A 60,948-nucleotide genomic window follows, 5' to 3' on the forward strand; every position below is an offset into this window, starting at 1 on the left:
TCAAACAAATAGGTGATTAATGAACAAATTAAGGAATGAAATCGATGTATGTTGGACATTTGAAGAAAAGCTCTCGTGTGTGGCATATATATATGTTGTGCTTGTGCTTGTGTGTGTGTTGGCGTTGAAAATGAGTTGCCAACGTTGCGCCGAAATGTTGATTCTTCAAGTTTCCGTTTCGGCACATTTACGGCGCTCCTATGTCCTACCGTGTAGGAAGGTCATGCCGAAATTTTCCGTGAAAACTACCGACGGATGCATGGTTCTAATGAATTATGTAATCTTACCATGCAGGCGATAATGGTTATCGAGATGAGTGAAAGCATCGTGATGAGATATCTGAAACACGCGATCATCGACATGTATGAAAATAACCGCACGGAGGTATTGTGTCCGTGCCGGAGATGCAAACGAGGGAAATGGTTTGACCCGTATTCGGGCAAGTTGCGGGGGCACCTGCTCACTAATGGTTTCATGCATGGACACACTCAATGGATGAGTGATGATGGCGCGGAGGTCAATGGGGCGACGGCGGCGGTTGGTAAAAATGGCCGGCAAGAAGGAGGGCATCATGATACCGATGACGATGAAGAGTTTGTCGCACATGACGATAACCTTGACGACGACAATAACCTTGACGACGACAATAACCTTGACGACGACGAAGAGGTGCCGCTAGCTTCGGTCGTGCGGGACCCTCATCTTCAAGATCCGCTTCTCGAAAAGACGAAAGGCGCCAAGCGGAAATCAAAGCTTGAGCAACTCGAGATAGACTCGAATACTCCGTTGTACGACTCAGGTCGCGGGTTGGGGGAGTCTCGCTTGAGAGTAGCTCTCGATGTGCTGCGAGATGAAGGCGAAACACGGATGGACGGACACAAGCGTCGACGACATCCTAGAATACGTGAAAGATCTCCTTCCTCGCCGGGAACACGTGTCCCGGTAGTCTAGCCGAGGCCAAGAGAATCACGTGCCCTCTCGACTTACCCCACGAAAAGTATCACGCCCGCATCAACGACCGTATCATGTATCGCAAGGAGCACATGGACAAGACCAAATGTCCCGTGTGTGAAGCTGAACGGTACAAGAAAGGGAAGAAGAAAGCTCCTCGGAAAGTTGTGTGGTACTTCCCGCTCGCCCCCGGCTTCAACGGTTCTACGCGGACCGCAAGGAAGCAAAGCTCATGCGGCGGCACGCAGAAAGAAAGGAGGCGGTGTTGAATGATAAAGAGCGGATTGAGCACCCAGTGTCGACGCACCCTTCGGATGCAAGCCGGTGGAAAGCATTAGACAATGAATTCGGAAGTTTTGGGGCAGATCCCGAAACATCAGGTTGGGTGCGAGCACGGACGGATTCAATCCGTTCGGAAACCAGAGCAGCACACATAGCACATGGCCCGTGTTTGTATGGATCTACAACCTCCCGCCCTGGCTGTGCATGAAGAGGAAGTACATACAGATGAGTATGCTAATTCAAGGGCCGACACAGCCAGGAAACGATATCAACATGTATCTCGAACTATTAAAGGAGGAGCTTGAAACGTTGTGGGCGGAGGAAGGGGTAGATACATGGGACGCCGTCGCGGAAGAATATTTCCCTTTGAGAGCCGCGTTGATCACGACGGTGCAGGACTACCTCGGATACGGTTACATTTCGTGCCGGGTGTGCCATGGACACAAGGCATGTGTCGAGTGCATGGAAGAGACGATGTTTTTGCAGCTTGGTAAGGATGGCTCTTCGAAAACGAGTTTACATGGGGCATCGTAGGTGGCTACGGAAAACTGACCCGTGGAGAAAGCGTGGAGATCCGTTCGATGGTACAAATGAACCCCGAGGACCTCCACGTAAGAAGAGCGGCGAAGAGATCGATACATTACCGAAAGGTTGGAAGGAGTGCCCTGCGCCGGGAAAGATTCGTCAAAAGCCCGGAGAGAAGAAGAAGAAAAAGGAAACGACGCCGCTCATTGGTGTATGGAAAAGGAGGTCCGTGTTTTGGGACTTTCCGTACTCGGAAAATTCTCGATACACCTCACCGCCTTGATGTCATGCATATTACAAAGAACGTGTGCGAGAGCTTGCTTGGCACTCTTCTCAACATGCCGGACCGGACCAAAGATGGGCCGAAAGCAAGACGAGGACCTGAAAGTTTTGGGCATCGGGGAAGAGCTTCGGATCCCGCCGGCCCAAGAGGGACGATCGGAGGAGGAGGCGGACGGCGGTCGGAAGCGCAAAAGGATTAAGCAGCCGGACTATTCATCGTCCCCCTCTCCGCTTCACTTTTAGTCCGGCCGAGGTCGATCAATTTTTCAATTGCCTTGTAGGAGTCGAGTGCCCTTCGGTTACTCCGGGGTAATAAGCGGATACATGGACCCCAAGAAACGAAACTTCAGCGGCATGAAGTCTCATGACCGTCACGTGATGATGACGCAGATTCTTCCGGTTGCAATCCGAGGTATAATGGATGACCATGTCCGTGCAACGCTGATCGGGCTCCGTAACTTCTTCGACGTCATAACTCGGAAGTCGATAAGCGTGAAGAAACTCGCAAGGCTCCGAGGAAGAGATCGTGGTGATCCTATGTGAGATGGAGATGTACTTCCCGCCTGCATTCTTTGACGTGATGGTCCATCTCGTTGGTCCATATAATGGATGATATCGTCGAGTCTAGGGCCGGCATTCTTACACAACATGATGCCGTTTGAAAGAATGAATGGGGTCATTAAAGGATACGTTCGTAACAGGTCACATCCGGATGGAAGCATCGTACGGGGCTGGCTCACCGAAGAGTGCATCTCTTTACGCACGAATTATCTAGACATCGAGGACCCTGTTGGTTTGCCTCAAAACAAGTACCTCCGTAGGTTCGAGGGAGTAGGCCACAAAAATGGAAGGAAGGAACTGCACGTGCACATGTCTGGTCGGAGTTCCGACTTTGACAGGGCCAACTTAGTAGCGCTACAACACATTGACTTGATCGATCCTTGGTTGAAAGAGCACAAAACCATGATAGAGAACAAGTGGCAAGCCGATGATGACGGAAGCGAAATATACAGAGAGCACAACTCCTCTTTCGCGCGCTGGTTCAAAGACCACATTGTTGCTAATCCCCCACCAATGGATTCCGACAAGGATAAACTAGTATTGGCCTTGTCACATGGCCCCGCGCCCAACATCATGACTTACCAAGCGTACGATATCAACGGGTACACATTCTACACGGAAGAAAAAGACAAGAACGAGTGTTTACCGAACTCGGGGGTAACGATGGATTCTCGGACGGGTGACGTAAAGACTAGATACTACGGAAGAATCGCGGAAATCTGGGAGCTTAGCTACGGCTGGGGAGAAAGTGCCGATGTTCCGTATCAGATGGGCTAAGAGCGTCGAGAAAAGAAGACCGGTATTTCACCACCATGTTTCTACCCGAAGCCAACAAATCAAAATCCACGAACGCCACCGCGCAGAATGAGCCATGGGTACTGGCAGAACACGTGCACCAATGCTTCTTCATAACCGACCCATCCAGGCCTAGCCGTGTTATCGTGAGGAGAGGCAAGAGGACCATCATCGGAATGGATGGAGTCGCCAACGAGGAAGACTTCGAAGGACAAGTCGGAGACCCAATGATGGAAGAATCCGAGGATGAAGACACAACATACACCACAAGAAGAAGCAGGACCACGCTACCGAGGTCAGGTCGACCCTTCAAAAGAAGAAGTCACGACACGGGGCTAAATTATTCAACGACGAGCAAGAAAAGCAAGAAGAAAGCGAAACACTCTTCTCAATCGATGATGTAAAATTTTATTTGCAAACTATAACTCATATTTTGTGTAATTCATAACTACTCATATGGTCATGGCCAATATTTTATGTATGACTAATTAATATTGTGTTGGTCAATATTTTGTGTATGTATATATAACTCATATCTTCATGTTTTTACATAACTCATGCATATTGCTTTGTTATTATCTTAAAAAGATAAGAACATAAATATAATGCATAACTCATTTTTTGTATATGATTTGGGAGGAAAGAAAATAAACATAAAATAAAGTGAAAACAAATAAAGAAATGAAGAAAAAGTAAAAGTAAAATAGAAAAGGAAATGGCCAGCCAGGGGCTGGTGGGGGCTAAGTCCCACGTATAGCCGGACCCATGTTATTGCCGGCGCACCACCTGTTTGGTTCGCCGGGGGTAGAGTTGTCCCCGGCGAACCAAACAGGTGGTGCGCCGACAATAACATGGGTCCGGCTATACGTGGGACTTAGCCGCACGCGCGCGTGTGTCGATCCTCTTCCCACCAGTCACAATCTCACGCGCCCTAGCACACGCCGAACCCTAGCACCGCCGCGCCGTCGTCGACCTCCGCACGCCCTCGCGCCGTCGTCGACCTCGCAGCACGCCGGAGCCGCCACGCAAGGAGGAGCAGGGCGTCGCCGCGGAGAGGAGGGGGAGGGCGTCACGCGCCGGCCACCGTCGCGGAGAGGAGGAGGAGGCCGTTGCGCGCCACCATCGCCGGCCACCGTCGCGGAGAGGAGCGACAGGGCGTCGCCGGCCATCGCCGTTGGTAAGAACCTCTCTCCCTTCCCCTCTTCCTTCCCCTCTCCATCCCCCTCTTCCTTCCCTCTCCATCCCCCTCTTCCTTCCCTCTCTCTGCGCCGTTGTTCTTGCGGTAGTTGAATTCGATCTTGCGCCGATTCTTGTATTACTCATAGAAAATTTGATTTGATGCCCCGTACCCTTGCAAATTTGATGCCCTGGTTGGCCCTGTACTTGCCCTATTCATTGGTTCAAATGCTACTCGCTCATGCTCAATTTGCTACTTGCTCATGCTCAATTTGCTATATATTCATGTTAAAGAATTAAATAAATGCAATAGCAGGTGAAAGAGTCAATTTTGAAGTTCAAATTTGAAAAATTAAGCACATCATTGTCTATATGAGTTAAGTACTTAGGTTGATTAGTTAGTTTTACTCAATGTTGTGCTCATGATGAAATGCGAGTAATCGGGGTTCATAAAATGATGAAATGCAGTACCAAATGATGAAATGCGATAGAAAATGATGAAATGCACTCATATTCATTCTCTGGTTTGAAATTTTGAGAGAGCACTAAAATAAATTGCTACTTGGTTCATTTAAATGTAGTGCCTTCTATGGCAATGCTATTAAATGTTGGCTGCCCGAAATTCTATAAATGTAGTGCCTTCTATGACAATGCTCTCTGGTTCATTTAAATTCTATAAATTCTCTAGATGTTGGTCTGGTTGATATAGCAATAATGCTCTCTGGTTCATTTAAAACAAAATAAAAATGATGTACATGGTTCTTTGGTTCATGCTTATGCTACTGGAATCAAGTTGAAAATGAACTTTATATATGTTGGTTTAGTTGGTTTAGATGAAATGCAAATGAAGTAGCTATGTTCATTCAGAGAACTAGTGCAAGTCAATATGATCCCTTGGATTTCTGCTTGGTTACCTTTGGTTAACATTGCAAGAAATAGGGTTCAAATTGGAAATAGGGTTCTCTGGTTTGAATTTTTGAATGCTAAAAATTGGTTTCAAATTCTAGCAGTAGGTTTCAATTTTTCATTATAAGTTATACATAAAATTTTGAATGCTAGCAGTAGGTTTCATTTAATTGATTTAGTTAAATGCTAAAAATTGTTCTCTGGTTGGAAATTGTGATATAGAAATAACTAAATGAAAAAATGTAAATAGCTAGTATTAGTTGGTTTAGTTGATAAAATTTGTTCTCTGGTTGGTTTAAAAAGAACAAGTGCTATTCTATAAATTCTATAGATGTTTGCTGGCTAAAATTCTGGTTCAATTCATTCTTTTAAATTCATTCTTAGACTGTTGTTTAGTAACATCCTATTGTTGTTAGTAGGACACCTGGGATGTCTATTCCTAAGTTGTCATGTTGGACATCTCGTGCACTTGGTGCCGCAGAAGCTGTTGAACCTTCAAATTCTATTGGGATGCTGCTGTTGAGCCTTATTTGATTGTTCCCATACTTGATTAGCTATGCAATTTGTGGTCTTATTTGATTGTTCCCATACTTCGGTTGAATTTGGAATTAGCCTAGCTGGAGTGTATGATGCTGCTAAGCAGAGTTTGATGGAGGTTGTCAAGTGTTATTCACTATGTTCATTCTCTGGTTTTAAATGGAGGTTGTCAAGTGTTATTTTTATGCTGATGTAAAATTCCACTGTAATGTATATGCTAAAAAGCTAGCTACTGTAATTTATGTGGTGATGGTTATGGTGATGGCATGGTTATATATGGAGATGGTTATGGTTATGGTTATGGCATTTCTATGTTTGCATTTCTGTTACAGGGATTGAGTTGCTATTGAGTGCCGGAATGTCGATTCATTTCCGTTCCGGCAATTCTAGCACTCGGCATGACCAATTTTTAGCAAAGGTCATGCCGAATTTTTCCGTGAATTCTAACTCTTTTTCATCTTCTATTAGTGCAAGCCACCATGTCGTCTCAAGAAGAGTTAGAGGAGCACTAAAATAGGCACTTCTTTAGGACGGAGGAGGATGCCGAGGCCGCAGGTGTTGGCGGCGACGAGGACCATGAGATGGAGGATGCCGCCGGGGGTAGTGCCGACGAGCCGAGCGGCAACGAGGCAAGCGCCGCCGCCGGGGTAGTACCTACGAGCCTAGCGGCGATGAGGCAACCGGCGCCGCCGGGGTGGCGGCGAGACAAGCGGCGACGATCCTAGCGCCGCCGCCGGGAGTAGTGGCACCGGGACAAGTGGAGCCAAGAGGCCGCGGAAGGCAAGGCGCCAAAACACGGTCGGCACCGGCAGAGACACGATCACGAGAGGTGGACCCCGCCGGTGGTTTGCCGGTGTTGCCTAAGGATGTTGCCAAGGGGTACGGCAACCAACCGGCATGTATCCTCCGAGAGGTCGTCAATCTCAACGAGACGGACCTCCGAGCTGAGAGCAAAGCGCCTTTGCGAGCCCAGCTCATTGCGAGGTTGCACGCACGATACAAGTTCCTAGGCGACTACGCCTCCAGTCATCAAACCAACAACATTGTGAACTCACAAGCCCTCCCGAAGTTCACCAAACACCTCAGCAGCTATAAGTACATGGTGCGGAGGCTGATTGCTGAGGGCAAAGGTTTCGAAGAGGTCCACTCCGCCTTTCCGCATGTCACCCGGGCGGACTTTGATGCTTTTGTGGCCAATGAAGAGCTACAAGCAACCAAGAATCGCAAGTTGTGGGGGAAGGAAATGCGGGAGCTTAACATCGGCAACCACAACCTTGGGAGCCGTGGGTACGAGGGAAAGGAGCCCTATTGGGCGAAGGAGGACGAGGCGTATGTAAATGCCGGCATTGAGAACCCCTGGCTCAAGTACAAGGACCCGCTTGAAAGAAGATTCATCGAGGTCCCGGTACCATAAGAAGAAACTAACCGGGGAACTTGTCACGGACCCGAAGGTCGTAACCGACATAATTTGGTTCACGAACGACCGGAAGGTCCTGGCGTTGGAGAAAAAACTGGTAAGCAATTTACCGGTTTTATTAGATCAAGTATCGTTCATATAATAGTAGCAACATTTCTAAATGGTTCGCGTTTCTTCCGCAGGAAGAAGAAAGACAAAGACTTTCTCAAGCCTCCCAAGGTGACGAAGGCTCCTCGTCCCGGGCGTCGACGGGCAGGGTAGCTCGGGACAAGCCTCTCGTACGGGCGCTAAACATCGTTAATGAGCATTCACCGACGAGAAGGCCGCATAGAGGCCGTGTGGCTGGCGCCGGTACAGGCTACAAGCATGGTCACTATGGCTTGTCGTCTGCGGCCGATAAAAATGCGCGTAATGAGAGGAAGCAGCGGGAGGCGGAGGAAATGAGGGAGTCAATCCTAGCCCAAGTCCAAGCTGGTTTGGTACCGCAACCGGTACCGCAACTCAAAGCTACACTCGTACCGAAGTCAAAGCTGAAGTCGCCGCTGGAGTCCAAGCAGATTTCAACGCTATGCAAGCGTGGTATGAGGGTGGCAAACAAGGCCCCCCCCCCGAAAATGCAAGTGGTTAGCTTCAACGGCAGCAACTCGATGGTGCCGCCGTCCGCCGGCAATGACAATGTTATAATGGAGACTCCTCCGGCCGCCGGCAATGTCGCCGGTGCTAGGGATTCACCGTCCATGCCGGGTAGCAGCCCCTCCGTCACTTGCACGCCCGCCGCCGCATGTGCTGGCCCGTCGACATTAGCCGAGCTCAACGCCCTCACGGTAATTAACTAATGTGTACATCAAGTTAATATATTAGTTTCGTCATCCTTGCCCTCTCTCTAACGCCATACACATGTTCTCGCAGGCGCTCTCGACGCCATGCACCTTTTTGATGAGAGTAAACGACGAACTCAAAGACGTCGCGAGGGGTCCATCATTCGGCCCCTGGATAAGAAGTGGCACACACGAGATATGGCGGATGACGTTTACCGGGTTGAAGTGGATCGGGCGTTACCGGGCTATGAGGATTTGTTTCCTCCTAATCAACCGCATGGTGCCGATGACGATAGCCCGTTGAATCTGGCCTCACCGAAGGGTTGGCTACTGCTATGGCCGAAGACCCTAATTCGGATCAACACCTACTCGGGGTCGACGGCAAGCAAAGACAAGCACCTTGCGGCGCCACATGTCGGCGTCCCTCCACGACGGCCGGCGGCGCCCGTGGTCATCGCCCCACCGGAACGGCCGGCTGCGCCGGAGGTCGGCGCCCCACCACAACAGCCGAGCTGCGCCAGAGGCCGAGGAATATGAACGTGACAACTTCCAATGGGATATTCCTACGTCTTCACAAGTTGTCCATGAGGATGCGCCGGGCTTCAAATATGTGTGCTCCAAGAAGCTGTTCGATTCTCAAGAAACGGCTAATGAGGAGGAAAATCCTGAGGAGGTCGCCACCGCCGCTGTCAAAAATATGTTGAGCCCAAACACACTCCGTGCTACGGCCACTACGGCGATCGATGGTCCAGCACTACAACCCAAGAAGAGGAAGAGGGCAAATAAGAAGGACGCCCAAGACAAGGCGGCGGCGGCCAAATCCAAGGACAAGGTCCCACTCCTTGACAAGTTGCCAAACAATTGGCGACCTCTCGCATCACTTGGGTCAACCGATGCTGCCGGAGCATGTCGTGAAGAAACTCACCCCGGATATGAGGAGCTTGCATGAGACTGTCTTGCATGTGGAGAACCTTCTTCTCAAATCAAAATATCCTGGTTACCCTCTCTTCGTGGCGAAGGTGCCAACTGGCATGAACTTCGTCGAGAAGTACCCCGCGGACTTGTGCTTCATCCGGTTCAACGACATCTTCGAGCATCTATCGCATGCAAGCGCTCCACTTTAGTGTGGTTCGCCTAGTTGCTCTTAGCATGTCTTCCCAGATTGTTAAGGAGGGGACGCCGACCATCGCGATCATGGACCCCTTCTATATGCGGGAGAGCATCATCTGCAACCCTGGGGATCGCGCGATTGCCACCCAGCAGGTCGAGGATTTCATGCTGGCGAACATTAAGAAGGGCGCCATTCTCATCCCTTACTTCCCCGAGTAAGTAATCACTCGCTAGTCCCCCATCACCATTCTATCCTATATCTCCATTTGCATTTCCAAAGGTTAATCCGTGTGTTTTCCGCGAGACAAGTTCACGCACCCTCATCGTCGTGCACCCGCAACACTCGCATGCGGTCTATCTCGACTCGGGTAGGGACCGCAAGAAAGACTACTCCCACATCGGGGCCCTTCTCAATGATGCTCTCACCGGCTTCGCCAACAAGGCAGGCCCCCTCAAAGTAGAGAGGAAATCCCGAGGAGGCTTCGTCTTAACCCACACAACCAACTTCCCCGCCTCGGGCGATCGACGCCCGACAATGGGATGGACGCGTGGTACGCCATCCTTCGGATGCGGGAGTACATAAAGTACGCAGATGACATGTTGCTGCCGGATAATCTCGAAACAGGTTTGCAAACATGGCGGATGTCCCCGATAGAGAGATTAGAAAGAAGCTGGGGTCGCATCCAGCGAGTTCATTTGCACAATAATCCTGCGGGATGTCAACAATAGGTCCGGCGAGTTCTTCTACGGCTATGGTCTACCACCTAATGACGAGATAGACCTCCGCTTGGAGATGTCGCGTGATGAGAGGCCGTTCAACTCGCTTGAGGGCTGCCGTCCATTCCCCCTAGGCGTACAACCTGATCCTACGACGGGAACACTTGCTAAAGCTTGAACGATATGTCCTTGAACTTCCGTACTTGTAATAATTGTTATATATTCCCATAGAATCGACTAGTTGCTTTTATTTAGTTGTATGAATGTGCATGTGAACATGTGTCCGTAGTTTCATTTACTTTGCTATATATTTCAAGATTATGGCGTACATAGCTTAATAATTATTTGCATTTACTCGACCACTACTTGCCTCGTATTTGGAGTTCGCCGATGATTAGAATGTTCGGTCAATCGTACACTCGGGGGTGGAGCCAGTGAGCCTTGGTGCGACGGCCACAAGTATCAATCTATTGTGCATCCTACCTAGCCTCACCGACTCCATCCCTGGATGTTAATATTTGTTTCGACCGACAAAGTATGAGGCACGCTATTTAATTCGTACTACTTGTCTTCTATTTGAGTTCGCACTTCTTAATTGCATTGGCCGATGATTAAAATGTTCGGTCACTTGTACACTCCGGGGTGGGGCCGGTGAGGCTTGGTGTGAAGGCCACAAATATCAATCTATTGTGCATCCTACCTAGCCTCACCGACCCCATCCCTGTATGTTATTATTTATTTCGACCAACAAAGTATGAGGCACATGCTATTTAGTTCATACTACTTGTCTCTTATTTGAGTTGGCACTTGTTCATTGCATTGGTACTAACGTTTTACTTGTCTTGTGAATGGAGATGCCGACGACATATGTCGTGTACAAGGGGAGGGTTCCTGGAGTCTACGACGGCCGGGAGGACCGTCGGAGACAGGTGCACCGTTTCAGCGGCAACGGCTACAAGGGATACCCCACTAGGGTGGAGGCGGAAGGAAGATACGCCCGTTATCTAGCGGGAGAGATGAGGGACATGAGGAGGAACCGGATGAAGACCATGGCGATCGTGATGATGGTCATGACCATGTTGGTCATGTTCTATGTGATTCTAGCTTAGGTTAGGACCTACATTGTGAGGTGTATGACGATACTTGTGACGACTATGTACCAAGACTTCTAACTTTGTGAAACTTCGTCGTTCGGTGTTGCATATGCACATGTGTTGTATGAATCAACACATTCCGAAACGAGACTTGCGTATTTGTGTACCGATACCGAAATGAAACTTGGCTCTCTATGTGCTTCTCATATTGCATGTAATACTGTATAAATATGAACTGCGTTGTAAATATATACTGCTGTCAAAATTGTATTGTAATATCGTTGTCAAAATTGTATTGTAATATGCTTGGAAAAAAGTGGAAAAAAGAATTTTCGAATTAATTGCCGGCGCACCTAAATGACACATTGCCGGCGCACGAGGCATGCGCCGATGCTGGAAGCACTACTGCCGGCGCACCCGATAGTGCGCCGGTGGAATAGATCTTTGCCGGCGAAGCAGGGTGGTGCGCCGGCAGTAGCAGAGATATCGCCGGCGCACAACCAGGTGCGCCGGCAGTGTCCTTTTATCACCGGCGCGTTCGCACCGGCGGGCTCGTGGTGCGCCGGCAATGAGGGTTTTAGGTGCGCCGGCAATGGGCCTTTCCCTAGTAGTGTTAGCCGAGGTTTGATCGTTGGTACCTTCATACCTTGTTCTTATCTCGTTACCGGTTAGTACTATTTTCTCGTCGTAATAGTGCACCCTCATGTGACCTAGTCACGAGCTTGCAAGCGACTGAGTGCGTATTACCGAGAGGGCCCAGACAATATCTTTCTGTTAATTGGATGGACAAATCCCACTCTTGGTAACATACAACCCAACAAGTATCTTATAGAACACATGAGAGATAGATTTATAATCATCCAATTACAAAGTGACGTTTTCAACAAGCTATGCATTCTTCCAATACCCGGGAGTTGTATAATCTCATGGTCAAAGGAATAGTATAGATGACGATGGGAAACCTTCGCAATTAGAACTATGTAACACGATCAATTGCTACGCTTTGATTAGGTCAAGTCCTCCATATTATTCTCCTTAATAATATGACCTCTCTAATAAGTGACACTATGTCCATAGCTATGAAAACCAATAACCAACACTTATTTCACGAACTTGTATAGAGGCATACAAGGGACACATTGTGTTAATATTCCACACATGTATTATGTTTACGGATAATACAATAGGCATGGTATATAAACATTATCATGAACATGGATTTGTGATAATAAATATTCCTTTATTAGTGCCTCTTGGGCACCAAATCCCTTCAGTTTCCCCCCTTCGATCTCCGTCGGCGGCAGCCTGCTGACTCTCTATTTATGTGTTTTTGATCGTCAATGTAGCCTCGATGAAACCCTGGGAGGTCGTATTTATAGGGGGTTTTAGGTAAAAAGAAGTTTGTGATCACGAGATTGAGGCGAATCGAACGGACGAGGCGAAAAAGAGCACAGGTGGCGTGCCCTAGGTGGAGTGGGGCGCGCCACCTGGCCTTATTCCCAGCCTGTTGATTCCACGGTCTCCTGCTTTAGCTTATTTTGTTCTTCTCGAAATTTCCAAAGCGTGATCCTGACCTTGCCCTTTTTCGAGACACGTAGCTCCTGGAAAGTTAAAAATACTAACATAAGGTATTTTCTGCTAGACAGAGTTAGAACCAGAGGAGAGGGATTGTTTAGAAAATCCCCAAAAATAATATAAAACATGCAAATAACATTACATAAGATGCAAATATATGGTAATATGTGGCAATAAACTACAAAGTTCATGTATGCATTTTATATGCATCACCAGGTGCCCGGACCATGGAGATGCCACCAGGAGCATAGTGGAAGAGCAAAATTTATCGTTGTTTACTTGTGTGTCTGAACACTATTTGTGACATGTCAAATGTCTGAACTTGTGTGTCAAATTTGGCACTCTGCTAAGTTAACTACTATGGTAGGATTTGAGTTGTGAACTTTTCGTTATAATATGGTAGTCTGGAAAGTTATCTCTAGTTTACTGACTTGATTGGTTTTTATAGTGCAAAGTTACCTTACCTATTACGAGACGAGGTTATCGTACTCCCTCTTATGGTGACAACCAAATAGCAGAAGGATGCTTTTAGGTCACTCCATGGGATGCAACCCATGCAACCAAACAAACGGAGCTGAAATCTCCACAAAGCCCAAAAACCCCCATTCACAAGTTGTCAAACAAAATGCAAAATTTGGTCCGGAGTTTGTTTTGGACGGACTATGCCCCCCACGGCAGGCCCCAAGGAGCCCCAACGTTGACGTAGTTTACCAAATGTGCCCCAGAGTCAGCAAAGTCATGTTAATATACTTAAGGGAATAAAATATAATTTAAAGTGTTTTAGAAAAGCTAGTACTACAATTTAAAAAAAAAAAACAAGAACGACACCAAAACGAAGAGGACATGGTAGTAACATATTTATTTTTGGTGCAAGATACATTAGGTTGATGCTTATGCTTAAACAACGGAGGTAAGATCTACATAATGACACCTTTGTTCCTCGGAAAAAAAATACTTTATATAATGACAACTTGTTGCGAGAACATGTATAATGGCATGTAAGATCGATCATGGGAAGCACGAAGCCACGAACAAGGGAGTTATTATTTCTCGGGTACGGGCGAAGCAACGACATGTGCTCACGTAGAGGAATCATCAACAATTGATTTACTAGTGAATCTCGCATGTCAAATTGATATCCTAACGCGGCTCCAAAATCAACCAGGTGCTATGTATAACTAATCATTTCGATTCCAAGATTGACAATTGAACGCGCAGCATACCTAGCTGCCCATATCATCTTTCATGGCAGGCCATAAACCATTTTCCAATAGAAAAAGTACAAGGACGAGAAAGTATTTGATAGTTCTAGCGCCGGTATATATAACCCCGGTTAGCTTGGTTGTAGCAATATCGTTCATCAGACGATCACAGAGCCAAACACTTACCGATCATCCCCTTTGCATCCTTTCGGTATCAACGTACGAGGGGCGATATGAAGGCTAGTTGCGGAGCATTGCTCGCCGCCATGGCGGTCGCCGCATTGGCAACCACGGCGCTGGCGAAGAACTACACGGTCGACGGCTCCACCGGCTGGGACACTTACGTCAACTACGACAAGTGGACCGCCGGCAAGACCTTCATGGTCGGCGACAACATAGGTAATCCAATCCCTTCATCCCCGTATAACATTCCTATGGTCTACATGATTTGTTCTCAATGATAGTGTAACACACTACGTGCATCAATTTCAACTTAATTTGACAGAGTTCAAGTACGAGGTGTACCACAACGTGCTGGAGGTGACCAAGGCGGACTACGCTAGCTGCGCCACCGGCAGCCCCATTTCCACCCACTCCGGCGGTGACACCACCTTCGAGCTGACCGAGGCCGGCACCCGCTACTTCATCTGCGGCATTCCTCGCCACTGCAGCAACGGCACCATGCACGTCAAGATCACCACCGTGGCCTACGACGCTACCACCGCCGCCGCAATAGAAGCAGCGGCGGCGCCCGGCGCTGCTCCTTCTTCGGCCCCGCTTCCCTCCCCACCCGCCGACGTCTACTCTGACGCCAGGACCGCGCCGGCGGGCGCCCCAGGCGCCTCTACGCCCAAGTCATCAGCGCCGCGGTATCAGCGGACGTCGGCGGCCGTGGCCGGGCTGGCGTTCGCTGCCCTTCTGGCCATTGCTGCGTAAAACAAGCAACAAACGGAAGATTTCTGCCAACGTGGAGTACGATTACTACCGTTGTATGCATCTGAGTATTTGTTTCGAGGCGTGGTTAACTATTCTTTGTACCAAAGGCTGTCTTTTTTTCTTGTTTATAAACTTTATTTATTTCCATTGTTAATTCCTTGTATATTTGGTGTATGGATACTCTGTAACTCCATTTTGAAACAAGTCCTCGTAATATGATATATACTCCATAGTTTTTGCGAGAAATTTGATATTGTACTGCGTTTCGGATTGTCCTAATCTGCTTTGGTGCGTATGTTTATCCAAAATATGTCTCAGATGAATTGTGTGTTTCGTCTCAATCTTTTCGGTGAAACAAAATAATTGTCAATCGAAACAGACATCAAAAGAGGATGAAACTGGCGGGAAATTGCAAAGAGGTAAAAAACAGTTGTCGATTCTACATTAATACTGCAGAGAAAGGTAAACCAATAGTATAATATCAGTGGACGGCACGTCTTCTAAGAGAGATCAGTGGACGGCACGTCTTGCTAAGGGATGACATCACGTTGCATTCGTGCCTCTGCATAGACTGGATGCATCCATCCTGGTTCCAGCGTTCGTTTTCAGTTTTCACATGTGGAAGAATCGTGAGGGCAATTCAGGTCCAAAAAAATCTGGGCGAAAGTCGGAGCTGCTGAGCTTAGAGAAATCATCCCAACCACCTGGGATGTGCACTAATTCCTGTAATTTTATTCATGTCCCTCCCTCCTAGGAGGCTTTGTACTCTTCTTCTATGCAATGAAAAGAAACACAGTGTACCAAGCGAAATGCTTGATGAGCAACCCAAACCAACAACAAAAAAACGCAATGTCATTACGTTTTCTGGAGAAAAAATACTCAGGTCCAAAAAGAATAACCATTAGCCTACAGCCTAATTATGTTATAGTATGCAGAATCAAAGGCGACATGGCAAACAAGGAGAGACAATAATTCTGCAACATCTGATGACCATTTCATTCAACAGGTGGTATTTATTTACTATACTAAGGATGTACAACGGTGTCGCAAGATGACATGCCACCAAACGATGCAACGAAGAGGCTTGAGTTCTGTTCTGGGTTTAACTACATAGTAACACTGACGACCAAAATAGACCTGAATGGAAGGCAGTTTCGCCCCCTTCCCCACAAGATAGATGAGGCAAATGGTATTAGCTGGCTTATGCAACAGGAGGGCACGACTTGGGATCATCGGAGGTATCAACATCAGAAGGTGGCATGAATTGCCACATGGGAAATCCATGGTAGCCAATGACAGGCATCATCAGCTTCTGCCCTGCCACTTGCCCTTGGGGAGCAGCAAATGCAGCCGCCGGGATAACCGAAGGGTGCGGTAGGTGTGGTACGAGGCTCTGACGGGCATTCATGAACTTGATCTGCTGCTCCAGGCTCTCTTTCTCTGCCTTCAGCTTTTGCTTCTCATCCCGCAGCTCGTTCTTCTCAGCCTGCAAAATCGAAGGATCTGAAGAATCAATTTGTTTGTTGGATGAACAAATGTGTATCTTACATGTCTGTCAATAAAAAATAATTTGAACAAAGAAATTTATACAAAAAATGTAGATCAGGTTTAAGAGTTAATGGATTGGTTGAGGCGTACATGCCTAACGAATCAACAAACAGTAGTTCATAGGCCATTTAAGCAGGTTAAAAAAATCATGTGCGAATATCAGAACAATTTCTGTATGACGAAATAGAAGCGCCAAAGATAGAGCACCCCCCCTCCCTCAAAGGCAAGCAGTACACAAACCCAGAATAGTACAAACCTTCAGCTCTTTGATCTTCTCTTGGAGAGACTCGTTTGAATCCTTCAGCTTCTCTGCTTCACTACGTAGCTCAGTCACCGCACGAATAGCATCATTCAATATAGCACACTTGTCGATTTTAGGTGTTTTCCCTGGATCCAAGACAGCACCCAATTCCAAGAATCTAACGATACAAACCATAAACTCCAGTTAACGAAAAGATAAAATGCTGCAACAAAACAATTCTAAGAACATTACAAAATGCATTTGCTGGCAGAGACATACCTCTCGTTTAGCTTGTCCCTTCTCGCTTTCTCCCTGCATGCTTTGGAGCTGGGTTGAGCACCAGATTCTGACCTAGGACTGCCGTAATTCCATGCTAAGTTTAAAAATTTCGAAAGAAATGGGGAACAAGCAGAAACAGAAACAAACCGTTTATTTGTTGGCTGTCCTTTGGCATGGTCCCAGTCCACAGAAATAGGGCTATTGATTTCGGCACTGGTAAATAAGTAAAATTGTAGTTAACGTTGTAAAAGCGCCATAATAAGGGAAATATAGTCTATCATGGCAATGTAAAACGCAGCACTTGTGAGAGTAAACTTGGAGTTAAGAATGTCAAGATCACAATATATTGGAAAATAGTATGCTTGCCAAATTAGCTAGCAAGGGCAATATAATAAGACGCGCAAATTTAAAACAGACAGCATACATCAGGTGAATTATTGGAGTGACAGAAAAGAATTTGCATTGAACACCACAAGAATCACCTCTTTAATGCGGCACCATGACAAGTTGACAACACAGAGAACTATGAACTATCATAAATCGAAGAGAAGTCATGCCCGAAAGTGCAATCATGAATAATTTCTAAAATGGACCATGCTCGACTTCATGCTGGGATCACAGCAAATGGGTCAGCAAAACAGCCCTCTTTCCACCCATTTTCTGATCCTTGATACATCAGCAACATGACAAGAGTTGCCTCTTTAATGCAGCAACATGACAACACAGAGAACTATCACAAATCGAAGAGAAGTCATGCCCGAAAGCGCAATCATGAATAATTTCTAAAATGGACCGTGCTCGACTTCATGCTGGGATCGCAACACACGGTTCAGCAAAGCAGCCCTCTTTCCACCCATTTTCTGATCCTTGATACACCAGTTAATAGGAAAAAATGGGCTATCCAACTAAAAATAGCATATAATGATATAACACGAGTTATTTTACATAATTTTGATCTGGAAAGTTGGATCAATGATAAAATAAAAACACCAGCCATATAAAACTGATAACATCATTTTTATACTCAACATAAATTCAACTTAATCCCTTGGATCCCTAAATTTTGCCAATGATCATGTCAACTTTTTTCATTTCAGGGGGCAAAATCTTTTCTCTCTTTTCTCCTTTTCTCTTTGTAGAAACAGCGATCAGAGAGGCGACATGTTTTCCAGCATCGACCCACGAGACTCCTATCCACCCAGGGTCCCGTGCTTGTCAATCTGGCCAGATCAGCCACATGGAGCTGTATCACTGTAGGTTAGGGACTAGTAGCTTACGGTTCTGGCTGTCCAACGACGTGGCGGCAAGTAAAGGTGCTTTGGGTCAGCCCCCAACAACGATGGATCTAGGAGCTAGTTTTCCGAAGGGGGTGGTGTGGCGGCGGTTTCATCCTTGATATGGAACTTCGTCCTCCAACTCAACCGCTACCATGTCGCGCACTCGGAGGGCCACTACGGAGCCTGGGAGGCTGTAGAGCAGTATGAAACGGCAGTGGTTGTTCATGGAGGAAGCATCAACAGATCTATATTGGTTGTGCAGAAGATGGACGGAAGATCTTCTTCTCTCCTTTGATGTCGTCGAGTGATGGCAGCAGATCTGGAGCTTGACAGTGGGTTCACCACCTGGCCCCAGCAAATATACCACAAAGGAGACGGATTCTACATGGGCAAGCCACATTCGAGGCACATAAATCTCAAGAACAGCGAGGAGCCACCCCAGACTTGGGTAAGAAGGTTCTTCATCTCATCTTCTTCCGGTAGTTGCTCCAGCAGCAAAGAAAGGCGGCATGCGACATTCAGTGGCCTGATAGTACTTTTGTTTCTCGATTCAGGATTCTTTCTTCTTTGTGTATGAGTGTGGAGACAGCTGTGTTTCCATGGTATTCATTTGAGTGTGTAACATTGTATATGTATCTTATAAGGATATCTTTGAAATATGAATGGAACACGCATTGGCCTCTAAAGTAACTAGTTCATTGGATCTCTCCCCTTGGCAATCTAGAATAAGTATGAAACTGTGTATGCATTCTATCCTTATTTAGTATACATGCACCTTTCAACAAAGACCCATTTAAAATATTTAAAAAAACGTTTAACATTCAAGTAAAAAAAATTTATCTCCTCTAACATAATACCACTGACAGAACCAGCAAACACTCCTAACAGGCAATACTCCCGCATGGAACTAGTTCTATAGGTTCTGACATGCATGCGATTTTCTACTCCATGATCCACATATAGGCTTTACCAATCTACAGCCACAAGCTCAATAACAACAGCTATGCTATAACTCATGTCAGTTTACCCAACAGGTGACAACATACGGACACCGCAGCATCAAATCAGGACAGGGGATGTATAAGTAACCATCGAGCCCAGCCGCTGGTAAGCGCGATCAAGCCCGAGGAGGCGAGAAACCGCAATTACTTACCAGTGGTTGGGAGCCGGGGTGGCGGAGACGGCCGGGGCCTGGGTGTGCATCTGCGGCTGCATCGGCGGGGTCCAGTAGAAGCCTCCTGCGGGCGGCGCGGTGAAGTCGGCGGCAGCAAGGTCGTCCATGAGGGGGCAGTCGAAGACCCAGTTGGCGCCCTCCGGGGACGCCATGGCGACGGAGCGGCTCGCCGTGGCCGGCGACGGTGGCTAGGGTTTGGCTGTCGCGTCGGGATTTGGGGGAAATTTCGGGGGAGGAGACAGGGGAAGCGGTCGTGGGCTCCGGCGCCGAGATAAGGATCGAGCGTGGAGTTGGAGCACGAGGTTAACGAGTACGGACAGTTGGGTCTGCGCGTAATGGGCCTAAAGCATGCTAGCCCAGAAATACGAATGGTACTGCTTATGGACCCTTGGAAAGGCTTCTGGGCGTTAGAAGGCACAGACTATACGAAGGACATCTGGTAATCATGCTATTTCAGCTTTTTAAAAAAGGTTCCCCTAGAAAAAAAGCTATAAAAAAAGGTAAGCATAGCATTTTATTTCTTTTGGAAGTTTTCCTTCAAAAAGGATATGATTTTGGCCACGTAGCATTGAACAATCCAACATTTTTATCATGGTGGTAGGTGGAACATGCACTATTCGAAGTCTTAGAGGTTGTGCATGTATGGTCTTGTGCATGTTCTTTACCATGTGCGCCATGGAGAACAATGTGATCTAGAGATGTTGAATTGAAGAATTTGATTTGAATTTAAAGTTTTTTCTTGTTCTTTATTGGTCACTTTTAGTTCAATTTGATGAACTGGATTCTCTTTAATTAACTAATAAAGTCAGATCGATTGTTCAAATTAATTTCCCTAAAATGAATTTTATTTTGATTTTCCTGAAAATGTTATTACACGGAGAGAGAAATACTTTTAAAAATTGTGAACTAAATTATTTATTGGTAAAAAGACCTTAATATCGAAGTGTTATGGACATGGTTCCTCTTAGTTCTTTTTGCCTCAAGTCATCGCACTTGGGCTAACAATCGAGATACGATGTTTTAAGAAAGGGGGTAGAGGGAAACTACACAATGATTTAATATTGAAGAATACCATCCCAGATTCACGTCTAAACTAAGTTTAACTTGTCTGGTAAGATTGTACAACCACTCCCTCGACCAAGTAATCTAGGATTGCTTCTTCGTGAGATAAACTTTTAGTCACGCGTATGCTAGGTTTGAACGTATTTGGCAGGGATGTCTCGATGGTAAAGAAAACATCGCATAGGATAAAAGATCGTGACCATATCCTTGTTCTATTGGAGTTGTCGCGGCATTATGGCCGACGCGACCAACAAAGAGGCCTTCCGGTGTTTTGGTCATGCATGTTGATGACTCTAAAGCTAGCAAGTTGTCGACTTGTCGTATAATTGCTTCAAACGAGGTTGGCAATGGTAGTGGTGATGTTGATGTTAAGTTTATTTTTATTAGCATGTGGTTCTCATGTTTCGTTCTTTTTGCGCCGAGACTCTTCACCGACAACCTCATCGGCAACCTCTTATCAAGGTTGTTCCGACCACAATGCATTCTCAATGGTGTTTGACTCTCACCTATTGAGGTGAGCTGCTATGCAGATCTTCAAAATATGTGAATCTAGTCTAGTTTGTATTGATCTATTCATTTTACTATTTTTTCACCAGAGATACGGAGAAATGACGAGTTGCGGAAGGTAGAGCTATAAATGTCTTTTTGTATATTTCTATGTTAACGAGATTCATTTGATTTTTTCTATGTGCGCGATCTGACGTTTCAGACCAGGGTCGCGATGTAGCACCAACTTCTGGACGTTTCTTATCTATATTATGTTATCTAGAATTTCGGTATTGCAAAAGAAGAATGGAATAATCAGCTCGTCTTTTCTTCCTGGCCTCTGAATTTGAGTGTGCCCACATGTTGAATCTACAACGTTGCTAGAGCTATCACTGCACAGTGCCACGAGATAACGAAACTACAGACAAAGGCGCATACAGAAGAAAAGGACACCATTTGAAAACCACAGGTACACACGCACAAAACACACACAGCTCATGCGAACCACACCTTCATGGGCACCGGCAGGCAGGTCCGGGCAGTATCTTCCAATGGCTGCACATCGCCAGAAATTAAGGAACATATTCGTGTATCACGCGGATGCCATGGCAGCAACGGCGACGGCCCCTTACATACACACGACACCCGAGATTGCCCGGGTAAAGCAAAATCGGAGCAGTAACAGGTAGCAAAAGCTCAAGAACTGCATGCACACCATGCTCGCGACCTCACCGTCGTCACAGGTAGTCAAGTTACAGCCATGGTGGGGGAGCTGCCGGAGAAGGGCGGCATCTCCTTCCCTTCTTCCACCGACGATCACCAGGAGAACGGTGACATCTGTTCCCCTTCTCCGAGCTGTGGCCGCCGAGAGTGCGCAGACTTCTGCTGTGCCGCAACCGCAGGTACATCGTTACAACAAAAAAAGTGTTTCTTGGGACACCTGAATCTGAGTTCTTGTCTCGTTGCTGGCGAAGCCTCCGCCGTTGGACGTTGAGGAGGAGAAGATGCTAGCAAACTACGTCCCGGTCTTCGTCATGCTCCCCGTACGAACCGAAGCAAATTTCAAGTGGTCTTGCGTTGCGAGCCTTGGTCTACTTGATTGAGATTGACACTGTATTAACAGCTGGAGGTGATCACCGCTGAGAACGAGGTGGAGGACGCGGAGGGGCTGAGGGCGCAGCTGCGGCGGCTGCGCGAGGCCGGCGTCGACGGCGTGATGACGGACGTGTGGTGGGGCATCGTGGAGGGCGCCGGGCCGGGGCGGTACCATTGGCGCGGGTACAGGGAGCTGTTCTGGCTGGTGCAGGAGGAAGGCCTGAAGCTGCAGGTCATCATGTCCTTCCACGCGTGCGGCGGCAACATCGGCGACGCCGTGAGCATCCCCATACCGGCGTGGGTGCGCGACGTCGGCGAGGCGGACCCGGACGTGTACTACACGAGCCCAGGCGGTGCCAGGAACCAGGAGTACCTCACCATCGGGGTGGACGACCGGCCCCTGTTCCACGGCAGAACTGCCATCCAGGTACCGTGCGTTCGGCTCCTCTGCTGAAATTGCAATGCAAATTGGATGGTGATCAATGCATCGAAGACAAATTGATCAACCGGTTGCTTGTTTTTGTGAACTGCTGCAATATGGCAGCTGTACGCCGATTTCATGGAGAGCTTCAGAGAGAACATGGCAGACTTCTTGGAGTCTGGCCTGATCGTGGACATCGAGGTCGGGCTTGGCCCCGCCGGCGAGCTGAGGTACCCATCCTACCCGGAGAGCCAGGGGTGGGCGTTCCCTGGCATCGGACAGTTCCAAGTACGGCGAGTTTCAGTTTTGTCCCCGGTCAAAAAAGTTTCACTTTTGTCAGACATTAGCTAGTACTGTAGTTCCGAAAGAAATTCAGAACAAGTACTACTCCTAGTACCCTCTGCTTGTTCAAGTTGCTGAAACAACATTGCTGCAGTGTTACGACAAGTACCTGGAGGAAGACTTCAGAGCGGCGGCAACGGATGCCGGGCGCCCGGAGTGGGAGCTTCCCGACGACGCCGGAGAGTACAACGACGACCCGGACGACACACGGTTCTTCGCGGCAGACGGCGCCGGCGCGACGTACCTCACCGAGAAGGGGCGGTTCTTCCTCACGTGGTACTCCAGCAAGCTGATCGAGCACGGGGACAGGATACTGGACGAGGCGAACAGGGTCTTCCTGGGCTGCAAGGTCAAGCTCGCCGCGAAGGTACGCCGTGTCACGCTCACGATGCAGCAAGCGAGAAATTGTTGAGGCGGTGATCGGTGACGACGACTCGACGACGCGGATTTGATCTGCAGGTGTCTGGCATACACTGGTGGTACAGGCACCCGAGCCACGCCGCGGAGCTGACCGCCGGGTACTACAACCTGGGCGGCCGCGACGGGTACGCGCCGATCGCGCGCATGCTGGCGCGGCACGACGGCGCCGTGCTCAACTTCACCTGCGCGGAGATGAGGAACTCGGAGCAGCCCGAGGAGGCCATGAGCGCCCCGGAGGAGATCGTGCAGCAGGTACCCGATCCGCCGCCGCGTCGTCGCTTTTCGTTCATCGATCGATGCTTGCTTCATTTGCCGGCGGCGCGTTGCGCGCGTGCAGGTGTTGAGCGCCGGGTGGAGGGAGGGGATCGAGGTGGCGTGCGAGAACGCGCTGCCCAGGTACGACCGCCGGGCGTACAACCAGATGCTGAAGAACGCGCGGCCAAACGGCGTCGACCTTGGCGGCGGCGGCGGCGTCCCGGCGCGCCGGATCGCCGCGCTGACGTACCTCCGGCTCACGGACCAACTCCTGACCGGGAACAAGTACCGGGCCTTCAAAACCTTCGTCAGAAAAATGCACGCCGATCAGGTAGGCCAGTTTTGGGCTTGATCAGGAGATGGGCTAGATTAGTCCCGTTATTTCCGGCCTAGAAATGAGTCGGGCTAAAAGTGTCTTGCTTGTTTCAGGATTACTGCCCGGACCCGGCCCAGTACTTCCGGCCTCTGAAGCCTCTGGAGCGGTCAAGGCCGGCGATACCCATGGACCGGCTGCTGGAGGCGACGTCGCCGGAGGCGCCGTACCCGTTCGAGGCCGAGACGGACATGAGCGTCGGCGGCGACCTCGCGGAGCTCATCGACTGGGTGTTCGACAAGGTCGAATGGATATTCAGTTAAAAATTTCGTAAAACTAACTGATCGATACACACGTGCACACAGGAGTAGGCTAATTATACAGTAATACTACCCGCAAAAAAAAATACAGTAATACTAGCACATGTGTCTCCAGCCGACACAAGCACGCACTATTTCTTGGACGAACAATACGCAGTTTCGCACTCTTGGAAGCAGCAAAAGAGCAGAAATGCAATGGTTTTACACTCTCCATTCAAGGGGTTGAGAACATCTCTATATATCAGCCAGATCCCTTAAAGAGACAAAACCGTAGAATACTTGTCATTGGTTGTTTTTATGAAGAAAAAGATGCCAATTTGCTCGATCATGTAAACTTGGCCGACCCGTAAATATTTTTAAGTTGCATTGAAGATCGATGTCCGAGTACCCCGTATTGTCAGTTTTAAAGGCAACTTTTCCAGGCACCCCCATACAAACAAGCACCTCATATTTCAATTTTTAAGAAAATTTTCATGTGCACTTAAAATAAATGTTTGTGGTAGGGAAATTTTAGTTTTATCCCACTTGACTAGCTGGAGTTCTCACCAGCAGTGGCTACAAAGAACGCTTGGACGCAACGGTGGCACAAGAACGACCCGAAAGGATCTTTCACAGACATAGGGGTGGCCGAAGTGCGATGGACCAGGGCAGCGGTCGAAGCAAGCCAAAGTCGACTCTCCCATTGGTAGAACCTGATATTGGAGCACGAAAAGTGAGCAATGGGCTCAAGATGAGGCTTCCGGTAGGAGGAATCGAGCGGGAACTCACTGGAGAATGGTCCGCCAAAAATTCTCGCAACGGAGCTCCGCCCACCGATTGTGGAGAAGAAGGAGTTGGGGTAGGAAAAGTCATGACACCGAGGTTGGGAAGCAATGGCGCCGTGCCCGTGGCTTAGACTGACAGGAGCTTGCAGGGGCATCTTCCGAGCCTCGTGCACGGGCGAGGTGACACGAGACGAGCAAGGTAAAAAATGCCCACCAACAGATGGGTCAAATAGGTCCTATATGTACTAGCTGAATTCTTGTGTGTTGCTTACTGCTCCTCAATTTTTCTCCTCACATGTGTAAACATAATATACATGAAATTTACGAGTATAGGCCACCTGGCCCGCCTTGTGAACGTGTCACCATCCGAAAAAAGATAACTAATAGGGAACTATATAAATATGTTTTGTTGTCACTTTTGCATGTTCATCCGAAACATACAAAAGTGACCCTGATGCTAGCAGCCGCCGCTCCTCGAACTGCCTGAGCTCGACTGTCAACTCTTCCACCTTGTGCCTAATTTTTGGCGTCGGCTCTACTTATTGAGTAGAGCGGAATCCAGCTCGTATTTTAATCAGGGCAGGTGAGTGTCCTCCTTCCGTGTGCGCCGCTCTAAGTCCACATTGAACTTGGTGTAGGTGTAGCACGTTTTGGGTCATCGACAGTCAGAGTGTCCGTGGGAGTATTCGACCTACCAGTTGCCGCTTCAATGCCCTTCATGCTCCAATAGCATGTGGACTATCACCACCATCTCGTCCGAACCCGCATTGATGAACACCTCGTTATATGCCTGAGGAGCTTTGGACGCGGTGAATGTATCACCGAGAAACCACCATAGCCCTCCGGGGAAAACTACCTCTTCACGATGGCCATCGTTGGATGATTTACTTCACATCGCCGAATAAAATTTCATCCCTGCGCTGACGTGGATGTGGACCCCAAGTGCGTGTCCCCTGAAGCTCCGCCATGGTTGCGGCCAGGCATCCACTGCAGCAACTCCGATGACGGGAGCCGCCCAGATCCACCCGCAAGTGGCGATCAAAGGAGTTCGGCGTGTCAAAATGAGAGGTTGCGATCTCCATCGCCGATCGTCGATTGATATGATAGATGAAGGAAACTTAAAATAAGGGCTATGCAATCGCATTTCCTCCTGTTTATGAATTGATAATTTTCTGACCCAATTTTTTTCTTGTAATCCGATGTTTTCTGGTAGCGTGCGTTTTCCAGGCCCAACTCTAGCCGGTGATCATGTTGGACTAAGGCAAGAAAGGAAACCAAGGCCACATTCACGTACGTACAATAAACATATACATCAGACTTTCCATAGAAAAGGAAAATCGGAATCGCATCCTCATATATAAAGCCCAGGAGCCTCACGATAACAGAATACTTTTAAGGATACACAAACATACTGTAGGAGTATTAAAGTTGGCATTGCCACACCTCATAGTTCAACTTGATATGTAAGCTTACAATGCAGCATCTGAAGTTCTGAATTACGACTGCCCACATATAATGAAATTTTACATGAAATAGTTGATGAGTGAACATAGTTTGATTTATCCGTGACTACAAAATTTATCGAGAGTGAGACAATTCAGAACACAATATGCTCTACTGGCAACGTAAAATAAATAGAGTGAATATTAGTATTGCACCGTTGAATCGTTGATGATAGAGGGTTAATTGAGTTCCTAGATACTCCAATTTTAGAAACCGATTCTGCAGCAGTAGGCTGGGATAGTGCAGAGTGCCAAAACAACATAGCCACATCCTTGATCTCAAAATAAATAAATAAAACATAGCGACATCCACATCTGATTCAATTTCCCAAGCACATACAATCTGGTTTAGCACTTTGAGCACTACCGACGATTCCTCAACTGGCTGATCGGGCAAAACTTGGATGGAATTCACTGAACCGAAGGCGTAGGGTAGGTGTTTGTCCAAGACCAAGCAAAATCTCGTCGCCGTGGTGAGCCGTGCCGAAGGAGGCCGCAGATGCGGGTGCGCTGGCTGTTGGACGACCGCACTGGTCGTTGGACGCCAACTCTGCCGCGCCTAGGCGGACATGTCGCTGAGGGGCAACCGCAGGTTCCATCGTCCCAGGAAGAGCATCGCTGGGGTTGGGGTAACCTCCGCGCGCCTGGCTCGAGGGTAAAGGCCGTTTGTTCCGTCGTCCCAGGAGGAGCAAGGTCGAGGGCCTGCTCCGGAAGGTGGCACCTCCTTGGAGAGCGCCCAGCGGCATAATACACGTCCAGGCCGTTCATCGCCTTCCGGTTACACATTTCGTCGACCCAAGAATTCATCTGGCCGATGACTTCTATCGCTCAGCGATCGTGGCAGGATTGGTCGAGGTTGGGGGTGAAGGAATCGGTCATCCATTGTCACCGCGCCGAGAACAGTCTTGCGTGGAGACCTAATAAATTGGTCCTCTCTGGACATGAAGAGCTGATGAGAGACGGGCCAAGACATATATTGCTGGAATTTTTGGGCATTAGGCATTTGGCCCATAGCCCATTATCAAATTCTGAAACTCACATGGCCCATTCTAAAAATCAGTGGCAGCACTAGTGGGGGCTAAAGTTTAATCCCACATTACTAGCTATTTCCAGTTCATTGCGCCGCCGCCTTCGTCTTCCTCATCCCGTCCCTCGGCGTGCACCGACTGCCGGGACAGTAGGCCTCCAGAACCCTGCCTCTCGTGAACCTGTACAGGTGAGGGGCAATCAGGTTTTTGGGGAGCCCAGCGCGACTACTGGCATCACGATGTCGATCGTCATCGGACGACGAGTTCCTCCACACCGACAACTTCTTCCCGGACCTCAGCGACTTCTTCGGCAACCTCAACATGAGCGACAACGACGCTGCTGCGAAGTATGTGATCTTATCGTTTCTCTTTCAGTTTCTGTTGGAGTTTCTTCTTCTAGTTTCTGTGGTAGATGCGATTGGTTTGTCTTGTTTAGATGTGATCTGTTAATCTATCTTACTAGTTTGCACGATTAATTTATTTGTTATTTTCATAATCATGATTTATCAATTACTTGTACGGATTATTTCATATAGATATTTGCTTATATATTCAACATATATTACATGACGCCCTAGCTAGGCTGTTTTAGTTCGGCTCGGGCTCTGTTCGTGTAATATTCAATAGTAGAGTCCGTGTAATATTCAATAGGTGGACTATGTGGTAGAGCATCTCCAACATAACAGAGGCGCAATATTTCGACGCTCAAAAACGTGCGTCGCGCCTGCAAACGCTTAGCGTAAGCTGCGCCGCATTCTCCTTCATCGAAGATGCTATTTAGCAACGCACGCTGCCCGTTGGAAAAGTGTCCGCGGGAGAAGCGCTATTTTACAGCGGCACAAACACATTTTAACTACATAGTTTTAATAGAAGATCTAAAAATAAATGTCGTCCATCGATCATCATTGTCGTCCCAAGTCATATTGGGGTTAACTAGCTCCCGCTCGGCGATATCCCAACGGCGACGCCGGTCTGCCCTCCTCTGTGTCCTTAGGTTGTTCCTCGTCACGCTCACTAATGGCGAGCCGGCGCTGCGCCTGGCGATGGCGGTGACGATCCTTATCGTCGAGGAGGCGCGGAAGTGGTGCGAGGAACTCGGCCTCCTCGAGCGACTCCACGTCAGGGAAGTTTTGAGGTCGTGTCGCGGGCGCCGAAATCGCCACGCGACCGCTTCGTACGCGCGCGCCGCTAGCCCTGGCGCGTAGTACGTGTCGAGGGTGAGGCGGAAGCCACCAGCGCGGAGCTTGGCGTAGAACATACTGTTGGGCCGCACCCAGACGTCGCGGAAGCCGGACAACCCGCGGCGGCATCCCGGCGACGAAGGAGAAGCGACGGTGGCTCATGGGATAGCGAAGGCGCTGGCGCGTGGCGAGACGAAGCGGCGCGTGGAAAGTTCCTGACAAATGATGTGCGCGCGCTCGATGACTTTTATAGTGCGCACGCCAGCCGGCGCGGCAATATTTACGCGCGGGATAGCGCGACAGCGTGTAGGCAGGGAAAGATTCTTTTCCCGCGCTGGTTTGACACCTTCGCGGAAGGAGCGCGGAAGCGTTCACTCGAGCTATTTAACGGTTAACATGCGATAACGCGTTGTTTCGTGCGATTGTTCGAGATGCTCTTAGCGGGAACAAAGGAAAACCAAACGATGCACGAGCGACGACACACACGGACGATCCGATCTGGTTTTTTGTTCGCAATCTTTCTAACGAACGAAGCCTGCTCGCATCGATAAACCGTACGAAGTGGGAACAATTGGTTGTTTTACTCCCTCAAAAAAAAAATTGGTTGTTTTACCTACCAACACTATCTATTCATGTATAACAGATATGGTGATTCCGTTTTATAGTATATGCTGAAAAACATTTTACGGTGAATTTCTTGCAAAGTATGCTAGAATCGATTTCGAAAAAGAACTACTAATTCTTAACTTTTCGAGGAATCCTTCATCAGTGGTTGTGAATGACTGACTTTTTCAATCCTTTCGACCTTGGTTCCGGAGGAGCAAGTCAGAAAGGTTGAGAAATAGAACCATCTGATTTGATTCGTTCCCAATAGCCATGAGATGATCATCTCCGATCGGAACAAAGAAAAAGAAAACATGATCGGAAAACACGGCGATACACCTCAGCTGCATGTGCATTTCTTCTATAAATGTCCCTAGACTACCCTCTCAACCAGGGGGTCTGAGAGGGGCAAACGAATCTGGGTCGTCCAATCAGGTTGCAACAGTAACTCTCAAGTCCCACTTTTCACCACAGCCGTCGGATACGATAATTGTTTTCTCACTTTATGATCTTCCGAACAAGTCAATGACGTATGGGACCAGCTACCCGTGGGGGCCGCCGGTCGGAGGCAGCCACGCTCGCTCGTCCGCGTCCGTCCGCCGCAGGTGAGAGAATCTAGATCGAAGGAGCTCCCCAATCCTGGCCTCGCTCCTCGCTCCCCAATCCCCGTCCCTCTTTTCCCCAAACCGCCAGAGGTGAGAGAATCTCCTGCAGTGAGCTCCGATGGAGGCGGCGACCAGCGGGTGGAGGTGAGGCGGGAGCGGCCGGAGACGGGATCGCGCGGGGCGGATCCACGGCGGCGACTGGAGGCTCCGGACACGGCCGGAGACGGGCCGGCGCGGGGTGGATCTGCTCCGGCGACGACCGGAGGCGACGTGCTCGCGCGGGGCGGATCCGCCACACTTTGGCTCACGCGACTCGGCGGTCAGTGGCAGCCAGGCACGCTCGTTCGTGGTCACCATCCTTCCCCAATCCCCATCCTCTCTTCCTGCCCAATCCCGTCCTCCTCTCCTCTCCCTAATCAGCCGCCTCCTCCCCTGCTGTTCCTCCAATCCCAGACCAACGCCTCTCTCTCCCCTTTGGCGGGCTCAGCGCAGCGGCGGGTGATGCGGGGCAGCTCAGCGCGGCGGCTCAGTGCGGCGGTGGTGGCTGACGCGCTCTGCCGCTGCTGCATCTCCTTAGGCACGGACGGATATCTTGATGCGCCAGCTGCAACAAGTTGCCCTTGAGGTAAGGTTTCTTTTCAGATCTTTGCTACTCCAGTTTTAGGATTCATATTTTTGGGAACTGATTTGCAACTGCAGTTAGCCACTAGGTGATCTATTCCCCTGAATAATTTTCGTTTTTTCTTGATTTGGTGGAAAGCATGCTCATCCCGATTCTTTCAGAAGTTGGAACGGCTCGGGGATCTTCCCCTTCCTCGGCCCCTGCCAACAGACTCCCATCCAGGTTCGTCTCCCTCAGATCCAGGTTCTAGATTGTTGGGTGACGTTCGGCTTCAGCAATGGATAGAAAAGGAGCATTCTTCACCACTGAAAAAAAACTCCAGACTTCCCTATTCTGCATTTTCGCTGCCTTATATGGTCCATTACTACAAGATGTCTGAAGTAAATAATTACTCCAATTTCAGCTTTCATCAGTATGTGGTTTATTGTGTCCATCTGTGATATATGTATATAGATTTTCTGCCTAATCAGGCTAGCCCGGGCCTAGCATTTTTCTAACTGTTACGACACTCATAGACCCTTCTGTTGGAATTTTGTTTGTATGATTAAGTAGACAATGGCATTTCTATTTTCAGATGAACTTTCTTATCTTAAGGGAAGCAGTGGTAGTGATAGTTCAACCTTCACAAAATAGGTGTCTGAGGGTGGATTGAAGATTAACGAAATCCATTATGATGTGTATCCTCAAATCAACGTAAGACAAACAACATATAAATGCCTGGCTCAGATTGTATTGAAGAATGGTCAGGAGATGACATAGTGCCGAAGAGGAAGTAATTATCAGGCCAGGAGTATGTAAGTACATACATATGTAGCTCTACTCCCTTTTGGATTCAGTAGAAATCATGGGTCAAAACTTCAAAACTGTATAACTTCGAGACTTCAAAACTATATTGTTTATACGCCCCAACTCCTATATTGGGAGTGTGAAGTGACATGCTCTGAATAGGTGTTCCTTGGACTTACTTTTTATTCTTCAGATCTCAGGTTCTTAACACTGCATCATGGCTTCAGGTCACCGTGTTCTTGCGCAGCCTATGTTGCTTCCTTTTCCCCCTCTGTACCACCTCTTCCTCGACTACGCCCACTAATTCTCTCGGTACATTCATTGTGTTTACGGATGTGTTAAGAAAATCGGGATATGATGGTGTAGCGTTTGTAACATAATATTCTGATTTTTGTTTGCTGCAAAGAGAAAAAATAAGGGCATATTTATGGCTACTGGAAAATAATATATAGAAACAATGACACATAAATAGTTTAGGAAGAATTATTCCAATGCCTTTTGCATTCTCACTGCAACAATTTAGGTCGAAAGAAAAACGCTTCTTATAGCTTCACACATATCTAATGGGGTACCACAATGCACGTTTTTATTACATCTAAAATGCTACCTGCTAATGTTGTTGTTGTTTCCGTAGCTACTTCCACCCTATACCTTTATATTTGTATGGAATGCTAATGCTTTGTTTTATACCAAAATATCAATTAGGAAAATTTCAAATCCTCTTATTAAAACTATGTTTATTATCTACATTTCTCCAAGGTTAAGTCAGCCACCAATCAATTTCAAGTCGCCCAACATAGTTTAGAAATTCGAATTGCCAAATGGACCACACTGGAGAATAATTCTCCATCAGGTACCTGCAGATGGAGTGTCGCATGCCGGATTTCTCGCCCATCTAATCTAATGTGTAAGGAAGTAAGATCTCTTTTAATCATATCATATAGAATGTATATGTAAATATTTTCAAAGCTTAACTTTAATATTGCAGTTTCAGTATATGTCTTTCATATTCTTCCTAGGAGCTTACTCCATGGTATTAAATTTTCTAATGTGGTTTATTCTTATTTTTCTTGCGATTCATCTAAATCATTTTGTACTCTATAAGATTCTATGCAGCTGTATTAATGGTAAAGGGAACGGTTACTTTGATTTGGATTTGGGGGAAATGTTTGTGCCAGTTGGCTCTGGGGGGTTGTGTCAATTGCTTGTTGTTGATTTTGGTTTCTTTGAAGTTTGATTGTACATTTGTTCGTATGATGGGGCCTGTAGGGTTCAGAGGAATGGGGATTGCAAACATGGGTTTCATGATTGGGGATCGCACATAGGGTGCCGTCGTGTTGCTATTATATTTATTTTTTCCCTTTTCACTGGTTGAAATGATCCTTGTTGAGGTGGACCCTTCTTTTGTGTTATCTGGTAGTCTCTTTTCGGGAGGCTTTTGATTTTCAGGTTCTTTACAACAGGTTTTGCTACGTTCCTCATGTTACAGTGACCTTGTACCTGAACTACTAGATGGTTGGAGTGTGCCATTGTTCCCTGTCACACCTCATAATCGGTCACATACCATAGATCTTGTCATATGGTCTCATTAATTTCTTGTTCATTTTCTTAGTCCACTACTATATTTAATTTTCTATAATGAGGTGTGCTTCAGTGGATTGTAACTGGACCTGGCCAAAGAAAGAATCTGTGCAGTATAAAATAATTTTCTATAATGAGGTGTGCTTCTGAAACTCATTAATCTAGACACCTTGGTTCTGGAGCTTTTGTGATGAATGACAAATGAGGTACCAAATGAATATAAAAGCATTGCATAAAGTATCTAGATAGCTATGCTTCAATTTAGATTGTTTTATTCTTATGATTTTCTCTATGAACTTTTCCTCTTTGTACAGGTTCAAGCCAGCAAGATGCTTGTTGTACGTCGATGAATAAGGGCGTCCATCCAAGATACTAAGGTTAAACCTGATTCTTTCTCTGTCAAGGGGCATGTTTTTTTGGTGGGTATACTATTTTGCTCTTGTCTGAAAGTCATGCATAAATATTGATTTTGATTCTGCAGTTTCCGGCCATTTTATATTTTCATCTCGAGGATGTAGAATTAGTGGTTTATTCTATACAGAACTATTCATCCATGTAGTCTTCTTATCCAGTAGAGAAATTCTGGGCACTGCAAATAAAATCTGAGTATGTCATCTTATTCAGTCAACTTGAGGATTTGTAGTCATAGGTGCTTGCTTTTGTTGCATACTCAGAATTTTCCTTTTCTTGCTTCAATAGCCTTTACCTTTTTTTTTTTTTGCTTCATGACATAGAATGCCTAAAGGCTTTGTTGAGCGAGTTTGTCATATATTTAGAAAGCATGACATGTATGATCTTCATAAATTAGTTTACTGAAGTACAATCAGTCTATTAAATGTGCAAAATTTCTTTTATGAGGGTCTTCTTCTCGCTTGCAGGACTGCCCTCTTGTTTCTATCCTTAAAAGCTGCTGCGCTACCCGGCCAACCGAGGCCTCCCAAGGGGCACATTGATCTGGCTCGTTCGTTTTGCCCAACGACAGTAAATTCGTTCCCCACTTTTCATCACAACCGCTCAATACGGTAAAAAAAAAAAATTAACCCGCTACTGCTCATTTTGAGCCCCTGTATGATGGGCCCGTGGGCGTGCGGGGCAGCCAGCCAGAGACAGCGACACCAGCGACACCAGCTCGCTCACGTCGCCTTCCTTTCTGTGTGCGCGTGGGGGCAGGAGGTGGTGAAAACCTAGATCGGCGCGGAGGGTGGCGGCGGCGCACCGCCTTGCGCCGCCTCTCCCCGAGATGGAGCCATTCGGGGATGGCCATGGTGGTAAGCTGGAGGAGGCGATACGGGAGGAGGAGGGTGCGGACCTTTTTCCCCAACGCATGCGAGTGGCGCCCGAGCAACGGGGCGTTGACGCCGGCGGCTGGACGCGGCAGCGTTGGGGACGGACGATGCATCAACGCGGAGCAGCAGCATGCTCTGGATGCGAGCTCGTCCGTTTCCTGTGACGCCATGGTGAGCATCTCTCAATCCTTCTTTCTATATGCTCCTGATCTCTCTCTTTTAGGCTTGTTCTTTTGATTTGCTTGTACATTCAGATCTTGCGTTTGAACTGTTTGATGAAATGTCTGTGCTGATCCATTTTTGCTGCTCTATTTTTTTGCTACCCGTGAAGCAGCTGCTGGCCAAGCAGGGCAATTTGTGAGATGACTGAATGCTCCTGGAAGAAAACGAGGACAATAGCATCACTCCCACATGTGAACTCCATGCTCATCGCTTGTTAATTTCCTCGAGAAAATGATGAGATGCATGTTGTTCAACTTGTGTAGATTTCTCTGAAAATATATGGAGAAGTTAAATATGACGAGGATTCTGATCAGATATGTGAGGGCTTTGGTTGCAGCGGATTTTTTATTTTGTTTACCGATTTTATTTTGCCAAATTTGGTTTTCAAACTCATGTTTTTTGTGTGTGATTGTGATACCTGTAGGAATTGGTACTGGGCTGGATGCTGAAGCACTTAATTACCGTATGGAGACTAGCTCAAGAGACAGAAGATGTACCTCAAAGAATCTGTCCCAAAAACTAACAAAGTTGCTTGAAGAATTTCTGGTTCATGGCACCTTCATGATAGTACCATTATCTGGTTGAAATATCTGGTAGACTATTGGGTAATCTTGTCCCAGAAAGTTGTTTTTTATACACTATTAGCATTGAAATTAAACTTGATATTTGATGAAATGTTACCATGACTATGCAAAAGTAGACTAGGGTACCATCAGGTTTGCCAATAATGTTTCTGATGCTGATCAGCGCCTGCCATGATGGTGCTCGTTTCGGTGTGTGGTGGCGGGTCTGCTCGGCAAAAGTTGGACGTCCTACTCCGGCAGAGGTGTCTTGGGTCCTTCCGTCTCTTGTTTGTTTTTCCCTTACAATTGATGATGTGATGTGCTGACTAGCAATAAACTATGAAGATTGATTAGTTATGTGCAGTTTGAGTTAACTGAAATCAATGACAAATTGAGACGTCAAAAAATAATTCAAAATCAATGGGTCCAAGGACATACAATTTTATTGGTGATGATTTAGTTATTCAAGCTGGAGATTCCCAGTGGCCATTTCTTCATGTTCATACTTTTATAGATTGTTTTTTGGCGACCAATATAGAATTACTAATTCAAAATTAGAGAACCATTTAATTTTAGTGGTCAAGAATTACAGAAATAAAATAGCATTTCTAAATGTAGATTTTCCAGTCCTTTTATTACTTGCTTCTTGTCAAGATCCATTTGGTTCTGTAGTGTGATTAATTTTATCAGGACTTGTGGGCAGGAACACAAGGAGGATCAGTGGATCACTCCTCCTTCGTATATGTTCTATTTAATGTACAGAATCCAAAATATATTACCCTGCCATGACCAGTACTCTCTCCTTGTTTCTGATTAACTGCATTTTAGGCCGCAGCAGCTGGTGGATGGCGAAGGCCGCAACAGCTCGACTCCTCCTCTTTTCTCTCCCGCCAAGAAGAAGCACCAGACAGCTGGGGAGGTTCTAGACCTTCATGCAGGTACTGATCTCCTAAGCAATTTCCTCTCGCTTAAATACCTTGGGAGTTAGACAGGGTTAAGTAAATTTTGTATTGGGTCGTTGATGCGAGTAAATGCTTTTTGGTTCATTGGTGCGTTGAATGGGTGCTAAACATTTTCTTTTGGATTGTTTGTGTAGGTAAATTGGTGTCAATTAGCAGCAATGGACTAGGACATCAGCTGTGTGCGCTCGAGTACCAGGAAGCAAGCCAAAAGTGAGTTGGCATTGCAATAGCTATTGCCTAAAATTCGTTGCTCCTCCTGAAATGTACAATAAAACAATGATTTTATTGTTTTCTTATTTTTGATTGTGATGCTGTAACTAGGTGTCTGCTCCAAGGTTGCCAGTTGTGATTCCGGTCACTTTTCAAGCAGAGAAGCATGATGAAAATAGGTAAGAACCACTTTTAGGTCTCCCTTTATGATTTAAAATGGCATCGGATCATTTCACTTTTCCAGTCTTCAGAACATCCACACCAATGTATACATGTATATTTGTTCAGCCACTACAAAGATAATTTTCCTCTCAAATTGGGAAGTTCTTTTCTCTGAAATATTTCAGAATAGTGCCTTTGGAGATTCAGGTGAAGTTATAGTTGCAATAGGAAAAGGGAGATGAGCCAATAGCTTTCACTCACTGTCCTCACTAAAGATCTGTTCACTAGGTTAAAAACGTAAGATGCACTCAGATGTATATGTGCCCTTCTGGGTGCGGATTTTGCTATTATCATCTTTCTATGCAAATAACTTTCACTCACTTTCTTTACTTAAGAACTGTTACCTGTGTTAAACACTTGAGATACACTTAATATCTGTGTCTCTTTCTTAGTGCAGATTTTGTTATGATGGTCTTACTACGCCGAGATGCTTGCTCAGAGCTCATGGATCACACACGAAGAAATGAGGAGGTAAGAATGGGAATGCCAGGAAAGCAACATTTTATTTTACCTTTGCATTCCCATGTATAATGAGAATTTTTGTGTGTGTCTTTCTCTCTCAAGATAAATTAGCTTCTGCTAAAAGTATTGCATGGCGTCATGCCCTCGTGGGCACCCTTCATCTTCTTTCATCCGGTTTCGTCAACCCATAAAATATTAGCACCCAGATCGATGCTTACATTCCCATACTAATATGCTATCCTGCAATTGTATATGGGTCAACCTTCTTTCCTCTATTTTTCTGGGCCATTTGCTTACAATCAGGTTACTACCTTTCTTTGCAGGATTCTGTTGCCCAAATGTGGTCCGAGTGGGGTGTTATGATGGGATGATGCTCTTACAGTATTTTGGGCCATTGACATACAACCAGGTTACTACCGTTCCTTGACAAGATGAACATATGAAAGTCTGTTATATTTTATTCCGTTACTATTATGATGATTCGTTTGTAGTTGTACTACTTCTCAGTTTGCCTTTAACATGAAAACACTGACTGGTTGCAGTTAACAGAGCTCTCCTAAAAATTCTACCAGCATTTCTTTTGTCATTTCAATGATTGTCGTACTACTATTTTCAGTCTGCTTCAATCTATATGCATAGTCAGTCGATTCTGTTTTTTACATTTGTGCCTGAAAAATATGGTGTAAATCATCCTCTTGAAATTCTCTCGGGAGATATTGAAGCCCTAAAGGTGTAAGCTTACACAAATAAAGACGGTAATGACCAGTTACTTAAGTTTGTTGCTTTTGATTCTTTGCCTAATAAACATGCCTGCCAATGTTAAGACAACTCACGTAGCCAGAAGATATTTTGTTTGCTTTCCCCTTCCGTTGCTTCTCTTTATCTATCTCCCCTTACTAAGATCCAGAAGTATTGTTAAAGAAGATCCAGAAGCAGACCTTTCGAAGCCGAGTCAAGTTTGTATTTGCCTGGCTCGATGGATGAAGAACTATTTGCGGATCTCCCCACGGTTAGATTTCTCTTTGATTCCCCCCAAATTGCTCTAAAATTCCTCAGCTCATTAGTCAAACAATTGAATCTCAGTTCTACATTTTTGCAAGCTATATTGAGGCGTTCCAATTTTTGTACGCTTGGCAGCTTTCGGTGACACCCGTTGTCATATGCAGGCATCGTGTGCTGCAGCAGGCATTGGAGACTGTAGGCATGTCTATGCTCTGAACAACGACACGCTATGACGAGGAGAACGAGATGCTCACTGCTATTCGCATCCATGTTCCTCTCGCATCCGAATTCCCCGCCTCACAACAAATCTCTTCTACAGTGACTGGTCTGCATACCCGAATGTATGCACGAATCAGTATTATTACAGAAAATGAATTGAATAGTATCTCCATTTCATCTCAAAAAAATGTAGAATAATACTAAAGAAAGAAATTTCCCATCCATGTAGATGAAGTACCCCAATCAGTTTATAATGTTTAAGACCAATTATTGAACATTTGTTCTTCAACATTTGCTTTTGCTTTTACCATTTATTCTTTAATATTAGTGTCCCTTATGCCTGTGCGCCGGGGCGCACCGGGTCATCTAGTGCGTACTAAATGCAGTCAGTCAGTGCCTGCCTCGATCGGTCGATCACACCTACCCCTGTGACCGCACACAATAAAAGACTTGCACATGTGTTTCGTCGTGTACTCCTACTGTCCTTTTCCCCGGATGCGAAATGATCGGACGAAAGGTACATGGATGGATGGATGGACGGTGCAACCGATGGAAGAAAGATTTGTCGCGGCGGAGAGGCGCTCCATCGCAGATTCGCTCCGCACCAATCATGCTCCCGGCCTAGTGCAGCGATCAATCCGCGTCGCCGCGCGTCCCGGCGGAGGTTCTCCCGTCGGCATTACTATAATAGCCGACGATATTATTGCGTAATAAAGTTGCCAACGATAGTAAACTGAACGTGAGCCGTCGGGCATGTTTACATCAGTAGCATAGCATCATCGCAGCAACTCGACGGTACTTATGGCCGATGGTTCCCTGTCGGCTATTCATTTTCTGATGGGTAATGTTCCCCATCCAATTCTTCTTAGTGGAGAGTATAGTAAAACTCTATGAGTTAGTTATAACCGATGGTTAGAAGCCCCGTCACAGATGATTGCTACACCGTCAAGCATTAGTCACTACTTGGGGATTAAATTGCCCAATGGTGTTTTATAGCAGCGGAATGAGATTGAGGGTAACAATATTTCAGAATATTAGCATTTAAAAATATCTCGTAATTACACCATCAGACATGACCAAAGAACATAGATTAGTTTTGATGTAACCTCACAAAGTATATGATTCATCTACAAGATGTTGAATGTGAAAGAAAATGTTAACTAATAATTATTGGTCAAGCATTTTGCGTAAGCTAAATTGTACAAACTATATATTAACCGATGAAAACAATTAATACATCCAATCTTAATTAATACCATTATCTCCATATTTGTAGAAAAAACCATGAGAAAAATGAGAAATATAGTACTTAGCGACCTTCCTTGCTCTCGTCTCGGATGGGCCATGGGCTGCCATCATTGGGATTGGGATGCTCGAAAGCGACCTAAAGATAAGTTGCAAAACCTGGTACACATCTCATGCTAGGACGATTACTGAGGAAAATTTCCAACGTGTAACAAAGGCATATTATTGGATTTTGATAACGACATAGGAATTACATAGGTAGCACCATAGTGATAATGATCATACATAGAGAGATTGGATCAAGTTACCACTGCAAACCCCAAGTCTAGGGGGTGGACTGCTCTCCTCTCATGGCGGGGAGTGATGAGGAGGCGTCGATGAAGAAAGAAGAGGCGGCTGGAGACGATTCTGGCAGTGGTCCCCACAATTTTTTGTCAGCGGTAGAGTGCAGACTCTCTCTGTTTAGTGGTTTTTGATCTCCACATATGTGTGTCGCGAGAAAGTCTACCAGTGTATATATATTGTATCTTTTTAGGTCAAAACACACCCGTTCACGAAATATTGAGGCTAATTAGACGACCGAGGCGTCGAGGAGGGTAGGTGGTGTAAACTGATACCCTCAACGCGCCACTAGGCCTCCTTGTCAGCATGCTAGGCTGATGGTTGCCCACGTTAGCTCGTTGGATTCGTGTCACAAATTGCAAAGCATTCTCTTTGACCTTGCCCTTTTTAAGTCCCGAAGCTCTCTGAAAGTTAAAATTATGAATAAAAGGTTTTTCGATCAAATAGAGTTAAAACCAAAATAAAAAAGGGATGTTTTGCAAAATCCTCAAAAGCAATGCAAATCAAGACTCGTGATATGATGGAATATAATACAATAAAATGCACACAGCATCCCCAAGCTTAACCTATATATGCTTGTTCTCGAGCATGAAAGTCATAACTAAATGGGCTTTGTAGTTTGTTGTCATGGATACACAATATTGATTTTATGATAATTTCTACTCAAAGTAAAAGTTTATTAATAAGTAAATAGCAACAAACAATCATCATACAAAGTAAAAGAAAACATAAACTTCAAATATACATAAGAGCAAAGACATCTTTGATAATAGTAAATGAATAAGTGATGGAGCTTGACAGCACCAGCAAAAGGTTCTTGATACGTTGGGACTCCAAGTGCAGAGTGTGTAGCCTAGGAAGTAATTTTCTTCACAAGCGTGACTCGGGGGTTATATCGAACTCTCGGAGAACTGCGCAAAGAGGTATCTCTCCCTCTCTTCTTCTAACGATCCTGCAAAGTAAAATAAAGCCTTGTGTCCCCAACTCCACCGTGTGGTTGTCAAGCACAAGGTTTCGTGTAAGTAAATAAAACACAAGTAGTAATAAAATAAATAAAACTAAAAAATAAAGTAACTAAGTAAAAAACAGTAAAAAAAAGGTTAATTGTTTTGGGGTTTTGGATGCAAATAGGATAAGTAAATATTTTTGTATTTTCGGATTAAAATAATGCAGCAAATAAAAGTAAGATAAAGCAATATAAACGTGTTTCTTATGATAAAAACTGGACGGGAGTTCATGGGTTCACTTAACTATTCTCTCTTTTAAGTTGTAGTGGACAATAACAATTCATCAATGAGATATGAAGAGCAAAACAATAACGTGTGAAAGATATGTATTTATATGGGCATCACGTCCTAACATAGAGATGATGCAACACATCTCTCTTATACTTCACAAGAAAGGGAAAACTCCATGCAATATTGTATTAAGAATTAACAGTATATAGCCATAACTACTCTTCATGTGACGAACATAGCACATGCATTCACTTTATCCCTAGTGAGGTAGCAAAAGAAAAAGGCAAAACCATAATAGATCATGAATTTGTTGTCACTATTCAATCACTAAAACCATGCTACTCCATCTAATACACAGATCACCCCACACACACTCTTGCATAAAAGTTGGATCAGAATCAATACTTAAGAACGGGGTACATAATATGCATCTATCAATACATATTACACATAATATGATCAGAATTCATAGCACAATATCATCGAATAAGGATCCACCACATAGGTATTACAAATATGGCCATAATCATGTTGGGCAGCTCATATGGCACAAAGAACTATGAAGAACATGAGATGAACAGATAAAGTTACTGCCACAAAACCGTAGTCCAGAGGTGGACTACTCCCCCTTGATCATGGTAATAATGATGAAGACGTTGGGGAAGGTGGAGATCCCTCCGGCAGGGGCTCCGGCGGAGTTTCCCCCTCCAATCTTCGCTACTGCAGCATCTTTTTCGTGTGTTTGTCTTCTGCGGCGCTCTTCTCCCGAGAACTCTTCGGGGTCATATATATAGTAATTTTTAGGTCAAAATACGTCGGTGGGCGAAAAGATCATGTAGTTTGGACAATCGACGGTCGAAAGAGAGCAGGTGGCCCCCCCAGATTTGTATAGGGCGCGCTACCTCGGCTCTTTTGGACCTCAGGCCCTTCTATGTGTGTTTCTATGTCCCAGAGTGCTTCTCTCGATGAAAAAATTACGCTCCGAAAATCTCAGATCAATTTGACTTTGTATAGGTCTCTAAAAGTGAAAAGTACACAAAACAGGTAATTTCTGTTCTGCAAAGTTATAAACCAAATAAAGGGGATCATTGGTAAATTCTCATAAATCAATGTAAAACATAGTATTATCATCATATATGTTGCAAATATGTGGGAATTCAATATGATAAAGGATAAAGTTCATGTATAAAAGTTCATGTATGCATTTTACATGCATCAACATCCCCAAGCTTAACATATGCTCGTCCCCGAGCATAAAGATGATAAAACTAACATGAAATTTGGAGTTTATTATATAGCTTCTAAATAATTATGCAAAGTATCACAAGGTTCAGTCAATAAAAAATGACAATAAGTAATATGAACTTATAAAGCGATGATAACTCTTACATTCTACAAAGCATGCATAATAGTAAATAGCATTGTAAAATACATGAATGATAAGTAATATGAACCATAAAGCATGCTTAGGAGAATCGTATAGAATTGTTTGGAACACTCTTTGTCCTCTCTTTTGATTCTTTGGATACTTTTGACTCTTGAATAGAAGAAACTAAGTAGGGAATATATGTGCTAATCCTCCAACAAAATAAAAAGTAGAGAGAATAAAACGAGGTTTTGAGATATGCAATTCATGTCAACAATAATAATAAGGATGGGGTACCATGCATCTCTCTATGTGAATATATATATGAGTCATGTGTTTTACCTCATATGAGTAAATGTTGCCTCATTTTCCTGGTTGCTAACGATTAGACCTCTTGTTACTCAGCTCCGGGTAACCAAAACCTTTCAACATACATGTTTTAACCAAGTATCGCAATGGGGTACCTTCATGCCGCCTGTACAAAGTACCAAAGGAGATAGATATCTCTACTATAGGACATCATACCGGGACAACATGAGCAACAGACGGTGAGCATCCTCTCTAACTCTCTCTCACTTTTTTTCTCTAACTCTTTTTCTTTTTCTTTCTTTTTCTTTTCTTTTCTTTTTTTCACTGTCTCTCTTTTTTCACTAACTCCTTTTCTTTTCTTTCTCACTTTTTCCACTCTTCCTATTGAGGATGCTCTTTGTTGTAACTTCCACCATGATTAGGCATGGCTTCTGTTAGCGGCCCATTGCTTTTCTCTAACATGTATGCATAATTACTCTTGACAACCTCCACTTATTTGGCAAGAGATAACCATCAACAACACAAAAGAAATGATGTCAATGTAGGGTGCAATACCCCAATGGTGCAATGTTCAAAGACTTCCCAAATAAGCGTGGTTATAGTCTAGCTCATTACTCATAATTAGTCAAACCCACAACATGCATAGCGGTATTTTCTTTCAGAACCTTACTTTCTCGTGAGCGTTAAATTACACAAAAAGGATATTTTGAAAAGGTTGGAGGCATAACACACATATTATACATGGAATAGCAAGCTCTATATAGGTAGGTATGATAGACATTGGGTTGGAGTTGAGCTTGGAAACAAGTCTATGCTTGTCTAAGAATTCAATTTTTTGGCTAGCAAGAGGTCTAAAAGCATGCAATAGTATCCATAGAGCTATTCAGTCATCATCAAACAATGATACTTAAAATTAAACATATATGTATAATAGTTAGAAGTAGCACTGAATAAGGCACATGGCAAATCATCACTCAATAGAGCATGTGAAACTAGAAATACCATACACAAAATAACTTTCAGCTGTTGATTGGCATTCCTCCTTTTCTTTTATAATTACGCAACTTTATTCTCTTTGATAATTCAAAGATAAGAGAGTTTGGTCCATTATCTCATTCATATGCATTATAAACATTCAATATGATGGTCCTTTCATTTGAAAAACAAAATTAGACACAAATAAAGCAATGCCTCTTCTGTTGGGTTCGTAGCATAGAAAGCAAAAAATATATACCGCAAGAACGAATAAAACCAAGATCCAATAATCTATGAGATCTATGCAACGATATGGATGAGACACTAACCCTCGTAGATCCAAAGTATTAACGAGATCAGATCTCGTGGTTGATGTAGATGTACACTTGATGAAGTATGATTCGTGTTGCAGTCCTTTCCGTACTCGATCACACGTATGGTGTCGATGATGACGCTCTCTCCCCATTCTAGCGAGGCAGCATATGTAGTAGATCCCCTCGGAATCCCAGCATCACGACGGCATGGTGGTGGTGGAGAAATCCTGCAGGTCTTCGCCAAGCCTACGCAGGAAGAAGGAGGGAGAGAGGGGCGACTAGTGTTTGGGGGATGTTGTGCTGCGCCCCAACTCTCCCCTCCCTCTTATATAGGCGTGGGGGGCTGCCTTGGCCCCTCCTCCAAGCCCTAGGATTGGCCAAAAAAAGGAGGGGGGGACTTTGTCCCCAAGTTAAGTCCCTATTTTTAAGGGATTTCATCTTATCCACTTTATCCAGCCACACGTGCCTTGGGGGGCTTGTGTGCCTGGTCCATGTGTGCATATGAGACCCCCTCCGGTCCATGTTGGTCGTCCAGGATAGGTGGGCCCCACTATGGTACCCTTCGGAACATTCTAGAACCTCCGATACAATACCGAAAAATCCTAAACTTTTTCGATAACCCTGAAAATGACTTCCCACATATGAATCTTTTTCTCTGGACTGTTTCGGACCTCCTCGTAATGTCTTGGATCCCATCCGAGACTCTGAACAACATTCGGTCTTCATCTCATATTCCATATCTACTTAAACAACATCGAACGTTAAGTGTGTTACCCTACGGTTCGCGAACTATGCAGACATGATCGAGACACCTCTCTGACCAATAACCCATAGTGGGACCTAGCTAGAGATCCATAATGGCTCCTAAATATTCAACGATGACTTCGTGATCGAAACAACCATAAACATACGATACCGATTCTCTTTGTCGCGCGATACTTTACTTATCCAAGATTCGATCATCGGTATCTCCATACCTAGTTCAACCTTGTTACTGATAAGTACTCTTTACTCGTATCGTGATATGGCATCCCTTGTGCCCTAGTCACATTCTTGCAAGCTAATTGGATGTCATTCCACCGAGAGGGCCTAGAGTATATCTATCCGTCATTTGGATGGACAAATCCCACTCTTGATCTATGCACTTCAAATCATACTTTCAGAATACCCAATGCCACCTTTTAACCACCCAGTTACAAAGTGGAGTTTGATGTTATCAAAGCATTCCTCCGGTGTGGGTGATTAACATGATCTCATGGCCGAAGGATTATGTTACTATGTATTTGAGAGCTACATCAAAATGAACTTCAATAAATTGATCTTATTGTTATGCTTACTGTGGGTGTGTATCCATCATATAATTCTCCTAATGACATGATCTTGTTATTAAAAACATCCAATGTTCATGATCAGGAAACCTTGATCATCAATTAGTCAACAAGCTAGTTTAAGTGAGAGCCTTACTAGGAACTCTGGTTTGTTTACAAAACACACATATATTAATGTTTCCAATTAATACAATTATAGCATGGGATGTAAAAATTTATCATGAACACTAAGATATAATAATAACCACTTTATTATTTCCTCTCGGGCATATCTCCAACAGCTTCAAGTTTTTGCGAAAATTCTATGTTGCTCAAAAAAACAGAGTTACAGGTGCTCAAACCATGAGTTTTAGAATGAGTCCAGTGGGGTGTCATGGGCATCCCCAACCTTAGGATATTCACCGTATTTGAATTAATCTCAGTGTGATATTCCTCCATTCCTTGTGAAAAAACTTCAACACAAAATTTTCTTCCCATTCTTTTCTATGAGGTGACATTAGTGGTACAAAGAAATCATGCTTGCTGCTATTTTTATTGTAAAAAATTATATCTTAATGAACCAGATAGCACATAATGTTCTATTGATTCTACCATATCAAAAGTTTAAAGAAAAATCATTTTGATACTCAAAAGAATGGATGAAACATTGAAAGGGAGAATCTGTCCAAAAAAATTACTGCAGCAAACCTGAATTTTTAATACTACTTAGACACGTCCGGAATTTTAGCCAATTTACGTGCATATAGAGGATGAAAAGTTACATCTTCTATGAATTTATCAAGATTTTAGGAGTTACCAAAAAACTGACGCTCCAAAATCCCAGCTCAATTTGATTCTGTATAGGTCTCTAAAAGTGAAAAATACACAAATAAGGGCTTGTTTGGTACTAGAGTTTTAGTGGGGATTAGCGGGGATAATCCGCTCCAAACTTCAAATCCTCACTTATTGTAAATGCATTTTTGGTTAGAGTATGAGCGAGTTTAATCCCCACTTTGAACCAAATTTTAGTGTAATTTTTTCAATCCCCAATACTCTACCCCTTTCTAGTGGATTGGGGATGGGTTTTGTGGGGATTGGGTGACATCAGAGATTGACCCAATACTCTAGAGTATTATCCCCACGAATCCCCACTAAAAAATCTAGTACCAAACAAGGCCTCTTGTTTGGTACTAGTGTTTTAGTGGGGATTAGTGGGGATAATACTCTAGAGAACCGAGTGGATCTCTACTGTCACCAAATCCCCACAAAACCCCATCCCCAATCCACTAGGTAGGGGTAGAGTATTGGGGATTGAAAAAAATACACTAAAATTTGGGAAAAAGTGGGGATAAGTGAGGATTAAACTGGCTCATACTCTAGCACCAAACATGTATTGGGGATAAGTGGGGATTTGAAATTTGGAGCGGATTATCCCCGCTAATATCCACTAAAACTCTAGTACCAAACAAGCCCATAAACGGGATCAATGGTAGATCCCCATGAATCAATGTAAAACATGGTATTATCATCATATATGTTGCAGATACGTGTGAACTTAATATGATGAAGGACAAAGTTCATGTATGCATTTTACATGCATCAATAAGTACTATGTATAATTAAACAAACTTCTTTTGCGAGATATAAACGATTCACAAACAAGCTTATTTATTGAGAATTATTCCTAACTTTTGGTCTTCGAATATAGATCTTTTTATTTGTTTCTTTGACTCAGAAGTATGTTGAAAGTAAGTAGGGGATCAACATGAGTAAAGCATATATATTCAAAATCTTCATACTTGGGGGCATGATTAAGATCATAGTTCATCAATGCATTGACCCTGTCATAAACATATTTAATTATAAAACAAGGATAACACAATCATTCAGAAGTATAGTATTTAATTCATACACAAATTGTTGATATGTTTCATGTCCCTATAAGATGACTAATGACTCCACATGCATCATGTTGTGCCATCATTGCACCTGGTACTATACATGATATCATTGATAAATCTCTAATTCCTCACGAACCTTCGTAAAAGGAGACACCCAATGTGTTTCCAACATGGGCAACTATACATACCCAATGACATGGCGCAATCAACTTTTTAAGCTCCTTTGCTGAAAAATTTCACCACGTAAGCATATCTTTTGTTGTTTCATAGAGCACCTTCCAACCTATACATTGTTTGTCTGCACCGTCCTAAAAGTTAGTAGTAGCCACCTTAGAAATAACGTGAAGATCAACATTTTTTGAGTTGAAAACACCCCCCATAACATCATGGCTTGTTAGCAACCCAAAAAATATGTCAACAAAACAATATAACTAATCCTTCTTACTATGTCAAATTTATCATTTTTAGTTGTGCATGTAAAATTGGTGGTCACCCACAAATATTCCTCCATGCCAAGCATAGACAAAAGCATAAAAGATTTGAAATCTAAATAAATAACGCATGATCAATTTACTTGGAATGGCATTGAAAGCCATATATAGTTATATATGATGGACACTAGTAGAATTATGTTGGCTCAAGGGTGTTTGGAATTTGGATGTACAAGCATCATATCATGCTTGGTACGTCAAAGGCTAGCAATAGGGAGAATTTTACCACTAGGAATAAGCATGCAAAAAATTTCCATAATACTATGCATTTCCTAACATCAAAGATAAACTTAAACATACATGAGGTAAATGAGAACTAGTACTACATGCATGAGACTTGCAAGATATCATAAACTTCAAGAATAAAGTATCACACAAAATGTAATATTGATCCCGAGTTCTTATGTAACTATGTTTCCCTTCACCTTCATTTGATAGCATCCAAAACGTAGACTTGAGTTTGTTCTAGTAGCAAAATGATAGAAAATAAGCACATCTATATGTGTTGGCATTTTATTTAGAAGCAAGATTGCTAAATAAAACTCAAAAACTAAAATTATATATAGACGCTCGAAGTTGTGCAAACCGAGAGTGTGATAGGTTCAGTTGATTCCTTTGGCATCCCTAAGATAATGGTTTACACCATTATTGGATAGCTCCTTGTTGTTCCTCACTTCCCTGTGAAAAACATTTAAAGGGCGTACCTAATCCTGAAAGCTCCTGCACATTATGGGGTCCGGGGAGGGTATTTCTAGGCAGCCTTTCCCTTGTTTTTATTATGCAAAGAGGGTAATTCGAACCCAGGACCTTCAGAACACAAGTGGCGATAATCTACCACTGCGGCGGGCCTGCTCTTCTCCTGTGAAAAAACTCTAACACAAAATTTTCTCACATTTCTTTTCTGTGGGGCAACATTGATTGCACAAATATAATATCCAACCTGTTATACAAAATTCAAAAAAATTGGAATCTCAAATATGAAGAGAGTTGATTAAATTTTCAACATTCAAAATATTTCAAAAGGATAAAAAAGAATCACAGAAAACCTCAAATGTACCACTATTGCATCAAAAGACACAGTATGTCGTAAAAAAACAGTTGTTAAAAAACATGCATATTGCAGTCACCTAAAAGTGTCGGGAAATTTTCCAATTTTTATGCATAGATATAATAAAAATTTGTAACTCCACCAGAAAATTTAATCCAATCGGAGCTACCTGTAAAAGTAGAAAAATCTTTTCGTGAACACAACAATTAACATGGAAAAATCCGCAGCTCTGCATATGTATGATCAATTTTATCATCCAAAATGGGTAAAATTTGATACTTTATTAAAAATTACAGTAGAAAACAAAATTAAAGACTCTTTCTACAGTAAGGATGCAAAAGAAAGAAAAATAACCAAGTTGCCTCCCGTAAGCGCTTTCTTTATAGCCGTATAGCTAGGCTTCATAACTTTGATTTTAGGAGGTGCAGTGTGATTAGAGGGTTATGATTTTAGCTTGCATCCTCCTTATTGAGAATGAAACTTTCCAACAAAGTACCAGGTTACCATGGTGTTATCAAACCAATCAGGAATTTAATAGTATAAAGTATAATGAAACACACCATAAATCATGAATCAAGTAACAACGAAGCTTAACATTTTTTCTAGAGAGTGGATTTTGTACTTAGACACATGGGTGTGGATGTTTTCATCATCGTCCGTTGTGCTTTGAGATTCGGATAAAAAGAGGAGAGGGAAAGGAATCTTTCTATCTACCATGGTGAGCATGAATCTCGAGAAATAAATGAACGTTAATAAAAACACTCACACCCATGCATGTAAGTACAAAAGTATTTCCCTTTTTTCTATGCATTAAAATTTTATATATGAATGAACCATAGCCAAAAATAGTACACCAATGCATAATTTATGTAGGTACTTGTAACTTAGAATTAATAAGAACATAAAAAGGGACACTTATCACCATGTGGTATACATGTTGAGCAACTAAACAATTGTTATACAGAAAAAGACACTTAGCACTTCCTCTTTCATAATAATTGCAAGTATTAAACACAAAGTTGACAATATAACTACTAGATTGGGGCAACTTTGTAGGTTTTGGATAATATAGAGGATCATTAAATTTAGCATGAAACATAAGCATGTATAGTATATAAGCATGCTTCCCTCTCTAAAAATAGTTGCAACAATTAATATCATCATTACCATCATGGTTGAAGTAGGATTTCCATAGGATATTTTCAAACCATGCATATATTTCTTACATAAAGCATATTTCTCCTCTAAAGAGTAAATAGAAGAAATCAATAATGATATAGGACTCTCAAAAATGAGAGTATGGTCACAACCAACATGCTTATGATTTATATCCTCCCATAATCTAGTAGCAATTTCTAAGCATGGAGGATTATCAAGCAAAATAAGACCACCATCTAAAGCATTATCACATGTCATATCCAAAACATACTCCACATTATCATCAAAGTCATCATTTGGAATCATAAAATTAATGATAGGCATAATATCATCGGATTCATCATAATAACAAGTTCCACAAAAGAATAACAAGTTTTGAGTTTGAGAAACACTATTATATTTGGGAGGTTTGCGTTCTTCTTTTTTGCTCCTTTTTCTCTTCATTGTCTATCTTCTTTTCTTGGGGATGCATGGACATCCTCAAGCTTATGTTTTCACCATCTCTTGTTTTTCCTGATCACTCTCCTCTTCTTGGGGGTGTATGGGCATCCCCAAGCTTATTTTTTGTCATCTTCTTCCTACAAAACATTAGTATTCTCCATGGCACTCTCAACATAGTTTAATTATTCAAAGCATTAGTACAAGGAGGAAGATTCAAAGCTTTAAACATACATCATTAAGGACGCAAGGATATCTTCAGAAACATTATAACTCATTTTATGGCATTTTAAGTTTTCCCAATTTTATTGGTTTTTTATATAAGGAAAGGGTAAATGAAAAACTGAAATAAAACTAAAGAAAAGCTCAAAAACACGTAAGTAAAAGAAGTAAACCTCCCCAAGCTTAGGTGATTGTAAGATATCCAATAAATTGAAAATAGCACAATGCAACCTGTAAAGCTGAAAGTAAAACAAGAATAAAATCTTAGAGGCTACACTCCTCGAACCCCAAGAGCATGGAATCACTATAGCACCTCTCAATGTGGAATTATGGGTATTAATCCACGAGAGCAAGAAGGAAAATATATTTACTCTCTCAAACTAGAGTTCCACAATTCTAGTTGTCTATGCACTAAACAAAACAAAGTAACAAAGGGGGTTTAACTTGATGCTTGAAAGTAAAAACAAAACAGAAAATGTAAAAGTGTCCTAGTCCTCTAATATGCAAGAGGACAAGACGGATGTTTAGCTCTTATGGGAACAATGGTCATGGGTTCATGGTTCCACTTGATCTCTCTCTCTCTCTCTCGACAAATGGTTGCTATCATATTACAAGATGATAAAAGTACATACAAATGCCATGCTTTAGTGGTTAACGTCTATAGCGGCTACATGTCCTTAAACACATAGTTGAGATCACTCAGTTTTGCCATTGTTGTCACTTGCCTACACCCCTCATCTACGTAAATCATACTCCTTTACATAAAAACACACTAAAACACTATGGCAAATGTTTCGTTTGTTGTTGGAATTGCACATCTCTCTCATCTACCTATACTCAATGTTATCAAACACCTCGTGATATGGGTAGACAAGGCATTACCACTAGCATTACCCCAATGCTTATGTGATGTATACTAACAAATGAATGCATAGATATCATAATGAAAGGATATAGATGAAAACCTAGAGGGAGGTGAAGCGGTTTTACAAAATTTCTTTGTTTTTTTTGCAATTTAGGCTTTGCGGAAATGTAAGTGAGCCTAATGCAAACTAGGTGAGATAGCCTAGATGATGATACAAGGTACTTCACCCACGAAGGCGATCGCAAATGTAAATAACACGGGTAAAGAGTTCCATTAGAGATAACTCAACCACACGGAGATGAAGATGTGTTCTCGTGTTCCCACGTTGGAGAGGTTGGGGGCCCCACAAAGGATTTCCCAATGCTACGAAGGTTCACCTTCTCCTCCAGAACCTATCCCATGAAGGAATAGCTCGCTCAGTCGAGGTACACTTTAAGGTAGATTCCAAACTCTCACGACTTCTTCTGGGTGACCCTAGCCACCTGGGGTTTCCCACAAACCCAAGACTAACGATTTTGCTAGATGAACTTAAGGTGGAATGATGTTTGGCTCAGTGGGATTGTAGATCGAGATCTCCTCTTGCTTTATACCAAAGGAATGATGTTTGGCCGTTGGGCTAGGTGCCAAGAAGAAACCGGTTCGTTGTTGTGTAGAGGTCGGCGTCGCCAGTGACATGCCGGTTTTGTAGAGACCTTCCAAATAATTTTTTTCAAAGGACTAAGATCTTCCACATTGTGTGATGGATGTATTTGGTGGTATGATGTGTGTATAAGGCATTGGGAATATCCCCATCAAGATCAACGAGACCACCCATCTTAATAGTGTGGTGTTTCCTCAATGACTCAAACGTAAATAGAGAGAAATATAACCAAAACACTAACACTCCTCTTGTTTAGTGAATAGGGGTCTCCAGCGACCTTCCAACAACACATGTAAACTTTCACATGTGTAAACACTCATAAGTAATATTAGTCCATATTTTACCTTTATTGTCATCATTAACCAAAATAATGGTTAAGGGTAAAATACCCTTACACATAACCATGCTTCCAAAGTATGACAAGCTATAAAGTCTCAACACAACTGTAATACATAATTTGTATCATCTCATACCACAATATCCACCATAGGAATTACATAGATAGTATCGTAGCCGTGTAGGAAAGCTCACACGGTATAGAGCAATGATCATACATAGAGAGATTGGATCAAGTTACCACCACAAACTCCAAGTCCAGGGGTGGAATACTACTCTCTCATGGTGGAGAGCAATGACGAGGTGTTGTTGAAGAAGAAGAACGGGAGGACGAAGGAGATTCCGGCTGCGGTTCCCCCTCCAAACTTCCGTCTGGGGCTGACTACAGACTCCCTGTTTTTTGGTTTTCATTCTCCGCCTCCGTGTGTGTTGCAGTTTTTTATGAAGAATGAAGATGCCGGAAGGAGGTCACAAGTCTTTGCCCAACACGTATGCCTGAGGAATCATGAAGACAGAAGGCTCCAAGCTTTTATTTTATTTTTCACGGTGAACTCTAAATAAACGCTAGCCATGAGCTATGCAAGTTGTAATGAACTATTTTTTTCCGTTGGATCATACGATGTAATAATTGATCTTTGTTTCTTGATATTCATCTTGTAACAGTTTATGCTAGCATTTGATCCGGGACTAGCACTGTAAACACAGGGATCGGCACCTAATAAAGGTGAGGTCACTACAGTGTGTTAGGAAGGAAGACGCTCGTACGCAAATATTTAGGCCAGTCGGACTTGATGGTAGCTGGTGTCTACGCACGCTTCTATTCTTGTAGATAGTGTTGGGCCTCCAAGTGCAGAGGTTTGTAGAACAACAACAAGTTTCCCTTAAGTGGATCACCCAAGGTTTATCGAACTCGATCAGGGAGGTAGACGTCAAAGTTATCCCTCTCAAGCAATCCTGCAATTACGATACAAGAAGTCTCTGATGTCCCCAACACACCGAATACACTTGTCAGGTGTATAGGTGCACTCGTTCGACGAAGAGATAGTGAAATACAAGTAATATGGATGACTAGTAAAGGTGCCCGTGCTTTGCTACGGGCCATAATTCGAACATGTTAGAATTGAGTCAAATAATTATAAACATCATACACAAATTTAGTTATATGTATTCCTCAGAAACAACAATGTTTTCAGCCTACATGTAAGCCATTTTAAAAAATTGAGAATGATAATATTTGTAAATGGGTCTAGAAATATTTCTGGATTTTGATAATGATGTATTCTACCGACTTGCAAAATCTCAGCTCAAATCACATTGTATTTTGGGCAACAAAAAATAACAAAATCTGATAACATTTGAGGTTTTACTTTAGATTTTCACTTTTGTAAGAATATAAGGTGTTTCGAGTTGAAATTATGCATTGATGTTTTCTCTTTCTAGAGGAATATATGATTTTTAGACAACTTAAAGTATATAAAGTGATTTGGTATAAATTTGTATGGACATGCAATAAAAAAAAGTAGATAAAAAGCCACAGAACATACCACACCACTTATTTTGACGGATCTCAATATATTTTTCCATTAATTAAATAAAATGATAGAGAAATTTAATGCAATGCATTGCCTCGAGCCTGATTGAGCCCATTGGCAAAACTCCTGCCGTGCATCTTTGCACATGCTGACAGAAAAAGGCATTAGAAGAAACAAATATTGTATAACAATCTATAGCAGCAGTCGCTCGAGATTAATCCCGGTGAGATGCTAGCTGGGTTAGCCGAACTGCATCAATGGTCCTTCTCCAATTCCAAGGTTCCTCGGGGAGTAGTAGTTGTTCATCAGCAAGTACACCCGTTGTCCTCTTTCTTCAATCCGACCCTTTCTCTCTTCACTGAGACATTCTCTGTCTCATACCACTCGCTGACGGCGGGTGTGTCTGCAACCTCGGCCTCCCTCGTCATTCTACCAAGGGCCGTCACACTTCTTCTCTTTGTGTGACCTCAACTCTACCACGCACTGGTTGCACGAGAAGATAGCTGCGTCCGACGATCGGGAGCCCCACAATGTGCCGTGCCATGAGTTTACTGATGGCTCTTGTTTGCTGGTTGGTGATTCGTGCTCGTCGGGAGCCTGTACGGCGCGCCGCCGAAAGGACGCGGCCGTCCTGCACCAAGCCACCAAGACACCTGGCCATCCTGCCCACCTCCATCGTAACCTCTTGTATCCCCTGCTCGCTTCTAATTATCTTTGGCTTGTGTTGAGCAATTCGTCATCCAAAATCAGGGGCAGGAGGCAAGGCATGATGGCCGCGAGATGCTCCTCGTCAGTGTTGCTGCAAGTTTCAGCTGGATCAGCCGGAATTTGCGGAAGCTGCGCCGCCACACCTGAACCGGCCCTCCCTTTTCTGCGAGGCCCAGGACTACGGTGTGTCTCGACTCAGATCGTGCCCCAAATACCATACGGAAAGACCGAGCACATATATTTGAGAGACATGATGCATGGTTGCAAGCCAAATCCTAGCTAGATAGGGTTTTGTTTTGTTCGGATCGGATTCTGTTTGAGACGTATACGGATTGGACTTTGTTTGACGAGGAAATCTTTCTCGCGGAACCAATCTAGTGCGATGGCCAGATTTAACGAGAGAAATAAGACAATCAAAATTTTCCTGCGGATACCATCAGGAAGTAGGAACGTACCATCACCAACCATCACGTCCTATTTCAATTTAATAGTAAAGATTATGAATAGTAATTGCAATCTGAAATAAAAAAAATGGCAGAAAGCAAGCATGTAGGAGAACTGGTTGTAAACGGTGTTTCAATGCTTGGAAACAAGGCCTAGGGATCATACTTTCACTAGTGGATACTCTAAACAAATATACCATAATTAAATACATAGATATTATCACTTCACTATGCTACTCTGAACCACTCTCCGGTTTGATAATAAACACAAATTCACTGCATAGGAATGCATAAGCACTCCGTAAAGTTCGCTTTCCCAATCTATGGACACCCCACGCTGTCACTTTGAGCATACACAGATGGTACTAACTAGACACCACAATTCATAAGTATTTCTGTAAATTAAGCTTAAGAAACAAACACGGTGTGCACACTGTCACCTTCACACCGTTGGACAAGGTGTTTCCGGAAATCACATAATAAAACTACTTGAGTAGCACAATAGTTGAAGCATAACATCAACTTATTTAACTAGATTACAAAGCTCATGATCACATAAGGATCATACATGGAGAGATAGACCACATAGCTACCGGTAAAGCCCTCGGCCTCCGGGGAGAACTACTCACTCCTCATCGTGGGAGTCAGCAACGGCGATGGAGATGGCGGTGGAGTCGATGGAGATGGCTCCAGGGGAATTCCCCGTCCCGGCAGGGCACCGGAACAAAGACTTCTGTCCCCCGAATCTTGTCTGCGATGGCGGCGGAGCTACGGAACTTTTCGTGGATGGAGGCTGATTGATTTAGGGTTTTTTGCATTGGGAGGTATTTATAAGCGGAAGGGCGAGGTCGATGGAGGCCAGGTGGCCCCACACCACCCCTAGGCGGGGGCCAGGGCCAAGCCGCGCCAAGGCATGGTCTGGCCACCTTGTGGCCCCTCTTCGTCTCTCCTCTGGACTCCGTCTTCGCTCCGGGAAAATAGAACCTTTAGCTTTTATTTCATCCAATTCTGAGAATATTTCATTTATAACTTTTCTAAAATACAAAACAGCAGAAAACAGGGAACTGGCAGTATGACATCTTGTTAATAGGTTAGTGCTGGAAAATGCATAAAAGTGCCACGAAGTGTAAACAAAACATATAGCAATTGGTGTAAAACAAGCATGGGGCATCAAAAATTATAGATACGTTTGCAACATATCAGCATCCCCAAGCTTAACTCCTGCTCGTCCTCGAGTAGGTAAGTGATAACAAAAAATAGTTTTTGAGGTGACATGTAGCCAACACAATCTTGATCAAGTTATTGTAAAGCATTGTAAGCTGGGATCAAAGTACTTTAAACATAGGCATGATAGATGTAATTCTAACAATAGAACTTGGCAACTATGTTATAACATGAAGAGTAACTCAAACAAAGGATCATGAATAATTGTGCATTGAAAGCAACTGTTTGTTTATGAGCATAGAGAAAACATAGTAAAGTGGTACTCAGCATGTCCTTTATGAAGTAGCAAAACATAAATGCCAGGACACCTTTAAAGTTCAAAGGGTGACTAGATACAAGTAATTTGAGAACAAGCAATAGCATAATCATGAATCAATCAATAATAATTTTGGGACTATACACATTATACTAAGAATGACAACTATGCTCTCTTAATTGGTGCATAAGTAGAAAATGAAGACTCAACATAAAAGTAAAAGAGAGACTTTTTGCAGAGTAAGCAAGATTAACAAGTTTTATAAACCTTCCAAAAAAGTGGTACTCATTGGCTTTGAGCTCTCATTGCCCCTATCATAAGCATCTTGAATGGTTAAAGTTAATGTGATGGCAAATGTGAGCTATATGCTTGACAAATCACATGTTGAAAATCTCCTGCCCCTTGAATACGAGTACCTAAACCTCATGCTACTCAACTTAGATCACAAATAAGTTCTTGTCATTGTAATTATACATGTATCATCGAGAACCGCCAACGGGGTATCTCCTGCCCCATGATATGGAAGTACTCTTGTAGGAGCAATCTCATGCCAAAATGACAAGACAAACAGATAATGAGCATCTCGGCAATCTTTTTATTTACTATGGGTATAGCTTTTTATTGAAAATGCTTCATAGAATGCTCACTATGGTTCGCTATAAATTTCCACCATGAATGATGCATGGCTTAGATTAGCGGCCTAGGCGTTTCTCTAACACATATACAAACTCCATGGACTTAATTACAAGATTCCATTTTAGTTTGCACCGCTAGGCATCCATAAACAAAATAACATGACATCAACTAAATATGAATAAGTGCAATGTTGAAAGCGTTCCCATAAAAGCATGGTTGTGCTACTCCCAACTTGCAATTTGCAAACATATAAACTTCATAAGATAGTCACAATGATCAAGTTTATTAAGTGCAAGAAAGTAAATGTGCCATCAAGTTTGTGAGAGCTGTACTGACTAATTTTCTCATACCAAAATTTAATTTGGAAGATAAATAAAAACATGATGAATATACTTGGAATAGCAATAATGCTAGTAGGTAGATATGCTGGACACAATTGACAAACTTTGGTAATTGGTGGTTGGATGCACAAGTAGAGTTCATACTCAGTACAGGCGAAGGCTAGCGAAAAACTGGGAGCGACCAACTAAGAGAGCAATAATGACCATAATCATGCATAGGGACAAAACATTATCAATCAAAGCATAAAGTGATATCACAAGTCAAAAACTAAATGATCATAGAAGCTTTAGTTGACTAGTTTGTAGTCATAACATGATATAAGCACGTGCCAAGTCAACCCAATAAAGCATCAAACGAGAATACCATAATATTATGCTTTTATGATAAAACAACACATGATTCCTTCAATAGCACATTATGCACTATCAGCCATTTGAAACAAGTCATGATATAAAAATAATAACTAAGCATATGACAAGAATAACATCCAACATGACATGCCAAAGTCTATGCCACAGTCTAGACATGCTTCCTTTTGCATCACTATGAGCATGAAACATTTTACTCGTCTCCAACACCAATCAACTTATTTGAAATAACTCTCAGAGATGAAAAATAATATGGACCAGAGATATAAACATACATAAATAAAGAATACTAACGATCTCTTAACAAATTAGAACGAAAACCAAGAGCGAAACGTAGTACTAGAAAACTAGAACACTCGCAGAACAACAAGAGCGAAAACTAGAGCGTTCTATGCAATTAAAACAGAGTGTGTCTCTCTCCAAAAAAAATACGCCGGGATCAAACCATATGCTACAGAAAACTAAACTAAACTAAACTAAAAACAAAAATAAAGACACTCCAAGAACAACACATAGCGTATGAAGCAATAAAAATATAGTGCATAGAGAGATGACCTGTTGCTTTGTTGATGAAGAGGGGATGCCTTGGGCATCCCAAGTTTTGATGCTTGTACCTCTTGGATATTTCTTGGGGTACAGGGGCATCCCCAATCTTGAGATTTTATCCATACTTCATCTCATCACATCATTCTTCTCTCCCTACACTTGAAAACTTCCTTCATACAAAACTTCACACAATATTTTATTAGCAGCATTAGTTCAATCAAAATAAACAAATCCACTCGTGTTCAGTTCTAAAATATATCAAACATCTATTAAAGCATTAGCTACTGTAGCAACTCTTCAAAAATCCCTTTGATCAAAAGAAATAAAAAAGAAAGAGATTGTGAGGCAAATGCAAACAGTGGCAGAAATCTGTCAAAACAGAACAGCAGGTAAAGATTGATTTTTTTCGGAAATTTTCTGTTGCTCATCTCGAAAAGTGGTCAACTAAAGAAAGTTAGATAATAACCTGGGGAACATGCACAAAAACTGGCAGCCCAAAATTCCGCTCTGGTTGTTTATACGACTTTTTATGGTGACAACACAAAATCTATTTTCAAGATAGCAACTTCCCTAAATCTTACTTTCTTCCTATTAGAGACTATTCTTGGCACAAAAACGAAATAAAAATGATAAGAAGAGGTTATTACAGAGGTAATAACTTCCAAGACTCAACAAAAGAAAAATTACAGAAATAAAACATGGGTTATCTACCAAGAGTGCTTTTCTTTAATGCCTTTTAGCTAGCCGCAGTAATTTGAGAAGCTGCTGACATAAGAAATATTTATTGAAGTAAAAGAAAGCATCAAGAAAAAATATAAAGCAAATTTAAGTCCAATCCACTTCCTATGAAAAATAAGCTTGTAAAGAAACAAGTCATGGAAGCACAAAGCAACAAGCGTAGGAAAAAAACAAGTGTAACTTTAAAATTTTCAACATAGAGAGGTGAAACTTAATATTGTTGAGATACATAAAACCATATTTACCTTTCTCATAATAACTTCCAGTAGCATCATGAATAAAATTAACAATATAACTATCACATAAAACATTCTTATCATGAGCCGCATGCATAAAATAATTATTACTCCCCACATAAGCATAGTCATTCTTATTAATTGTAGTGGGAGCAAATTCAACAAAATAGCTATCATTACTATTCTCATCACCATAATCATCAAATATAGGAGGCATATTGTAATCATAATTAACTTCCTCTTCAATAGTAGGTGGACTGAAAATATCATATTCATCATTGTAATCATCATATATTGGAGGTATAGTACCATCATAATCAATATAATAGTTATCTTCCAAAGTGTGTTCATTTGTAAACATATCATCATTGGAAGGAACATGGATAGTACTAATAGTAAAACAATTATATTCATCATCATTTTCAGAATTGGTACCAAAGAGATTTTCAATATCAAAATTAGTGTGCTTTTCCCAATCATGATCACTACTATAGGTAACAGGCATAGGCTCATCATCGAGTTCAGACTCATCAACAAAAACTAAAATAGGAGCAACATGTTTAGGGGAAAATATTGTTTCCTCTCTCCTTTTACTCCTCCACATCTTCTTCTTCTTCTTCTTCTTCTTCTTCTTCTTCTTCTTCTTCTCTTTAGGAGGGAGAGGCTTGAAAGGGAGCTTCTCCACATACCCTGGTTTATTGTTAGAAACAATAGAAAAACTTTGGAGGATTCCTCTTTTTCATTAATAAGAGCAAAACACATATTAGTATTGTCATATTTTGGTAAACTTTCATCTTTTACAATATTTTGTATGTAAGTATTTGCATGGCAATTATCAACACAATAAAGATGACATCCATGTAGGATGCTATTCATATCAAGAGCACTCATATCAACCAAAGAAGGTTTCCTTGATAACTCTTCACACCCCAAAAATAATGTAAGTTCATCATGCTGATTATGAGTGATCATGTTATCACAATACAAACTTGCAGTACTCATTGGATTCGAAAGGCTATTATCATGGCCCGAGCATTGAAAATTGAAATGACCTACTTCATAGCAAAGTTCACAAATAAAAGGGTAGAGAGCACAAACTTTTTTACCAAGATCATGTAAAGCCGTCCCACATTTTAGTCTTTTCATTCCTGTGATGGATACAATATTATTCTTTGATTTGATTCTTTTCACAAGGTCTAAGTGCTACATAAAAATTAACATGCTTATAAGAAATAGTACTTTCAGAAGTTTGAGCATGTGTATTGCAATCATTAATAACAGCTTGATTTTTCATGCAAGTGCCTTTATAAGGTTCATGATACATGTCCCAATTTCCTGTAGGAACATTAATATGAGAAGCAAAATCTCTACAGTAATCAACAATAATTTTAGGATCAAGACCATATTTAGCACTAAGCTCTTGAAAATCAGCAGTTTCGGCGAAAGACTTAATGCAATCATATTCATAGTTTATACCTGATTCTTTACCTTTGTCATTATCCCAATCTTCGGTATTGCTTTGAATTTCTTCAAGAAGATCCCATTTAGCTTTCAACCTCCGTACTTGTGAAATATCCCTCCAAACAAGCATCTAGATAGTCCTTGTACTGTCCTGAAAGCCTTGCATAAAAATTATTGATAACAATATTAATGGGGAGCTCATGAGTGGAACATTTGAGCAGTGACTTTAATCTCCCCCACACTTGGGAATACCTTCTCCATCACCAGGATGAAAATTATAAATATAATTCCTATCTATATGCACTTCATGAGGAGGATAAAATTTA

The 60,948-nt window shown here is 43.5% G+C and overlaps 2 protein-coding genes, 1 long non-coding RNA gene and 1 pseudogene across 3 annotated transcripts; 3 read left to right on the top strand and 1 right to left on the bottom strand.

Annotated features, from left to right (window-relative positions):
• The first annotated feature begins 14,214 nt into the window (after positions 1 to 14,214).
• LOC124672659 (blue copper protein-like) lies at positions 14,215 to 14,884 on the top strand. Its single transcript, XM_047208853.1, has 2 exons — positions 14,215 to 14,385; positions 14,456 to 14,884. Exons 1-2 carry the CDS (start codon positions 14,215 to 14,217, stop codon positions 14,882 to 14,884), a joined length of 600 nt encoding a protein of 199 aa, XP_047064809.1.
• A 964-nt stretch (positions 14,885 to 15,848) lies between these two features.
• Positions 15,849 to 19,631, bottom strand: LOC124670168 (transcription factor ILR3-like). Its single transcript, XM_047206677.1, has 5 exons — positions 19,383 to 19,631; positions 17,100 to 17,165; positions 16,953 to 17,030; positions 16,689 to 16,851; positions 15,849 to 16,370 (listed from the first exon to the last, which is right to left on the bottom strand). Exons 1-5 carry the CDS (start codon positions 19,553 to 19,555, stop codon positions 16,086 to 16,088), a joined length of 765 nt encoding a protein of 254 aa, XP_047062633.1. The 5' UTR covers positions 19,556 to 19,631; the 3' UTR covers positions 15,849 to 16,085.
• Positions 19,632 to 21,502: 1,871 nt separating this feature from the next.
• LOC124670170 lies at positions 21,503 to 24,348 on the top strand (annotated as a pseudogene).
• A 5,826-nt stretch (positions 24,349 to 30,174) lies between these two features.
• Positions 30,175 to 37,308, top strand: LOC124670567. Its single transcript, XR_006992567.1, has 11 exons — positions 30,175 to 30,425; positions 30,584 to 32,995; positions 33,104 to 33,166; positions 34,410 to 34,615; positions 34,722 to 34,890; positions 35,045 to 35,123; positions 35,689 to 35,798; positions 35,957 to 36,032; positions 36,144 to 36,211; positions 36,380 to 36,725; positions 37,040 to 37,308. It is a non-coding gene; the product is annotated as an uncharacterized LOC124670567 (long non-coding RNA).
• The last annotated feature ends 23,640 nt before the right edge of the window (positions 37,309 to 60,948 follow it).

This window comes from Lolium rigidum, chromosome 7 (assembly GCF_022539505.1).
Source record: "Lolium rigidum isolate FL_2022 chromosome 7, APGP_CSIRO_Lrig_0.1, whole genome shotgun sequence".
Taxonomy (NCBI): Eukaryota; Viridiplantae; Streptophyta; class Magnoliopsida; order Poales; family Poaceae; genus Lolium; species Lolium rigidum.

What these genes read in the sequence shown, in the direction of transcription:
- LOC124670168 (XM_047206677.1), bottom strand. Translation starts at nt 19,555, where the DNA reads ATGGCGTCCCCGGAGGGCGCCAACTGGGTCTTCGACTGCCCCCTCATG. An exon ending in ACCCCGGCTCCCAACCACTG is followed by an intron (nt 17,166 to 19,382) that starts GTAAGTAATTGC and finishes CTTATTTACCAG; the next exon opens with TGCCGAAATCAATAGCCCTA. An exon ending in GGACAGCCAACAAATAAACG is followed by an intron (nt 17,031 to 17,099) that starts GTTTGTTTCTGT and finishes GAATTACGGCAG; the next exon opens with TCCTAGGTCAGAATCTGGTG.
- LOC124672659 (XM_047208853.1), top strand. Translation starts at nt 14,215, where the DNA reads ATGGCGGTCGCCGCATTGGCAACCACGGCGCTGGCGAAGAACTACACG. An exon ending in CCCCGTATAACATTCCTATG is followed by an intron (nt 14,386 to 14,455) that starts GTCTACATGATT and finishes AATTTGACAGAG; the next exon opens with TTCAAGTACGAGGTGTACCA.